Genomic DNA, 56,337 nt, shown 5'->3' with positions numbered 1-56,337 from the left:
CTCATAGCGACCCCTCCTTGGGTTTCCGAGGCAGTATCACTACGGAAGTAGGATTGCCCAACCTTACTTCCGAGGAGTGGCTAGTGGGTTTGAACCGCCAGCCGTCTGGTTAGCAGTCAAGTGCCTTAACCACTATGCTACCAGAGCTCCCAAATTATCTGCTAGTAGTCTATAAATGTCCACCTGTGAAATACATCAGGCCACTAATGCATGTATGAATTTGGCTAACCAAGGATGCCAGGCTGGCAATCCCATCTTCTTCCACTGTTATATGTGTATCTCTTCTGCAGTACAGTTGAAGAGGCCAATTTTTTTTTAGAAGGGGTAGTAGGTGACCAGCACAATTATCCAAGATAGTTCTTGCTTGAAAAAAGTCTTGCTCAGGTTAAGCAGACCAGAGAAGGAAGACAGACTTAAGTTCTTTGGGAGGACACAGGAATAGCTAGAGAGGATGCCAATTCTAATTGAGAGGTGTAGTGGCTAGAAAGGGCAGAGGGGTTCAGAAACGGTAGGTTATCAGATAGAATCAAGTAACTGGATTCTGATCCATTCCACCATCTTCTATGAGGCACATACTTAGGCATATCATTTATCTGTTTTCATGTGTGCCTATGTCACAGGGGTTTATACACATGATGCTTTCTTCAGTGTACACTTTATAATAGCAGAGGTGGGGAATCATACAAGGTATATGAATTAGTATCATCTCAAACAATCAAAGCTTTAAGGTGAAGTAAAGCTTCAGTCTGCAACAATTAGACATATATATTAAAAACAATCCTACATAAATAACTGTACTATGAAATTGAAGTTTGTTTATTGTGATGACTGAATTCTACTTTCTATTCCACTATTTAAGCAGTTCTGGTGGCATAGTGGATAAGGCATTTTGCTGATAACCAGAAGGCCAGTGGTTCAAACTCATCAGCTGCTCCATGGGCGGAAGATAAGGCAATCTACTTTCCTAAAGATTTTCTTCCTTGGAACCCAATAGGGGTTGCTACAAATTGTAATCAACTTGATGGCAGGGTTTTTTTTTTTTTTTTTCTGTTATTTAATTTTCCTTCCAAAGTATCTGAAATCTATATTCCAATTGTTAAACATCACAAATCTTACTGCTTAAATTTGAATTTTATCAATTTAGATTGGTAACTGAAGCAATAGCTCTAAAATAAATGGGATCAAAATAGTAGCCAGCAAGTTATCATATATATGTACTGGAATGGCAAATCTGAAGATCATTAGTATAAACCAGTAATACAGAGCTGGGAGAATTTCCCTTTCAATTAGTGTTTTTATCTCTCTAGGTGGTGGCCTCTTCCAAAAACAACCCTGAAAAAGCTGTGGAAATGAGGGTGAGAGGAAGACACAAGCATGTGGGCTCTAGGGAAAAAACAGAATACCAAAAAGTGAGAAGCCCTGTGGAGAGCAAAGACTGTGTTAACCTTGGAACCACTGAAGAGAAGGTGGAGAAAGCAGTGAGAAAACTGGAGGGAAACTGCTAAGGACTATGTTTGTCCATCCCTGTCATTCCTAGGAAATCTATACCTACCCCTTTTAACCACAGATTTTGACAGAAGGAATCTAGGTCATCTGAACCAGTAAGTTAGGTCAAAACCCAAAAAACCAAACCCATTGCCATTGATCCGATTCTGATGCATAGTGGCCCCCAGGCCAAGGGACTAGGAGAGTCAGGACACACAATGAAGATCTGTATAGGTGCCAAGTTGGTCGTTGAGGTAATGTGTTAACTTGCCTGCCTGATTTTGAGTGGCTGAGCAGATGGATGTAGTGATTCCCCATGATGAGAGTGGTAATCAACTGCATGGTGGAATCTGCTGTGAGCCACTGAGTAGCTGCCTCAGGGATGTGGTGTGCTTCCAGCATGTAAGGAGAAGCCTGGAGAATGGTTTCTGAGCTTTTTGGCATGCTTGAATCCTATATTTAGCCAAGCCTTCATTCAGCAGCCCGCCATACTGTCTGCCAATCTTGGGATTTTTCCTGGACTTGAACCAATAGACTGCTGCGTTGTTTGATAATCTGGGGATTGCACCATTTTACTTGTTGACCTTGGGTTTGTCAGACACCTACCAGTGGCTGTCTAACAGAAGCTTTCAGCTTCAGTGGGCTAGGAGCAAGAGGCAGAGTTGGAGCCTAAGGTCGAGGGACCTTCTTCATCCAGCTCTTAGAGCTGGAACTTTGAACTCGGACTTCTAGCCTCTTAAACTGTTAAGAGAATAAATCTGTTTGTTAAAGACATCCACTTGTGGTTTTTGTGTTGGAGTGGCATTAGAGAACCAAAACAAAATATAAGAAAGGGAAAATATTGATAAAATAAATCAAAAGCAGAAAATCATTTTTAAAAAATGCAAGTGGAAATATCAAGTATGAATTAATAACGTTGTTCTTATGTGCCGTCAAGTCAGCTCTGACTCATAGCGACCCCTCCTTGGGTTTCCGAGGCAGTATCACTACGAAAGCAGATTGCCCCATCTTCCTTCCAAGGAGTGGCTGGTGGGTTTGAACTGCCAGCCTTCTGGTTATCAGTCAAGTGCCGTAGGCACTATGCTACCAGAGCTACTTGAATTAATAATAGTTGAAATTTAAACACACACAATGACTAGGATAAAGAGAAGGATGAACTGATGAAGTATGAGTTAGTGAACTTAGAGGTAAGATTAAGAAACCCTACCAGAAGCAGCAAGAAACAGAGACAGAACAACAGAAGAGTAGAAAGAATAGTTCAAGGACATGTAAGATAAATGTGGTAGTTAAGGTTATGTGTCAACTTGGTTGAGCCTGGTGTTGAGTGGCTGGGCAACTGGATGTAGTTATTCCCCATGATGAAATTGGTAATCAACTCCATGGTGGAATCTACTGGAGCAGCTGAGTAGCTGCCTTAGGGATGTGGTCTGCTTCCAGTATATAAGGAGAAGTTTTGAGAACAGTCTCTGAGCTTTTTGGCACACTTGGACCCTGCATGTAGCGATTCAGCAGCCTGCCGTGTTTCCTGCTGATCTTGGGACCATCTCTGGACTTGAACTAGTGGCCTGGCATGTTGTTTGGTAATATTGGGACTGTGCCATTTTGTCTGTCAACCTTGGGCTTGCTAGCCTCAGCAGCTAGAAGCTGCCTGAGTGAAGCAACATCTCTAGCTCCAGTGGGCTGGGAGCAAGAGGCAGAGCTGAAGCCCAAGGTCAAGGGGTTTTCACAGGCCCCTAAAGCCTGGCACTTTGAACTCGGACTTTTAGCCTCTAAAGCTGTAAGAAAATAAATCCCTATTTAAGACCACCTATTTGTGGTATCTTCTGTTAGAGTGGCACAAACCAAAACAGTAAAAAAGTATAATATCCAACATGACAGGTGTCCTACAAGTTGAAGAAAAAAAGAAAACTATTAGATATTCTTAGGACTAAAATGACATACCCTCAAAACTAAAAATAAAAAAATAAAATAATAACACTCATGCCTCAGTTTTATAAGAATGTGGTAAGAATGGGAAGCTGCTAAGAAATTAGTGAACATGTAATTAATATATATACATAAGTGTGGGTGTGTGTATCACTGCCATCAAGTCAATTCCAACTCATAGCAACCCCCATTGGGTTCCCAAGGCTGTCAATATTTATGGGAACAGGCCGCCTCATCTTTCAGCAGCTAGGGGGTTTGAACCACTGACCTTTTGGTTAGCAGCCATATGCTTTACCTACTACACCACCAGCATTCTATATATATATATATATATATATATATATATATATATATATATATCCATTCCTTGGAAGGAAGGTTGGGCAATCTACTTCTGTAATGATACTGCCTCAGAAACCAAAGGAGGGGTCACTATGAGTAGGGTCAGACTCGATGGCACATAACAACAGCAACATATATATACATATACATATATACATACACACACACACATATATATATAGAAGCTCTGTAGCATAGTGCCTAAGGCACTTGACTGCTAACCAGAAGGCTGGCGGTTCAAACCCACCAGCCACTCCTCGGAAGGAAGATGGGGCAATCTACTTCCGTAGTGATACTGCCTCAGAAACCCAAGGAGGGGTAGCTATGAGTCAGGTCCGACTCGATGGCACATAACAACAACAAATTTATATGTATGTTTTACCAAGTTGCTGGGACATTTAAAACAATAAATACCTTCATTCAATGTGTTTTAGCCTTTGTGTCTTAACATTACTGCCAGTCCTATAACCAGAGACCCACTTAAGCATCAACCACATTGTGTCAACAATGCTGTAGCACTCTTCTGACGCCACACTCCACCTGAATCTAGCAATATGTCTTAGCTGTTTAAAGATAAACACCAGTATGACTCCAACTGGCTCCCGATGTATTTGTAGGCATTTCACAGTAGATTCCCCCACCTCATCCCACCCCACTGTATCAAAGCTTCTTAAGGGCAGGTATTTCAGTCATCTTCCTTTTGATCTAATATGACACACATCAAAACAGTTCTATAAGGGGTACCGGGAGAGGGTTATTGGGCAGGAAGGGGAGAAGACTGGGTTAGGGTTGAGGATGGTAAATCGGTAGTGACACTAAAGGTACATGTAATGTTGAAGGTAAAACAAACTCTTAAAACAGTTCTGATATTTTGTGATATTGTATTGCTTAGCACAGATAATGCAGATCAACATTATCAATTAAAATGTAGCTAGAAACTGGAGAAAGCATGATTATCTGCCTTAATCAATCTTTTCTGATGATATATATATGTATGTATGTGTGTGTGTATATATATATATGTATATATATATATATCCCACATAATTATATATATATATATATAAATGAATTTTTTCAGTAAGTATGAAAAGTCAATTCCCGAATGCTCACATGCTGTTGAATCAGAAATGAAGCACCAAACATATGTGAACTGATCTGCTTTTTAGTCCTGACACTGTAACTAGCATTAAAGGAAAACATGGGAAATGGACCCAACGATGTTGTTGTTGTTGTTAGGTGCCATTGAGTCATCTCTGACTCAGCGATCCTATGTACAGCAGAACAAAACACTGCCCCATCCTGAGCCAGCTCTACGATTCTTGCTACACTTGAGCCCATCGCTGCTGCCATCATGTCAATCTATCTGGTTGAGGACCTTCTCCTCTTTCATTGACCCTTCACCTTACCATGAAATTCTTCTCTAGGGAATGGTCCCTTCTGACAACATGACCAAAGTACGTGAGATGAAGTCTGGCCATTCTAGCCTCCAAGGAGCATTCTGGCTGCAATTCCTCCAGGAGAGATTTGTTAGTTCTCTTAGCATTTCATGGTATTCTCAGCATTCTTCATCAACATCACTGCTCAAAAGCATCAACTCTTCTTCGGTCCTCCTTATTTATTGTCCAGCTCTCACACACATATGAAGCTACTGAAAATACCATGGCTTGTGTCGGTGCAACTTAGTCCTCAAGGAGACATTTTTGCTCTTCAGCACTTGAAAGAGGTCCTTTGCAGCCAATTTGCCCAGTGCTATACATCGTCTGATGTGCTGACTGCTGCTTCCATTGGCATTGATTGCAGAACCAAGCAATGCAAACTCTTTGACAATTTCAATCTTTTCTCCATTTATCGTAATGCTGCTTATAGGTACAGTTATGAGGATTTTTGTTTTCTTTATATTGAGATGTAATCCGTACTGCAGACTGTATTCTTCAGTCTTCATCAGTAAGTACTTCAAGTCATCCTCACGTTCAGCAAGCAAAGTTGTGTCATCAGCATATCACAGGTTGTTATTGTTTCTTCCTCCAACCTTGATGCCATGTTCTTCTTCATGTAGTCCAGCCTGTCGGATTATTTTCTCTGCATACAAATTGAACAAGTATGGTGAAAAGATACAACCCTGATGCACTCCCTTCTGGATTTTAAACCATGCAATGTTCCCTTTTTCTGTTTGAACAACAGTCTCCTGGTCTATATACAGGTTCCTTATGAGTACAATTAAATGTTCTGGAATTCCCATTCTTCTCAATGTTATCCACAATTTGTTATGATCCACACAATCAAATGCCTTTTCACAGTCAATAAAACACAAGTATACATCTTTCTGGTATTCTTTGCCTTGAGCCAAGATCCATCTGACAGCAGCTATGATATTCCTTGTTCCACATCCTCTTCTGAATCCAGCTTGCAGCTCTGGAAGTTCTCTGTCAATATAATGCTGCAACCATTTTTGAAATATCTTTAAGATCTTACCTGTGAGCGATCTTAATGATATTGTTCAATAATTTCCACATTCTGTGGGATCACCTTTTTTTTGGAATGGGTACAAATATGGATCTCTTCCAGTCAGTTGGCCAGGTAGCTGTCTTCCAAATCTCTTGGAGTAACTGATTGAGTGCCTCCGGCAGGGCATCCATTTGTTGAAACATTTCAATGGGTATTCCATCAATTTCTGGAGCCTTGTTCTTCGCCAGCTCTTTCATTGCATATTTGATTTCTTCCTTCAATATCATTGGTTCTGGAATATATGCCACCTCCTGAAATGGATGAAGATCAACCAGTTCTTTTTGGTACAGTGACTCTGTGTATTCCTTCTATCTTCTTTTGATGCTTTATGTATCATTCAATATTTTGCCTATAGAATCTTCCAATATTGCAACTCTAGGCTTAAACTTTTTTCTACAATTCTTTCAGCTTAAGAAATGCGGTGTGTGTTCTTTGCTTTTGATTTTCTAACTCCCAATCTTGCACATTTCATTATAGTAATTGGCTTTGTCTACTCAAGCTGCTCTTTGAAATCTTCTGTTCATCTTTTTTATCTTGTCATTTCTTCCATTTTATTTAGCTACTCTTCACTGAAGGACAAGTTTCAGAGTCTCTTCAGACATCCATTTTGGTCCTTCTTTCTCGTATTTATAATGAACTCTTGCTTTCTTCATGGATGATGCTCTTGATGTCATCCCACAATTCTTCTGGTTTTCAGTCATTGGTGTTCAACACATCAAATCTATTCTTTAGATGGTCTCTAATTTCAGGAGGGATATATTCAAGGCCGTATTTTGGCTCTCGTGGACTTGTTTTAATTGTCCTCAACTTCAAGTTGAACTTGTATATGAGCAGTTGATGGTCTTGCCACAATCAGCTCCTGGCCTGGTTTTGGCTGAACATATTGAGCTTTTCCATCTTCTCTTGCCACAAGTGTAGTCAATCTGATTCCTGTGTACTCTTATTTGGCAAAATCCACATGTATAGCTGCCATTTGTGTTGTTGAAAAAAAGGTATTTGCAATGAATAAGTCATTGATCTTGCAAAATTCTGTCATGCAATCTCCAGCATTATTTCTGCCACCAAGGCCAAATTTTCTAACTACCAGTGATTCTTCTTTGTTTCCAACTTTTGCATTCTAATCACCAATGATAAGCAACACATCTTGATTGCATGTTCGGTCATTTTCAGACTGCAGAAGTTGATAAAAATCTTCAATTTCCTCATCACTGGCTTTGGTGGTTGGTGCCTAAATTTGAATAGTAGTAGTATTAATGGGTCTTCCTTGTACGTGTATGGATATTATCCTATCACTGACAGCATTGTACTTCAGGACAGATCTTGAAACATCTTTTGTGATGATGAATGCCACGTCATTCCTCTTCAATTTGTCATTCTCAGCATAGTAGATCATATGGTTGTCTGATTCAAAATGGCCAAAACCCATTTCAGCTAATGCCTAGGATATTGATCTCTATGCATTCCATTTCATTTCTGACAACTTCCAATTTTCCTAGATTCATACTTCATACATTCCATGTTCTGATTATTAATGGATGTTTGTGGCTGTTTCTCCTCATTTTGATTTGTGTCACGTCAGCACATGGAGGTCCTGAAAGACTTACTTTATCCATATCATTAAGGTGGGTTCTACTCTGATGAGACACCTCTTTCCCAGTCCTATTTTGAGTGACTTCCAACCCAAGGGGCTTGTCTTCCTGCACTATGTCAAACAATGTTTCCAAGCTATTCATAAATTTGCCCAGTACTGTATCAGTGTTTCTCTGCTATTCATATGGTTTTCCCTGGCCAATTTTTGAGAAGGGGATGGCCTCCTCCTTCTTCCTAGTCTGTCTTAGTCTGTAAACTGCGTTGAAACCTGTAAGCCATGTACAAATCTGCTGGCATCTGAAACACCAGTGGCACAGCCTCAAGACTCACAACAATGTACAAGTCTCATAGGATGACAAACTGACAGACAAATTTGTCTCCCTTAGCTGCTGGAAACCTCTGTGCCCTCCCCTTACCTAATTTCTACCTGGAATCTGCCACTCTGTGGTACCCTGCTGCTCCTTTTCCTGGCTCTAGGAGGCTTGGGGCCTGCCTTGCTTCCTGCCCCTTTTACCTGGATATCCTGCTGCTCCTGAGGTCCCTGAGGCTGCTCCTGCTCCTTCCCTTTCCTGGCTTTAGGGGGCTTGGGGCCTACCCTTGCCTACTGCCCCTTTTTACCTGGATATCTTGCCGCTCCTTAAGTCCCCAAGGCTGCTCTTGCTCCCTCCCTTTCCTGGCTCTAGGGGGCCTGATGATGAGATCTCTAATAATCAGACTCCCAAAACTCATTTCTATCGTTTATTGTGAACAAATCCCTTCATTTTAAAATTTTGTCTGCTTAAATATTATCAAGTGTGTTAAATTGACTAAAATTATCTCATTGATTATTATTTACAAATTTTGGGGATTATCGGAGGATTAAGATATTTACTAAAAGCAACTTTTTTTTTTTTTTTTTAAATATCAAAAGAATCCTGTAAGTGCTAAGGTTTACCTCTCTCAAACCAAACCAAATCCAACCCAACCCACTGCCATCAAGTCGATTCCAATTCATAGTGACCCTATAGGACAGAGCAGAACTGCCTACACAGCGTTTCCAAGGCTGTAAATCTTAATGGAAAGAAATGTCTTTCTCCCACAGAATGAGCAGGTAGTGGGTTCAAACCACCAACCTTTCAGTTAACAGCTGAGCACATAACGATTGCACCACCAGGCCTCCTTCTTATCTTCCTAGGCCCCTGTAACACACAGTTCATTTTGAAGCAGCAATAAATCACTGAAGTAAAAATGTGTCACTACAAAATTGCATAAAAAATATCCTAACTACATGACATGAAATTAAAAAAGACCACGACTGGTAGGGAATTATGGGTTTATCTTACTTTTGTGAAGATTTTAAAAAAGGCAACATTTATGAGAAAGTGATGAATATTAAATCTTTCAAACACATACAATGATTAAAGAACTCTTTTATGCCAGCAATTCTCCAAGTCATGGTAAGGTTTCTATTCAGTTGGAACAAAGAGACTGCGAGAAATAGGGTCAGGTAAGACAGAATGGGAAGTCTGAAAATCACATGGGAGGAAACTAGGTGAAAATTACTCAAATAATTTAAGATGCACCGATATTGAAAACATCTGAAGGCTTACACTAAGCGCTGGCTACTCATGTGCAGCTCATGGAGGAGCAGCAGCCGCAGCAGCAGCACCTGGGAGGTGGCTGGAACAGAATATGAAGCGTCGACCCAACCCTAGCCCAAAACCAAACCCAATGCCATCAAGTTGATTCCAACTCATTGCCACCCTATATGACAGAGGAAAACTGCCCCATACGTTTCCAAGGGTGTAAATCTTTACAGAAGCAGACAGCCTCATTAGCTGGTGGGTTTGAATCGCTGACCTTTTTGTCAGCAGCCTACACTACCATAGCTCCCTGACCCAAACCTAACTGAAGGACAATTGGCTTGTTTAACAAAACCCTTGGGTGATTTGTATGAATATTGAAGTTTTACTATGCCCTGCCACTGTGGGGAAATGTTATTTTGAAAATTTAAGGCTAATAAGATAACCCAAGACTAAAAGAAAACCAACACTGGCTATGCATATTTATGTAGAGATTACAGAAAATTTTCTCTAGGCTGGGAGTCTCTTAAGACTGGGGCTGTATACTATTATTTTTTGCATTCCCAGCATCTAGTATAATGTCCAGCTCATGTTTGGCCTGGTGCAAATGGATAAATAAATGATGTTAAAAAAATAAATAAATAGATCAATCAAGTCATTGATGCTACATTACTTGTTACAAAGGTCAATGGGCAAGTACTAAAAGAATCAATAGGAACAAATGAAAAGCCAGAATGAGGGAAATATGAAAAACATATGTTCAAACCCATGACAGGGAAAACTGGTCGTGCTTAGGAAGGAAGAAAACAACAAAAGTTTCAGAGTGATGTATAACCACATGGTTTAAAGAGCAAACAGAATATTGGAATGTGTAAGTTTTGCCATTATACTAATCCATGTTATTGGTCCCTTATACTAGCTGTATTTTACTAAGGTTCTGTGCACTGACCAAAGAAGAATCTAGAACGTAAATGGGTTTAAGCTAAACATCACTTTGGGATAATTAAGAGAATTAGGGTAACAGTCCATAGAACATTAAAACCCAAACTCACCGCCATCAAGTTGATTCCAACTCATAGCGACCCCCATTGGGTTTCCAAGGTGGCAAATCTTTATGGAAGTAGATTGCCCAGTTTTGCTTCCATGGAGTGGCTGGTGGGTTTGAACCACCAGTCTTCTGGTTAGCAGGCAGATATCTTAGGTACTGTGCTACCATAGCTCCTTATATAGAGCATTAGTAATTACTTAATAACAATTGTCAACAACTATAAAGTCTTATAGAAAATTCTGGCTAGGCCAGCTTATCTCTCAGTCAAATCTGAACAGTGATGCACCAAGATTGGAGAAATTCTTCTCCTGTTCATGCCATTTTGTTGCTCTGAATATTATGCAAAAAAGAAGTGAATAATATGGCAAAATTCAGAATATCAATTATCTAGCATCTTTTATGATCTAATGGTATTCTTTGAAGATTAGTCTTTCGTGACACAAATATATATTCCAAAAAAAAAAAAAAAAAATTCACTGCCATTGAGTTGAATCCAACTCATAGTGACCACCAATGGGTTTCCAAGGCTATAAATCTTTACAGAAGCAGACTGCCTCATCCTTCTTCCACAGAGTGGCTAATGGGTTCGAACCATCAACCTTTTGGTTAGCAGCCAAATGTCTTAATGATTACATCACCAGAGCCCCTTCAAATATATACTGAGTACCTGCTATATGAGAGGGACCTCATACAAAGCTGAAGAAACAATTTATATCTACATACTGCTTAAAACAAACACCTATCTACATTTAATCAATATTCCAATCAAATGATCCTTGCTTGCTTACTCATTTAAGTAAGTCTCACAAATGTTTCACTATGAAATTCTGTGAATCATTATTACTTTGAGTTGGTGGTACTTAAAATGTTCATAGTGGGTTACAACGGACAGAAAGTATGGTTTGAATATAGGACAGAACTGGGTTTAAAGTCCAGTCCTATCCTATAGTAGTTGTGTGATTTTGGGCTTGTAAATATTTCACCTGGTCTTCAACCTCTGTATTTGAAAAAAAAAAGTCAACATGAGCGATCGTTATCTACTTAGTGAGTGAGGCAATATAGTGGTTCAGAGTATGGATTCTGGAATGACACTGCTTGCTAGACAGCGCTGATACTCTCTAGTTAAGAAAGGATGGGAAAGTCACTTAACACCTCTGGCCACAGCTTCACCTGTAAAATGAATATATTACTACTTATCCTCAGAGGTACTGTAAAGATTAGAAAAGTTAAGCATGTAAAGCACTGATAATAGTGCCTGGCACCTAATAAACACTTATATATTAAGTACTGCTATTATTCTTTTTGATGTGTACATTTATTGCTATAAATTGGCCTCTGATTACTGTTTTTGCTGTGTCCCAAAGACTTTGGTATGTTGTGTTTTCATTCTCTTTTGATTCAAGGAATTTTTTTTATTTCTTTTATTACCCAGTTGTTCTTAAGGAGGGTATTGTTCAGTTTCCATGTGTCTGCCCCACCTACATTCACCAAGAGGGTATAGGGTAAAAAAGTAACAAGGGGAATATTGCACCTTTCCAGTCATTCGTGTCCGGAATATCCTTGCAGTTCCCGCCAAGTGGAGCCTATTCTTAGGTCCCTGAAATCTGAGAGAACACTGTTGCTTTAAATATCCAAAATGGTCAAACTGCTTGTAAACACTCAAAATGGCTGTGCCCTCCAGACAGCCAAAAGTCTACTGCTCAGCCTGTCTCCCTCTTCACTGCTTCCCCTTTCACACACCAGCCACCAGTGCAGTCCTCTGTGAAGCCTCTGGCTAGGAGGGCCGATTTTTAAGTTAATTCTTAGAGGTCACAACACCACTTGGCAATATCCAAGCTGTTTGTGCCATCAGGATCACTGACAGACTGCAGTCTCCTTTTTTGGTGTTTTCATGCAGGTTCTTCTATTAATTGGAGTTTAGTCCACTTCTGTATCCTTCCTTTCAAAGCTCAGGGCTCCAGGATTATCTTCTGTATCTGTATCTGTGCCTCAGGGGGTGAGCTGGGGTAAGGAGTAGGTAAAAGCACACAGTGGTAAGAGAAGTATGTAAGAAAAAAGAAGTATCTAAGACACTGGTAAGAAAAAGAATGCTTTGATAAGTCAAAATGATAAGACTTTAACAAGGATGTTGGAAAAAAATATTTAAGTTTTGCTTCATCTTTAAAAAACAAATCCTTATTGCCTTACAATTTAAGGTAGCATAAAGAAGTACAAGTTAAGATCTCCTCCCATTTTAAGATATGAAAATCTAAAAATGATTATCATTTTTTTGGGGAAAAAAAACAACAACAGTATTTTTTAACATACGGGATAAAAGAACACAGGTCAGAATTCATTACATTACACTCTTCCATTATTACAGACTCTGCTGTACCCATGTATTCACATAACAGGTTCAAGTCATCATCAGAGTACAGAATATAATGAAATGCTAAGAATGAGATTTGTAAGTTGTTTTAACCAACATTATTTATATTGTAAAAAAAGATTAATAGATTTTTTTTTTTTACTTTTTAAATATGGTAGAAGCATCCCAAAAATCACTGCTACAAATAAGGGCCAAAATCTTTAGGGATTTAGACTCAAACCTGGGCAAGCTACACAATGTCCAAATTTACTAACTCTACTTTGTTTCTTTCATTTATTCTACTCCATCTTTTAAGTTTTCAAATCATTTTTAAGATAAATGAACCTGTAATTTCATTACAATTTTATATTAATCTTAAGACATCAACTACTTTTCCTTTAATTAAAAAATCCACAGTGTCAACTCTTAGCACTTCCTTGGTGATCACATTCTTCTTGTAAGATACACTTATGTGATGCAAGATGACTGCTTTCACTGTCTTGCCCATATCCCATGTAAATATCTAAAGCATGTCTTCTCTAAAGAGTACTTTTAAATTATGAGAGGAAAAACTTAAATTTTAAAGTCTATGTAAAGCCTTACTATAACCTTCACTTCCCTTTTTATAACACATTAACTCATTCTTTAAAAAAAAAAAACAGAACATTTTTATTTATAATGAACACTATTCTCTCCAGACTTTAAATCATTTCACTCTTATAACAGAGAATCAATTTAAATAATACCACCAAAATGGAATGAAGACAAAACAGTCTGCTATCACATATTAGTTTCTTTCATATATCATAAATGATATCCAAGTGGTCTTGTAACATGCTCCATTTCTAATGAAAATGCTCAGTAAACTGCTAAGACCGTCAATCCTTCATATGACATTTTATTCTTAAGGTGTGTGCTAGACAATGGCTCTCCTAATTGCTTCAGATGTCAATCACCATGTTCTGAAGAAAAGGCTGACATCACAAAACCACTTCACCATATGTAAACTATCCATAAATGGATAGTATCTTAGGCTGGAGTAAAACCAGTGAAGTTTATACATACATGTATATATAGAGAGGCAGATTTCAAAGAAATGGCTCACAAAGCTGTAGAGGCTGGCAAGTCCCAAATCTGTGAGTGAGGCATCAGGCTGGAGGCTTCTCCTGACTCACGTGCTTGCAGGGGCTGATGAATCCAAAACTGGCAAGTCAGACGGCAGCCTGCACACTCACAGGGCTGTGGGAGCGAACAAATCCCAAAATCTGCAGGTCAGATAGCAGGCTGCTGGCTCACATCTCAACAGCTAGAGGTCAGAGTATGACAAGGTGGATGCAGATCAAGAGAGGGCAAGCTCTGCCAGGACATCCATATATACTGAATGTAGATCACATCCCCCAAAATACTTGTCTTTTCACTGACTTGCCGCTCACATCAGATCACAAAATGGAGGATGATGATATAGTATCTGCCAAACCGCTGAGAATCATGGCCTAACCAAGTTGACACATGACCTTAGCCATCACAGATACCATGCCTTCAGATCCTTTGGTCTGTATAATAATCCCTTTGTAAAGTTAATTAAATAATCATTGTTCCCATAAGATTCTATTTTGAAAAGTATGAATCACTGCCTATACAGTTTGTGCCAACGTCCTTGACTTTCTCTCATCCACTGATTTGTTTATCAGACCTTGTAGTGATGGTAGTCTTATTTTGTCCATATTTTTGCTGTAAACATTGAGAAATATACCAAGGACAACTAACAAACCAGACCATACATACCTGAGTAAAAGAAATAAGGGAAAAAATATTAATACCAAGGTAACAATTTATTATTAACCACATAATTTAACTATACATTTATAATAATTCTGCAATAAAATAAATGTTTGCTATTGGAGACCTACAATGTCATTAAAATAAAAATAGTATTCTTAGATCAGATAGGATTCCATACATGTTATGTTGAATATATATAGAGAAAATGTATTAATAAAATACTAAATGTTGTTTGTTGAACTTTGTAGATAGTACCAAACCAAAGCCAAACCCACTGCCATTGAGTTGATTCTAACTTGCAGAAACCATTTAGGACATAATAGAACTGCCCCATAGGGTTTCTAAGGCTGTAAATCTTTACAGAAACAAATGGCCTCATCTTTCTCCCATGGAACAGATGGTGGGTTCGAACCACTAATCTGGTTAGCATCCAAATGCTTTAATTATTATACAACCAGAGCTCCTCATTAAAGGTTAACAGTATATTAAAAATCCAATCACTATCTAAAGTCTTATTTGTTGTTGTTGTTGTTGTGTGCCATCGAGTCTGCCCCGACTCATAGAGACCCCTCCTTGGGTTTCCTAGGCAGTATCACTACGGAAGTAGATTGCCCCATCTCAGGCACTTGACTGCTAACCAGAAGGCTGGCGGTTCAAACCCACCAGCCACTCCTCGGAAGGAAGGAAAGTCTTATAAGTATACTTAAAGTATTAGACATGTAAATCTGTTAGCAGCCATCTTGGGAATTCAACTCAGCAGTACAACTAAGTATACCAGTTGTATATAAAATAAAAGAATAAAAGAGAACTACCTCTGAAAAAAAAAGGGAATCCTTGTAGATTACTGAAAGTGTATACCTACCACATGCGGAAAGAAAAACTAATTTATAGAAAACAAACAAAAATCTGTAATGCATTGATAAAAATTTATGCTGTGGCTACCTTTAAATACATATATTGGTAATTTCTAGATGTAAATCTTCTCAGTTACTGACTAACCTAAATTTAAATTCCAAATAAATGCTAGCCAGGAAAGGTAACAGTAAATAGTTTCACACAAAAATACATAAAGTATTAAAGCACAACTTACTAAATACCTCCTCTATCTCAAATCCTTTATGGAAAGAGGCAGAAAATAAACTTTATTAAAAGCATGTATTTTCATATATAGGGAGCCACTGGGTTACAAACAAGACATCTTCCTAAGTTTGTCTTTAAGTACATTTGTAGTTAAGTCAGAACAAGTACATATGGTTCTTAATTTGCCTTACTCTAGCACAAGAAAAGGAGTCCTGGTCATGCAGTGGTTAAAATGCTCAGCTGCTAATCAAAAGCTTGGCAGTTGAGCCCACCAGCTACTCTGCAGGAGGAAGATGTGGCAGTGCATTTCCATAAAGATAACAGCCTTGGAAACTCTATGGAGCCATTCTACTCCATCCTATAAAGTTGCCACGAGTTGGAATGGACTCTAGAGTAATGAGTTTGGTTTTAGTGCAAGAAAAGGCTCCAAGCCTTTTCAATGACTTAAAAGTTGCATGTGTAACAAGTGAAGGTGCTTGTGATGAAGAATTTGTTATGAATAAGGGTTGGTACAATTGTTTCAAGGTGAGGGTAAATTTACCTAACATTAAAGGGCAAGTGCTAGGAGTTAGTCAGACATTCATTCTTTTGTAACCTGGGGGATACTTGTATATTTATATTAATATATTTGTACTAAGGCAAGGAGGAACCCCTTAATCTCATCTGTGTACACATCACTCAAGTCCATTCAGAGTGAAAATATGGTCATATTTGAATTGGGCTCTGATTAGGCAATTTAAGTATACAAAATGATAAACACAAACAGTAAATTGTATACATTCCCAAAATAGAAGCAAGCACATTAGTAGATATGGGCCAAGATGTAAAATATTCTTTATAAAGCATAACAGGAAAAAGAAAAAACACTTTAATTAAAAAAAAAAAAAATTAATATATTTACTGCAAAAATGGAGAAGCACAAAAGCTGAAGAAAGGCTGTCTAAAAGGAAAGGAAAAGCACAGTATCCAAAAATGAGAAACGTACTGAATTAAAAAGTACTTACTGAAATGTGAATGGTTTAGCAAAGAATATAAATGAAAGTACAATGGTCATTGCTTTTCTTCCTGTTGTCACTGCATGGGAAAAAAGTTTGGTTTAGAATGTGCCTACAATTTTTTATTATATTATCAAACCCACACAGTTAACACATATTTACAAGGCCTATTCTGTGCCAGGCTCTATGTGAGATGCCAAGGAAACAAAGGAAAGGAAAGAAAAAACACTGTACCTGTTACTATGGCATGTATAGTCTAGTAGGGGACAAGATATGAAGTAATAAGAGAGTTAAGTGTTAAAATAGAACCGTAACAAGCTCTGGAAGCCATGGTACTATGAAGGAATGTCATCCCTTAGATTTCTTAGCAAGAGGAAGACAAGACATGATTAGGTAGAGCAGGAGCTATTCTTAAAAATAAGTAATGTAAAATATGAAATATTTTAATTGTGGTTATCTGGGGATAAGACTTTGAGTAACTTTTACAACCCTCTCTAAGCATCTGTATTAACCCTGGCCTGTCTTTCAACTATCACCTTGAAGTTTTCCTCAAGGCCTGAAACTTGCTCTCTAGTCCCAGGCTGTATCTCTAACACAGCTCTTTTTTTTTTTTAACCTACCTTGCATCACAATTTGCTGACTTCTCATTCAAGTGTGATATACTTAGCTCCTTGTTTTATTCATCCTTTTATTCACCTCTTGACTCCACAGTTCCTGGCACTTAATATTCAATGCACAGAGTCCCTGGGTGGTACAAATAGTTAAGCATTTGACTACTAGCCAAAAGGCTGGCTATTCAAAGCCACCCAATCTCCTTCTGAAAGGTCACAGCCTTAAAAACCCTACAGAGCACAGTTCTACTCTACATATATAAGGAACTGACTGGAAGGCAAAGAGCAAAATTATTCAATGCATGAATAACAAATGAAGAAACTGTTTTGGAAAAACTTACTAGAGCCTGATTACCAAAATCTATTTTTCCTTGGTAAAAGTACCCCTATTTTAAGTTGGAATACTTCCAGCCTTCACATTCCAGGTCTGGCATGTGATGGCCAATGAAACGTGAGTGTAAGTGTGGTGTGATTTCTACAGGGAAGGGTGTTCCTGTCATCTTCTCTCACTCCATCCTAGGAGGAGATGCCCTCTAGAGCTCCAACACTGTAGACTGTGAAACACCATGAGGATGGCAGAGCAGAGAGAAGGGGCCTAGATTTCTAAAAACCACAGAGTCACCACAGCAACCCTGGAAGCACACAGCACATGAGTTAAAAGCATAGGTCTGCAGCCAAACTGCCTTGGTTTGAACCCTGGCTCCGTAACTTACTAGTTGGCTGACAATTAGAGCAGGTCACTTAACCTCTTTTACCTTAGTTTACCCATCTGTAAAACTGGACACTAGCATCCACTTTACAGAACTGTTAAGAGAGTAACATGATTAATAAATGTAAAATATCTAGAATAGTGTGTGTTACTGCGGTGTAGTAAATTACTTTGTGTGGCTTTTCTACCCATAAGTCTTTGTAAACTCCAAGGTGGGATTTTCTATGAGCAACTGAGGAGCTCCTGATTGCTGAAGTTGTCCACCTGGAGTATTTCTGTTGGGAGTGGCACAAAACAATGTTCTGGGAGGTGCCCACTCTCTCTCAGGTGCTTAGAGTTCTGATGCTATAATTGGCTAGTTTGACCACCCTGCAGGGCTCAAAAAGGAGGCCTCCTAGAGGCAGAACTCTCTGACTGCTGGTCGAGGAAGATGTGCTGCTGAAAGAGACACGGGATCCTGAGACACGCATTGCTGGGAAAGAGATGCAAGAGACACGCATCGCTGAGTGAGACACCGAGGGACCAGCACTGCTGAGAAAGAGACTGTGAGAGACTGCTGGCTGAGGGACGGTGGGCTGGGAGAGAGACTGAGCACTTTTCCTAAACCTGAATTATAGCCTGTGGTGCTTCCCTAATAAACCTCATAATCTGTGAGCTCTGTGTGGCCACTGCAGCAAATTATTGAACCCAGGAGAGAGGTGGTGGGTGCTTTGGGAGGAACGGTTGGTGAAAGGGCTGGAGGAAGGCAGCATGTCTGGCCTTGTAGGAATAGGCCTTGGGTTACTGCTGGTAATCCTGTCTTCCCCTTGTAGGGTTAGAGGAGGTCGCAACATGTGCCTCCTTACCCTTTTTGCAGTTACAAAATTAAATGCAATAAAATTATCAGTAGTTATTGATTTTTCTTACCACCTCTAGACATAAATCTGCCTGCAACTTTAGGACAAGGACTGTATCTTACACTTCTTTATATTAATCATCAAAACCAAACCAAACCCATTGCCCTCAAGTTCATTCCAACTCATAGTGACCCTATAAGACAGGGTACAACTGTCTCATAGGGTTTCCAAGGCTGTACATCTTTATAGAAGCAGATTGCCACGTCCTTTTCCCCAAGGAGAGGCTGGTAGGCTTGAAAGGCCAACCTTTTCGTTAACAGCAAAATGCTTAACCACTGGGACACCAGGGCTTCTATATTAACTATAAAAACAAAATAACCAAACTCACTGTCATCGAATCAATTCTGACTCACAGCGACCCCCAATGGGTTTGTGAGATGGTAATTCCTTACAGAAGTAGATTGCCCCATCTTCTTTCCACGGAGTGGCTGGTGGGTTTGAACCATCTACCTTCTGGTTAGCAGTCAAATCCCTCCTTGGGTTCCCAAGGTGGTATCTCTATGCAAGTAGATTGCCCAATCTTCCTTCCATTTGACTTCTGGTTAGCAGTCAAATGCCTTAGGACTACGCCACCAGAGCTCCCTATATTAATCACAAGGCTCAATAAATACAAAACAATTGACTAACATCCTGCCCTTTTTGAGCAGTATTGTCCTAACAAGCAAAGTGAGAGTCTAAGCCAACTGTATGAACTTGCAATCTTTCTTGATAGCATAAGCTGACTTATCAAAAGGTCTGATCTATAATTAAGTTCCCTATATTTATCATTAGGAGCTCTGGTGCCACATTGCCTAAGGCATTTGACTGCTAACCAGATGGCTGGCAGTTCAAACCCACCAGTCACCCTCAGAAGGCAGACTGGGCAATCTACTTCAATAGTGATACAGCCTCAGAAACCCAAGGACAGGTCTCTATGAGTCGTGACCAATTCGATGGCAGTGAGTGAGTGAGTGACTATTTCTCATTAGAGATACAAAATTTAAAAAGGACAGTCATGTGACCAATAACAGGAAAAGTCAGGAAGCAAACATATTTTTATAAAGAGAAAGAAAGGTATTAAATTATTTAATTTAGTCTGTGGTATTCCCCTAAATCATGAAAAATTCAAATTAGGTAAATGATTAATCTAGTATTGTTGTTGTTATTATGTGCCTTTGAGTCAAACACGACTCATAGCGACCCCTCCTTGGGTTTCTAAGGCAGTATCACTATGGAAGTAGATTGCCCCATCTTCCTTCCGAGGAGTGGCTGGTGGGTTTGAATCACCAGCCTTCTGGTTAGCAGTTGTGCCTTGGGCACTATGCTACCAGAGCTCCCAATCTAGTAGGACCTTTCATCTGTCTTTCCTGACTTTCAGTCAGTCAGTCTTTCTTCTGGGGACTCAGTTCTCTATTTCTTAAAGTGAGTGGATTAGATTGGAGCATCTTTTATCAGGGATCTATAAAATGTGCATATGTAATAAAAAAAAATCTAGTATTACATATGCAAATTCTATAGATCCCTGATAAAAGATGCTCCAATCTAATCCACTCACTTTAAAAAATAGAGAACTGAAGCCCCAGAAGAAAGAAACTGATTGAAAGTCAGAGGAAAGACAGGTGAAAGGTCTTGTACTCTCTGATACCCCACTGTTGGATTTTCCTGACATGATGATGCTCTGCTTTCCGGCCTAAGCCTCAGGACTCTCTCCAGAGGGAGATTCCTGGCAAGTTCATCATCTGTACCATTTGATCCACAAACAGCTCAAGGTAGCATACCATGTCTTCTGTCTCCCTTACTAGATTGTACACTTCTCTGAAGCAGAACATAGAACATTTTCATTGCACTCAAGTGCTTTGCAAAATTCCCTGCATATAGCAAGTGCATAAGAATTGTCATTGAAAAGAGAAGCTAATCTGGTGGTTGTCCAAGAAAGGTATAAATGAAAGATCCAAAAGGTTTTGTTTAAAATATGCTTCATAGTTTAAATGCAACAAATGAGAATTTTAAGTTATACATTAAAATTACATTAAGGCTCTATTTTTCTCTGAAGTTATCCATCCACCAAACTTTTTAATACCAAGTTCTTTTAAAGTATTTAAAAGTCACTATTTAGACAGATGTATATATTTAGTTTTAAATTAACTTTTAAAATAAGAAATAAAGATCAAATATAATTTTCCTTCGAATTTCAAAGAAATCCTATAAGCTGAAAAAGAAATTGGTGGAATACGATCATTTTTAACAAAGAATAATGTTGCCATTATATTTTGAGAAAGAACTTGAGAGACAATTCTAAATGTTTATTTCATAACCTTTATAAAGCACTCTTACCTGTTACAGCAAGAAGTGCACCAAAGATTTTAATCAAAGCCAGAACAAAGGAGATTCCAAAATACCCAGTGAGGGAAAAAAGGAAAGCATAACCGTAGGTCCGAATTGGATTCTGCAACAAATCAAAAAACCTGTTAGTTGAAAATATGAAAACCAAACCCTGAGGTATTACAAATGAAATAAAACTACAGATTTTAATCAACTTCTTGAGCAATAATAAGCCATTCAACACAGTCAAGCACAGATTCTTACTTAGTTCTGATTTAATGGGAAAATAATGATGAAATTAAAAATCCCCAACTTTTACATTATGAATAGTTTATAAGTTAACTTATAGAATACAGTAAGGGTAAAGTAAATTTAAATATAAATCATTTCATTTCTAAAGTAATTTCTGATGTACATCTATTAAAGGAGTTATGAAATTACATCAAAAATAGCCTTTTGAACAAGAGAAATTAGAAACACAGAGAAAACTATTTAATAGATGTTTACTTAAAGAAAATGTGATTAGTGTTTACCTTTGAACAAAATGTTACTGCAGGGCGTAAGCCACTAGTGCCTGTCAATCCCAATAAAATGTACACAAAACCTATTGAATATGAATATAGAACCTAGAACAGACAAAAATAAAGTTGAAAAAGTGCTATCCAACCAAAGGTGGAAAATTAAGGGTTTTCAATCTCTGGTTCAATTGATTTATTTAAGTCTGTAAAAAAAATATATTTAAAGTGACATCAATATTCAATTATAGCCTAGTTTCTGGAAATGACAGTTGATCCTGTTTATAAGTCTACCTTATTTTACACACAAAATAACATACCAGTATTGACCCTTCATATGTTGTTGTTGTTGTTATGTGCCATCGAGTCGGCCCCAACTCATAACGACCCCTTCTTGGGTTTCCGAGGCAGTATCACTATGGAAGTAGATTGCTCCATCTTCCTTATATGCTTACATAATTAGTCATTTATTTCCTGACTTATTAAATTCAAGCCAGAGTTCTAAAAAATATATATATAGAAAACAAAAACCCTTAAAGCTACTTAATAAACATAAAGAAAATGAAACATGAACTTTCTAAAAGAATTAAAATATAATGAAAATAAGTAGTATATTACTTATTGGGATAAGTATATATTACTCTGGGAGCTCTGGTAGCATAGTGGCTAAGGTACTTGCCTGCTAACCAGATGGCTGGTGGTTCAAACCCACCAGCCACTCCTCGGAAGGAAGGTTGGGCAATCCTACTTCTGTAGTGATACTGCCTCGGAAACCCAAGGAGGGGTCGCTATGAGTCGGGTTTGACTCGACAGCATGTAACAACTACAACAACACAGTATATCTCTAAGGAGCTCTGGTAGCATAGTGCCTCAGGCACTTGACTGCTAACCAGAAGGCTGGTGGTTCAAACCCAAAAGCCGCTCCTCAGAAGGAAGGCTGGGCAATCTACTTCCACAGTGATACCATCTTGGAAACCCAAGAGGGGTCACTATGAATCAAATCGACTCCATGGCAGTGCATTTTTTGAGTGTATAAATTGCTTAATTTTCCTACTTTCCTATCTTTCTATCCCAGATTATGATACTTATCATAAATAGTATCCTTCTAATCATTATCATTATCATCATCATCATCAAATTTAACTTAAATACCTCTTACATGCCTATCTATATGGATTACTTTATTTCTCACAATCACTTATGAGACAGGTACTCTTAATCACCATCTCTAATCTTCAGATGAAGAAGCCAAAACTGATAGATATTAAGTAATTTTCCCTAAATAAGAGAGTTAGTAAAGCTAGGCTATGAACTGAGGTTATCTTATTCTATGGCCTACAGCCTTAACATCCTATTATATTACCGTTCTAACTACCTACTTCGTTAATCTTCCCTGAGCCCATCTTCATTTTATCTAGAAAGAGTGATGACAAAAATTAAGAAAGCTCCTGGCAAAGCTTAAAATCTCCATGTTAGAGGTGGGAAGGCAAATGGGATTATACCCACAAATGTATGTAAGTACAACAGAGAATGTTTCTATATATTATTTATATGTACTACAAATATACCCATGAATACAGCCGAGTGTACAAGGGGCAAAGTGAGGAAAACTTCTTAGTCATAACCAAACACCTTGAGGGAATGAGTCACTGGGCATGAGGGCTTAGGAGCACAGTGTCAGGGGACACAAAGTCTATCTGCATAACACAGTCCATAAAGACGATGTTCTACATTCTACTTTGGTGAGTAGCGACTAGGGTCTTAGAAGTTGTGAGTGGCCATCTGAGGTGCTATTGGTCTCTCCCCTTCCAGAACAAAGAAGAAAATCAAAGACATATGAAAACAATTCATCCAAAGGACAACTGGACCACTTGCAAAGATGCCCACTCTGCTCAGAAAGTAACAGGAATGAACAATGGTATATCCTTAACGTGGTATGTTCTATCTGTTCAACAAAGTAGTTGATTACAACATTAATGCCAAAAAGAAAATGCAATATGAAGATATACTGGTAAATAAAAAAAGATGTCATTTACAATAACTACAGCAAAAAGATGAACCACCTAACAATAAATTTAATAAGAAAAATGCTGAAAATGTTAAACTCTAAGGGACATTTAAAAACAAAAATTTGAATAGAAGGAAAAGTCATACATTATTCTTGGGCTGAAATCATCAAGTGTACAGGTACCATTCTCCTGAACTTAATTTACAATTCAATGCCATACCAATCATAGTATCAACAGGATTTCTAGTTTATTTGGGAATAAAATCCCTTAGACTAACTACTGGTAGCAACACCCCGAAAAAAAAAAAAAGGAACAGTATGGGCTAGTCATAACAGATAGTAAACGTGATGCTGTTGTTATACATGGTACTGATGATGAAAAAATTCAAAATAATACAATCCTGACCCCTACATTAGAATATGATAAAGAAGATACTTAACATAATCTGGAAAAATGGATTATTCAATAAATTGGTAGCCATATTGGGAAAAATAATGAAATGTCCTGATCTCAATTTACATCAAACAAAAGTTTTGGCCTGGATCAAAGATTTAATTGAAGTGGAAACCATAAAGCTAGGAGAAAAGGTAGGAAAGCCCTTTCAAGATGATATAAAGCTAGAAGTCCTGAAAGAAAAGATAAACTGCACCATATGAAAGTTAAAAACTTCTAAGTGGAAAATAACACCAAATTCAAAGAGGGGTGGAAAACAAGATGCAAGAAAGTGTTTTTTTTTTTTTTTTTTTAATATGTAAAAAATCCTATGAGTCAATGAGAACAAAATTTCTCAAATATAACCTCTTAGTAACAGCCCTGGTGGTACAGTGGTAAAAGTGCTTGATGGCTAACTGAAAGGTCAGTGATTCTAATCTACCAGCTGCTCAATGGGAGAAAGATGTGGCACTTTGCTTATGTAAAGATTTATGGCCTTGAAAACCCTATGGGGCAGTTTTACTATGACCTACAGAGTTAAAATGAGACAAAATCAACTCCATGGCAGTGGGATTTTTGGGAGGGGTATATTTACTCTGTATATTCCTGTAATGTTTGAATGTTTTATTTTTATTACTGTAGTGATGATAAACTCATTTAAAAATGAAATTCAAGTTTTCAATATCACAACTATTTCATAGAATTAAATCCATCACTATTTTTGAGTCTGTCAGATGTGAAGAAGAAACACTAATGCAGTTACCATTTCTGAATTAGAAGCATTATGCAGTTTCATAGCTTTCTCTTGGACGTTTCCAATGACAGCATCTGCACATAGTGCCAGGGAAATAAGGATCACACCTTCAAGAAAGTATAAAAAAGAAAAAAGAAAAACCCTTCTTATTTAAACATATGAACTATAAGCAAGTTTTATAAGAAATATACCTAAAAAAACAAAAGTATATCTTAAATCACATTTGTCTGTAGAACTTGAATATCCTTATCTCCAACCAGTTCTAACAGGCACACAGGTGACGGTATTAAATTTTAAAAAATCAAAAAGTAAGTAACTAACACTAATAAACTGAGCTAGGAGCTCTGGGTAGAGTAGTGCTGAAGGCACTTGACTGCTAACCAGAAGGCTGGCAGCTCAAACTCACCAGCCACTCCTTGGAAGGAAGGTTGGGCAATCTATTTCCACAGTGGTACTGCTTCAGAAACCCAAGGAGGGGTCGCTATGAGTCAGGTCCGACTCAATGGCACATAACAACAACAACAATAAATTGAGTTAATATCACTATTGCTGTATTTCAATATCATGTCAAACAATAATTCTACTTTTCAACCAGATTATATGTTTTAAAGAAATACTGATTATATGTTTATAAGAAACTCTTAGGTGATACATTGAGATATTTGGTAACTGATCAGTTAATGGAAAAAATGAGATGAAGAGGAAAAAAAAATCACTAAAATATTATTTCTAAAATGTTTAATTAAAAATACATAAACATGCATTCAGTGGTCAAGGTCTTTCTGGGGGGTATGGATTCTGACTAAAATTCTGCACTGTCTCATAACATACATTCTGTATAATTTCCAGGTTGTTTTTGTTAAAGTATACCAAAAACTTAGGTACTCCTGAATCAATCAGGGTTAGACTCCTTTCCTATTTTTTATGATCTTCCCCATTTTCACAGTTGTGTTGCCCATACTTAATTTGGCAGTGATTTTATTGACTCATCTTAATCAAATTATTTCAAACAATTAATTAGTTTTCTATTTCTTTTCACATTCTATTCTATTTCTTTTCACATTCACTTTTGAACAATTTAGGTGATATTTAATTATTACAATAAGAGATACAAGTTGCATAAACAAATCTAGGAATCAATGCAACTCCTTCTTGGAAAAGATTCACAGAGTATGTGTGTTTCCTTGAGAAGTGATGTACTAACTGGAAGTGTTCAGGATGCATGGACACCAGTCATGATGCTTTACAGAATGAATACAAAGCAGCCTTGTTCATAGCTGCAAGGCTGAAGAAAGTTTTTTTTTTTTTTTTTTTTAATGTACAATGACAGGTAGCAGAAAGCACACAAGTAGGCAGCTATGTCAGCTGGGACTTCCTCAATTTTCATATTTATCCTTAAATTTAACTATTTATTACGTAACTTACATATTTACTATCAAGTCACACACTTCATTTACCAAACTTGATTCTGAGACCTTCACTGGTTTCAAATAGTGACTCTATCCTCAAAAGAATAAAACATGCTTTATTGAAGCTCCTGAAAGATCATTCAAGGACATTCTAAAAATGTTCCAAATGATGGCAAGAGCATCAAAGTATCTAAATTTCGTCCTAAGGGGAATATTTTAAAAGGGGACATTTATTTGAATAAATAAATTCTGATATACACACTTTATATAGTCAAAGCTTCATTATGTCTATTAAATAACTACCTTAACAGTTACTCTCTTTCATTTTAGATAGTATATTCTTACAGATTGGGATAAGCACTCATATATTATAGATACTTAAGTATCTCTGGTTTCTAATTCTCTTAAAAAATATATCCACAGAACTCAGAAAGGGTGAGCCCTTAAGTTATAGCAGACATTACAGTGAGGTACTTTAAATACTACTCTGTCAGGCTAGGGATAAATGACATTAAAACAATCTTATGAGAAAAATTCTTAACTTTCAATAATTAGAAGAACCACAATACGGCATGTTAATAAAAACCTGATTCAATGGCAACAGGTTACTTATTTCTAAATATACTGTAATATCTAATCTGCTTTTGAACAATCTAAATTTAATTTATAAAATTCTATGGAGACGATTATTTCTGTTGGAAGTTTTCAGTACTTTAAGGTTAATGACCGTTATTTATATTATACAGTTTAATCTTAAAGTACAGCATAATGTTCTTTCTTTAGCTAAAATAATGACATGTAAATATACAAGTTTCCAAGTTGTTTTAAAAACAGAATAAAAACAATCACTATTCTGATTCCCCTACAATTCATGTACACATTTCCAATTTAACTAAAAAATTATCATGTATGTACTTGATAAGTGAAAATTTTGACTTGGTTAACAGCCTCTTGTCATGTCAAAATGCAAAAAGTACTAAAAATAATTATTTCCAGAATTATGATATTTTTACTACTTTTATACGGAAAGCTAGAAAGCTTCATGTTATATATAAGAATCAGAATGTCACATTATTTAAATTCCTTATAGTATCTTAAACATTTTTACTCTAAACCAAAATGCCTATAAAACCAAGGAATAGAAATAAATTCCTTACCTGTCAGGTTGAAATTTGGTGCAATTGTGCTGTCAGCCAGGGTAAACCATATCAGGCCAAGGCTCATACATACTGCAGCAGACACATCTGCAATATTGTATCTCTTTCCTGATAAAACAAATATAAGTCAAATCCATTATGCAAACACTCACCCAGCAGTTTTACACCCGGTGTTTAATCAGGTAGAATACGGATCTACTCTTTATACTCAAGGTCAAAAATACACGAATACATATGTCAAGGCCATGAGACAGTCACATGTTCTATGTATTAGACAGGAGATATTAGCTTATCTGTTATTTTAGTGAGCAAATATCCTATTTTGTAGAAAAATGATAGCAAGAATAACAGGCATCCACAAACATTAAAAAAATTTCATGGAAATTATTTCTTGTCTTACTTTGTGTATCCCACAGCTGAGTCAATTCTGAATCACAGTGACACCCACCGGGTTTCAGAGCCTATAAATCTTTATGGAAATAGATCACCCTATCTTCCTTCTGTGGAGTGGCTGGTTGGTTTGAACCTCTGACCCTCCGGTTAGCAGGCAAATGCCTTATCATCCACTATGCCACTAGAGTGCCTTACTTTCTGTACAAGACAATATATTTTCTTATATTTTGTTAGTTTACAAAATAACCTAATGGTTCAGGCTATAAAACTGTTTGTTTACTAATATTATAATCAGATAATGTCTGTTGTTGTTGTTATGTGCCGTCGAGTCAAACCCGACTGATAGCGACCCCTCCTTGGGTTTCCGAGGCAGTATCACTACGGAAGTAGGATTGCCCAACCTTCCTTCCGAGGAATGGCTGGTGGGTTTGAACCGCCAGCCGTCTGGTTAGCAGGCAAGTGTCTTAGCCACTATGTTACCAGATAATGTCTAGGTAAGTCAATTAAATTAATTTTGGTATATCCACATTGATAAAATGAAATTATGTAGTATAACTTTTTGTAAGGATTATAAGGACGTGTGCCTACTCAGGATGTTCAAAAGTGATTTTTATAGGCACTGAGCCCAGTATTTTTTCCCATGTGAACAATTATCCTGAAATCATATATGAAGCAGTTGATATATACACTTTTCATTTTAAAAAGGCTTACTCTGGGAATGCATTACATTCATAAAAGGAAACAGGCTATATAAGAACTTTAGTAACACAGAAACACTCAATTACCAACACATGAATATTCCCCACGATGGTTACTATGAACAACAAGAGGTGTTCCAAACTTGTCACTATCATTATCTTCTCTTTTACTCAAATTTCCACATAGCTTGTCACTTAGCTGGGCTCTAAGAAGTCAATAAGCCAGCAACTTTGGTAATAAAGCAGCTCTGCTCAGGTAAACCTTTACTTCAAAATGGAAATTGTCCATTTTTATAATGGAGGAGCCCTAAAGAGTAGAAGGAAGAATTGAAAAAAGGACTTCCTAGGTACTTCTGAGGTGCACCTTCAAAATGCGAATGCATTATTTTTCAGAAAAGTAGTAGATTCCTAGATTAAAAGAATAAACCAATAAGATATTGTTATTATTTATGACTTTAATTATTACTTTCAGATACTAATGCATATCACAGAAGTATCACTGTATAAATAATCTTATTTTTATAAGACACTACTGGGAATTTTTATATCAAGAATATTCATTAAAATTATTGATCAAAAGTTTAATGTTTTTCCTAATGCTAGATGCCATAACAGATCCTAACAGTTTCAAACAGTATGAAAATATATCATTACAATACCTTGAATAAAAACTCCTCCTAGCATAACAGGAATCAATTTGCAGCACTTGAAGATGACTTGGGTAGGATAATTCAGGTAGCCCAAGGAAGTGTTTGATAACCCCATAGTACCCACAGTTAGAAAAGCTATTATCATGTAGGTTTTTCCTGGTATTCTGTAAAAGACAATTTTTAAAATCTTCATTCGGGACCCAATTCATACTATTTTAAGATCATGTGTTTACAATGTGTAAATTTCTAATTACTTTCCTAATTTCTGGATAATGTTTCTAGAAATATTGCTAAGCGTATCACTATTGTTAAAGTTATGACATAATTTAAATGTATTATAAAAAAGTGTTGCTAAAAAATAATTTATTTTCTTTTAATCTGTCATAAATAAGAAACCTCAATTGTGTGAAAAGTGATATATTAGAAAGAGTTACTTGATTCTCCCTGAAGGAACAAATGTTGATAAAAGATTTAAAAGACAAAAACAAAATCACAGCACTTCTAGCTGCAAATAAAAATGATCTTGACAAATTCAAGGAGAAAAAAGAGTTGAATTTTATAAATATTGGCTCCTATGATTGTAAAAGGCACCTTGATTAATTTTTAACTTGGAAATTGTTGTTCTGTTTCCTAATGTTTCCATCCAGCATTAGGAAAAATCCATAAATCCATCTGTTCATCCTGCTAGAATAATCAGAGCAGAATTTCTCTAGAAAAAGTAACTGTGGTTTAAAAGCCTACTTAAGATTTGTATTACCAGTTAATACACCAACTCTGTATTCTGGAAGATCAATGATGAGGAATGACTCTTCTCAGGTTCCCATATCTTCTACCTATCTGGAGTTCCTAAAGGAGATTCTTAATTGGCATCTTCAGGATTTTGAGCTATTATTGTGATCATATGCTCACCTTGACCGGCTATTTAGTGGTCTACAATAATAATCCTGAACACTGGTATGATGAATGCAATGAAGCACTATTCACATAATCTAATTATGTTGTACATTTAGATCTAATTTCCATTTTGGGGTTTGTGCTAATGCTTAAATCAAGATGACCATATTTCTCCATATCCTTTATAGGGCCAGACAGAAGGCAAAACAATTTACTGAAAAAATTCACTTAGGATGCACCATTTACTTGTGGCCTTTCCTATTCAACTGCTAATACAGTAGACTACACTTAAAATCCAAGTTTGGCATGCCTGCATGCATCAGTGCATACTAACACATTTGGACACTGTCTATGGGGTTTAACCCTCTGTGGTATATTGTAGGTGTAGGAGGATTGTACTACTTTCCTAGGTCATGATATATGTCAGTGGTCAAATTTCCTCATAGTATTTATATATATTTACAAATAGTGATCAAAAAAACCTACTGCCATTGAGTTGGTTCTGACTCATAGCAACCCCCACAGGGTTTCCAAGGCTGTGAATCTTTACTGAAACAGACTGCCTCATCTTTCTCCCATGGAGCAGCTGGTGGGTTAGGATGTCTGATGTTTTGGTTAGCAGCCAAATGCTTCAACCACTATATTACCAGAGCTCTGATCATAAATAAAAATTCAAGTCAGAAAAATCACAAGGAATGATCATTTGGTTAATGCACTCGGCTGCAAACCAAAAGGCTGGAGGTTCAAGTCCACCCAGAGGCACCTCAGCAGAAATGGTGACAATCCACCTCTGTAAATCAGCCACCAAAAACTCTATGGAACACAGTTCTACTCTGACAAATATGGGTTTGCCATGAATCAGATTCAACTCAACAACTGGTTAGAAAAAGAAAAACAGCCTAAAACTCAGAAGACCTAAATTCAAAAGGTTCCAATTCTGAAAGCATCTTGCCATATGAGCTCATGAAACTCTCAGCACTATTTTAGGTCTTTGTTTTCTTATTGATAAAACCAGTAAGTTAGATTTCATTAACTCACTTGCAGGATTTTCTTTGTTTCCATTTTACTTAATACTCCAATTGCTTACATCTATAGAAATGGTGGGAAAATTCCCTTCAAAAGCAATTTGAAAGATCTTCTTTATTAAAAACTCACATAAAGTAATTTACAATAAAGTTGCAAGGTAATCTTTGATGAAAAATACCAGTGTATTCGGGATATTACAGTTTAGAATGTGTTTACAACGGTGCTTTATCACATTATCATATTTGATCCTCAAAATAAAACTCAGAGTTGAAAAACTGAAGAAACTCCTCTAGGGTCTTGACAGAGCTAATGAGAGGGTAAGTACCAAGACCCAAACCCGTGTTTTCTGCCTCTGAATCCTATATGCCCTTCAGCTACTCCATTATTCATATGAATATAAGAAGAAAGAAACTATGCAAAAACTTCAGCTAACTAAAACTCCAAAGAGCAGTGCTACTTTAACAAATGAATGCAGAAATGAGATTATGTGATTAGGACTATTTTCATTACTTCTTGTTGTTAGTTGCCACTGAGTTGATTCTGACTCATGGGGACCCCATGTGTAACATGATTCAAAGACTTTTTTAAAAAGGTTTTTAATGTGCCTTGGAATGAAAAGGTTTAGATTCATAATTATATTTATCATTATTATAAGTCTTCAATTACACTTAAATTATTATTTTTTTATTTTTAAGTATGTATGGCCATGTGGTTTAAAAGTTGAGAAAAATAGGGTTTGGGCCTTTTCCTCATCTCATTTGGTTACCTGATAAGGAGGTGTTTCTTTCTGAAATTTAATAGAAGATTAATTATCACTGTATTACTTTTTACTTCATAGGTTTGTTCTATTGTCATAATTCTCTAGAGAACTGTCATAATTCTCTAGCCTTCAATTCTTTTTTTAGGTAATTTGATACTCATCTGTGGTGCTACCATATTTTGTTCCCACAGACTGACTTTTCAGACTTTTAGCTTAGAACAAGTCAGAGCCCCAGTTTGCAACAGGCAATGAATCTTTACCTTTCCTTACTTATTAGACTTGGTGGATATATTTAATTACCTCCTATTCTACCACTTATAGCTAAATCCTGTAGAATTTCATAGCATGAAACTCATGAAGATAACCTCATATGCAAACATTTCTATCACTACTATAATACTTTATTGGCAATAAAGAGAGATTGGGAGGTAAAATTTAGACCCATGAAGAGACCCTGGTGTTACAGGTTTAAATATTTAAAATTTCACCATTATCTTCATAACAGATACATCGAAACCATTTCAAGTTAAATATATATATACATATATATATATATATATATATATAGTAGCTGTGAAAAAAAGTTTATTTTCATTAACAAATTAAGCATTTATATCAATGAAAACAGAATCTTGGTATTAGAGCTACATATTACAATTAAACTACTCAATACATGAAATATTTACATATTAAGATGTGATATGACAGGACAACCACATTTCTTAACATTCCCCAAAATATTTTATATTTAAGTATCTTACCACCTTCCCTTTATAATCACAGACTATGTTTGTTATTACACATTATTCTATACTCCATTAAAAATATTTCAAGATGTTCAATTATTTTTTTAGGTTTATATAAAGCCAAAGTGAACTTGATAATCATCTGTGGTGCTGCCATAATTTTTTTTTCCCCACAGACTGACTTTTCAGACTTTTAGCTTAGAACAAGTCAGAAGCTCCATAGTTTGCAACTAAATACCAATTAAATCTAGATGGTTGTTAATTTAAAAGATATCAATAAACAAGCTCTTTTCATTTTGATGAAAAGAAATGCTATTAAATGTGTTCCCTTAATATTTAAGAATAACTACTGTACATCACAAACATGACATATTAGAAAATAATTAGTTGGAATATATCCTACGAAATAAAATATGAACTATCCATTTTAAAAACAACTATAAAAACAAAGGCTAATCTCTCATTTCATTACCCTAGCGTTAGAAGCATTACAAAACTCTAAATAATTACACTTATTTTTGGTACAATTTATAAAAACAGATATATACATTGAAGTATTTTCATGTTTCAAGAAGATATATCTTACTATAAATTGAGCTTAACTATATTATTCATTCTTTGGTAATATTATACCTAGAGACATGTCACTGTTTTCAGTATATAAATACAACAGTTAATATTTTTAATAAGTCTACTCTAATAAAAATTCCTAGGTATTAAATATATTTTGATGAGAAATGTAAATTATATGTGTAACAGACTCTGTATGCCACAACATTAATTTAAAAAAAATAAAAGAGTGTACTACTACTAGTGAACTGAACTATCAAAATACAAATACAAACCACATACCTTCTCCTTTTGTCCTGAATAAGCTGAAGTTCTATTAGGCCGAATATGGAGTAAAACCCAAACTGCACTAATGTAAGGTACCAGCCATAGGACTTTAAACCCTCCACTGAAAATATTAATTCCTGTCAAAAGATACATGAATACTGTTAAGTTCAAGAGGAAGTCCATTTTTCCCACAATAGTAAATTTCTATACACAAGTTTAAAGAGACCCCTGAACCTGCACCCCAACATGAAAACAAAGCACCAAGCTTCAGAGAGATAACAGAAGGTAGAGCCCCTCTCTAAAGATACTCGATGTTGTTAGGTCCTGTCAAGTGGATTCTGAGTCATGGTGACTGTGTGTGTGCAGAGTACAACTACCTCACAGTTTTCAAGCCAGTTCCCTATGATACTCAGCTACAGAAAATCAGAAATGCAGAAAAATAAAAAGCAGCAGGAATAGCTTTGAAGCAATACTATTCTACACTTTTTTCAAAAGACCAAAATGGAAAGAGCTGCCCAAAGCAATGAGAAAGGTAGCTGGTTCAAGAACTCACTATCTAAAAAACATTTCATTAGAAGTCTATCACCCGAAGCTTGTTTTCCTAAATAAAATAACCAGTTCAAATTGATAACTGAGGGTATTTTTGAATGCTATCAATTATATATAGGAGCTCTGGCAGCATAGTGCCTAAGGCACTTGACTGCTAACCAGAAGGCTGGTGGTTCAAACTCACCAGCCACTCCTCGAAAGGAAGGTTGGGCAATCTACTTCCATACTGATACCACCTTGGACCCAAGGAGGGGTCACTATGAGTTGGGGCTGACTTGACAGCACATAACAACAACAACAACAACATCAATTATATTAACACTTCTCATGAAAAGAACAGTTAATCTGGCTAAACATCATGTTATACTTTGAAGTAAGTTATATTAATTGTTAATAATAATAGTCTGACACTTATGGGGCAGACATGAGTAGGACTCGACTCGATGGAAACTAGAAATGGAATTCAAACTTCTCAATTTGTCTTACCTACATATATAGCAACTGTATTTAAAAGTTTCAGAGATGACATTTTTAGATAAATTTATTTTCAAAGAAAAATAAACTTAGCCTCTAAATAGACCTTGAACTAGATTTTGTACATGTAAGGTGCTATGTAATTCCCCAAATTCTTAAATTTTATGTGCAAGTGAGTCTACTACATATTCAGTATAAAAATGCAATAAAAATGGTGACAGCTGGAACTTGATGAGACTGCTTTATTTTTCTGGATCTTTCAAATTATCTGCCTTTCACAGGGTACAATCTTACCACTTTTCTATTGTTCTCTATTCATGGAAAATATTTGAGTTTTCCTTTTCTGACAGCTTTCCATCTAACACAGGTTTCAGTTTCACAGGTTTTACAACAGGTCTAGCATTCAGGCACTGAGGTAAACGTCCCATTATAAAGAAAAACCAAACTCATTGCCATTGAGTCAGATCAGACTTGTAGCGACCCCTCCTTGGGTTTCCGAGGCAGTATCACTACAGAAGTAGACTGCCCAATCTTCTTTCCGAAGAGTGGCTGGTGTGTTTGAACAGCCAGCCTTCTGGTTAGCAGTCAAATGCCTTAGGCACTATGTCACCAGAGCTCCCCATTAGATAGATGTAACTTATTAACGAACAAAGTTACTTTCTTTAAACTATTTTAATATGTAAGAGTTAGTAGGAATGTCAGTTTTCACAAGTGAAACTGGCAATGTTTACAAAAATAATTGCTGATGATTTATATAATTTTTAAAGATTTATATAAATTTTTGTGTATATACTAATTAGCAATCATTAATCAAATAGAGAAAAAAAAAGTGAAATTTGTAGGATAAATTTTCAACTCCTTTTCTTTTACAATTACACTCTGGTGCCAAGCTATCTATTAACAATGGTTTTTAGAAGGAAATACATGTTTTTCAACAAGCTATTTCAACTATTATTTTTTCAAATTATTTTCTAATTGTCATTTATTGTGATACTTCAATTTTTATATCATCTTTTAAAGAGGAAATTAGTTATTACTATAAACATTTTTAATTCATGCTTTTATTTGTTTTACCCTGATGCTCTATAGAATTTTTGCAAGCTAATGTTGTTGTAGTTATGCGCCATCGAGTCAGACCCAACTCATAGCGACCCCTCCTTGGGTTTCCGAGGCAGTATCACTACGGAAGTAGATTCCCCAATCTTCCTTCCAAGGAGTGACTGATGGGTTTGAACCGCCAGCCTTCTGGTTAGCAGTCAAGTGCCTTAGGCACTACGCTACCAGAGCTCCCGCTAATACATAGTCATAATTCTGCCTTCAATTTTATTGATACTTAAACATTTCATATTTAATCTCTGTAAGGCAATGAAAAAGAGTAATTTCTAAGACAACTCTAAATGTATTAATACCAAAGAATACCTGAAGTAGAATCTGTGTTTTAACAGAATACATTATTTTCTTTTTCTTGAAGTACAAAAGTTCCCTTTTCTTAAGAAGTTTCATTAAAAGTAAAGTTAGTATGAGCTAAAAATAATTATTAATGAATTGGCCATTAATAAAATGAGCCCCTATTCACTCATTTCTGTTTATACAAGCACGGATCTTTATCCAAGTAGCCTGTCTTTGAAAGTCAGAACTTTGCTGCTAGTCAAAAGTATGCAACTATCCCACAATGCCATGCAAGTGTGACACAAACTGTTGCAATTTAAGAAATGTTTTGCATAGACAAAAATTACAGAAAAATAAGCTCTGGCAAAGTTAGAAAACCAACAGGAAAGAGAACACAATAGCAGCATCAAAAAAAAAAATTTAAAAAAAAAAATGATTTGAATGTAATAGGATTAAAGAGACACCCTAGGAAAAATATTAAATACTCTGATATATTTTAAAAAATGACCTTTTATTATTGAGATCCAAAAATCAGTTGTGAACTGGAATAAGACTTTTTATGCTGTCATTCAATTTTATTAGAAAATTATGTTCTACAATACTTATGAATACTTAAGTCATTCCTGCTTTTAAATTTCTTTTAAAAATTAACACAAAGTTTCAATATTACCTAAACTATGTTAAATATATTAAAATTTTTATTTTCATAATTCTAATTTTTCAAAATAAAGATCCTGCTCCCCCCATACACACTTAAAATAAAAATACAGAACTCTGAAATTTTGTTTCTGTTTTTAGTAAACTTACTTTTAAGAAGTCTTTTTCTTTCATATTAAAAAAAATAATAATTTATAAACTGCACTATATAAAGTAAAACCTCTTGGCAAAACTATCAAGAGGTGCTTAAAATCTGGCCAAGAGTGACCTCAAGTATACAAATAAATAACATATTACAAACAAATGACTTTTTTTTTTTTTACCTGTAAATATCCATAAATTAGGTAAAATACAAAAACTCCAGCAACACATATAAAAAACTGAGTAAGTTTGTTAAATCTGCTGAGATTTATGCCAAGTACCATGATGTCATCTATTGACTTGATGTGTGGTGACATTGTTTGGGTTTTGGAAGGGACAGTGATAGAAATATATTTCCTGGAGTTGTTGTACTTGAAATCCATTGTTTGTATTTTGCTGCATTCAGTGCTTCCAAGGTTATCTTTGTTGATTTCCTCTGTTTTGTTTGGTCTTTCTTTTGCTTGCTGACTCACGTCCTAGAGAAGGAAATAAGCAAGTAAAGCAAAATATTCAGATCACAAAGTGAAATTGTACACTCCAAATAATATTCCAAATCACAATTTAAAATTACACAGATAAATTTCATTCTCTCGAGATATTAAGATATTCTAGCTTTTAACCAACCAAAAATAATATGCCTACTCTCAAACTATTTACCTTTACCTCATTAAGACTAATAAATCACTAAGTATATACCACTCTTATTTCTATAGCAACAAACCAAAAGCTAATCTGGTATTTCATATTTCAAAGAAGTAAATATGCCTTTGTTCTTTGTTGTTGTTGTTGTTATGTGCCGTCGAGTCGGCCCCGACTCATAGCGACCCCTCCTTGGGTTTCCGAGGCAGTATCACTACGGAAGTAGGATTGCCCAACCTTCCTTCCGAGGAGTGGCTGGTGGGTTTGCACTGCCAGCCATCTGGTTAGCAGGCAAGTGTCTTAGCCACTATGCTACCAGAGCTCCTTTTGTTCTTTATATGTAGTAAATATATAATTTTTATATATTTGTTCTTTATATGTAGTAAATATATAATTTTTATATATTTCAACATTAAAGTTGATCTTTAATTGTAGTAAAGAGCAATTGATGCCCTTTAAATACTAATATGCTTTAGTAATTAACATCTCTTAAAAGTTTTCTTTCTTTGGACAAAATAATTTTAATTTAATAAAATCTTTGGCATTATTTAAAAACAAACAAACTTGTCATTCTTTGCCAGTTTCTGAAAAAAAAAAATTATCATGGGATGACAGAAAATTATCAATTTTTCTTTGATTTATATAAACCTAAAAAAGAATTCCATGCAAAGGTTGAAGACAGACTGAAGAATTATGACAATTAAAGAAGAGAATAAACCTATGAAGTTGGGCAATCTACTTCCATAGTTATACTGCCTTGGAAACCCAAGGAAGGGTTGCCATGAGTTGGATCCGACTCAACGGCAGTGAGTTTGATTTTGGTTTGAGAGCCAAAATTTGGGCTCTAGCTAACAGCTGAAGATAGATAAAGAGTTTTGACTGTAAGATTTCCTATGGAAATCTCATTAACAGCTACTGTGTTATGATGGTTTAAATGGCTTAGAATCAACTTCTTTATGATCACTTCAAATTTGCTGATTGACAGAGATTAATTAGGGCCTCTTCAATAATTCAAATTTAGGGTCAAGATTCTAAATAAAACTTATAACAAATAATACTCAAGCAACAAAAAATATATATTGTTTTACAGGGTATCTGCCATGTTTCTAAACAGAAAATTTGTAGTTTTACTCTCTTATTTTCCTTTTGTCTGTTTCTTCCTTTATACACTGTCCTTATTTATCACATTCTGTTTTGATCATTCTCATCTCTGAGTAAAGTCATCTTGTAAGTACTCTTGAAATTTGATTTTCTTTTAAAGCCACGTGCAAAATTGTTGCTGTTGTTAGTTGCCAGAGTCCAACTATGCATCACAGGGTACTCAAGGCTATGACCTTTCAGAAGCAGATCACTAGACCTGTCTCCCAAGGTGCCTCTGGGTGGGTTCGAACCTCCACCCTTTGGCTAGTGGTCGAGTGCTTAACCATTTGTGCCACCTTTGCCTTTTGCTCATGATGTTGCTTCGGCTTAATGTCTTCCTTTTCTAGATCAGGTTTTAAAGACCAGCTTTAATGTCTCTTCGTTTGTGACACCCTCCCTGATTCTACTAAACCAAAACCAAACCAAACTCACTGCTGTTGAGTCCAACTCACAGCAACCCCTCCTTGGGTTTCTGAGGCCATATCTCTACAGAAGTAGATTGCCCAATCTTCCTTCCAAGGAGTGGCTGGTGGCTTTGAACCACCAGCCTTCTGGTTAGTAGTCAAATGCCTTAGGCACCAGAAAAGAGAATTTGAAAGGTGTTATTCACATCTAACATAAACTCTGCACCCTATATTCAGACAAACTAAATCAATGGGTTCTTTCTCTGAATGCCCATATGCCTCAGCTTGCAACCAGTCACCCTCTGCTTGGATATAATTTTTCAAAGATACTGTGGCACTGGTGTAATCTTTGTGGGCAAAATTGCAAATCTTATAGAAAACAGAGGTTAGGTCAAAAATATAAATAATGATAATATATTTATATATACATAGAGAGTAAATAAAAGTTCTGGAAGGTTTCTCTTTTTTACTTTTATTGGTATCAAAAAAATTTCTCTACCAGGTAACCCTTTCCAAGCCTACCATCTTCAAATAAGGTAATGTTTGTGATTTTGCACAATGCTTGGCATGTTGCAATGACTCAATAAACTTACAGGTGATATTACGAGAAAGCAGTTTAGCACAGTGCTTTCCCCCTGCTTTGGAATTCTGACAGATCTGTGTTCAAGATCTGGCTTTGTTACCTATTAACTAAGAAGTCTTACACAAATTATTTAACCATTTTGAACTTGGGAATATAAATATGGATTTCCAACTAAGATTTCCGAGATCCAGATCTATGTTTTCAAACCTATTCTTCTTCCTATATTCCCAATCTCATTTAATGGTATACACTTTTAAACTCAGACACAAAAACTGAAAGTCTGAGTGCTATCTTATACTCTTTCCCTTCTGTCACTTTCTATATTTCGCCAAGATTCCTGCTGATTCTACATCCAGTCCTATAATCTGTTTCTGACCCTACTGTCAAGCACCCATTTTCTCGTGCCTAGATTACTAGACTCACCTACCTATCATCTCTTCTCTCCTTCCTGACCCATCTTTCATCTGGCTCAACAAAAGTTCTGACCATGTGGCACACCTGCTTAAAACCCTTACGCTAAAAACTGGTTGATCCCTGTGATGCAGTGAATTACTTGGGATGGCTCTTCTAGCCATGGACTTTGTGGTTCCCACCAGATTACTGGCTGGAACTATGCAAATGTAAGTTGTTTGTGGCCTACCAAGAGGACTGAGTAGCTTGTTGGTAAAGTAAATAAAGTAGATGGTACCCTTGTGGATGTAGGACCATGCACATAAGGCATATGGAACCCTAATGAGGGGATTGGTCAGTTTTGTCATTCTGCTAGGCTTAAAATAAGCCCTCCTAGAGGCAGAAAAAGGAGCTCTGGTGGTGTAGTGGTTACGGCATTTGGCTGCTAACAAAAAGGTCAGTGGTTCAAACCTATCAGCCACTCTGTGGAAGAAAGATGAGGCAGTATGCTTCTGTAAAGATTTACAGTCTTGGAAACCCAATGGGGGTGGCTATGAGTGGGAATCAACTCAATGGCAGTGAGTTTAGGTTTTCTGAGAAAGGGGGGGAACTCACTGGCATCAAGATAGAGAAGAACAGAGAGTGGAGCACATCCTTAGACACAGGATTCCTGTGCTGGGATGACAGAGGTACCATTGAGAGAGACTGGCGGAAAAAACAGTGGCAGCAAAGGCAGCAGTAAAAGGCAGCAGAACCGAGAGACCAGCATGGTACCGAGTGCTGGGCTTGCCATGCCATGGAGCAAAAAAATTGAGTGCCTTTGGGCAGGAGGTTTGCTGGTACAGTGAGGTGCACCTAGATGCACCTATGGGCAGAGCTAAAAGAACTTTGAATCACTTATCCAAGCATGGCAGAGGCTAAGTGGCTGAGGGCCAAAGAAAGGCATGCCTGAGGGCATGTCCTGACTGAAGAATTATATCCTGAGCATTCCTGAACCTGAACCTGTTACTTTCCTAATAAATCCCGTAATCATGAGTATTGTCTGTGAGTTCTGGGTAGCCATTGCAATAACTATCAAACCCAGCATAGTAGTAGTGAGTGCCACGGAAGAGAGGGTTGGTGAAAAGGATGGAGGGTGGCAGCATGTCTGGCATCACAGGAACCAGCCTTGGGCTGTCAATGTTGATGGTGATTGTCTCTACCTCTAGAAGTTAAAGGACGTCAGAGGAGGCTATTGTCCCTATACCCTTTATGCAATCCCCTAGACTCTCATAGGAGCTCCGGTAGCATAGTGCCTAAGGCACTTGACTGCTAACCAGAAGGCTGGTGGTTCAAACCCACCAGCCACTCCTCGGAAGGAAGGTTGGGCAATCCTACTTCCGTAGTGATACTGCCTCAGAAACCCAAGGAGGGGTCCGCTATGAGTCGGGGTCGACTCGACGGCAAGTAACAACAACAACAACAACAAGACTCTCATAGGAAATTATTCAACCAGCTGCTGTCGAGTTGATTCTGACCCATGGCAACCTCACGTGCGTCGGAGAACAGTGCTCAATAGGACTTCCAGTGGCTGGTTTTTCAGAGGCTGATCACCAGGTCTTTCTTCCAAGGTGCCTGTGGGTACAGTCGAACCCTCAAGCTTCTGCTTAGTAGCCAAGTACATTAACCACTTGTACCACCTGGATTTTATATATATATTATATATATATATATTATATATATAATATACATATATATAAAATACATATATTATATATATATAATATATATATTATATATATTATATACATATACATATTATATATATATATTTAACCAATATCTAAATCATAATGATATTTTTTATTTTCATTTGTACTTCTCCTACAAGCTTATGAATTCCTTAAGGGAAGAGATGATGCCATCTTCCTATCATGATGTTCTAGGTTAAACATCATTTAATCAACATTATTCTGCTCCTTTCCAACATTCTGCTACTTCTCACACACCTATTGGAAATCCTATGCCAGACATGCAGAATTAAAACCCTCCAGCACTATCATCTATAGGACATCTCTGCCAAAATACTGACATCTCTACTGAGATTCCCCACAAAGCATCTGAAATAAACAGAAATAAATCTATTTTTTGCTTACTTGAGGCAGCAGTACCACAAAATCTGTCCTTAAGAGCCTTCAAATTAGAATGCAGTTTTATTTTATTAATTAGAACATACCTTTTTTCTATCATGGTCAGATTATGTGACTGATTATAAGAAGACACTGCAACCTCTGATTCTCCATAACTTGTGATCTCTAATGTTTGCTATATCCCTTCCATTTCAAGTATTAAGTCTAGTACTAACTATCATCTAAAGAAACTTGTTATTGCAGGAAAAAAAAAATCAAGTGTAGAATATAGTTTTCAAATTAAATAAGCAACATTTTTTTTTCCTGTGCTTTTAAAAATTCACCAAAACCAAACCAAACTGAGTAAATTCTGACTCACAGCAACCCCCATCGGGGTTCCAAGGCTGTTAATCTTCATGGAAGCAGACTGCCTCATCTTTCTTCCACAATGCAGCTGACAGGTTCAAACCAATGACCTTTTGGTAAGCAGCCAAATGCCTTAACCACTGCACCACCAGAGTTCCTTTTAAAAGTTCACAGTAACCTTTAAAGTATTTAAAAACGAAACCAAACTTATTGCCATCAAGTGGACCAGACTCATAGCGACCCCTCCTTGGGTTTCCGAAGTGGTATCTCTACAGAAGTAGATTGCCCAACCTTCCTTCCGAGGAGTGGCTGGTGGGTTTGAACCACCAGCCTTCTGGTTAGCAGTCAAGTGCCTTAGTCATTATGCTACCAGAGCTCCATAATTTGCCTGATGCCTTTTCCTAAAGCCTACATAGTTAGTTAACTTTGTTCCTCGAAGGCAGTAATAACTTATGTAAGAAAAAGGTAGCATTTCTAGCACAGTGAACATTTAAAAATTATAACTAGTGATGATGTTGATTTACAATGACTTGATGAAGTCAAAATGATTTCAGTTAATTTCTTAGTCTACTCTTTTCCAATCTTTAGGACAAAAGTCCCTTATTACCAAAAGGCAGAATATGAGGAAAATACAACGTTGAGTTACCTGAAAAAAATGTGATATCATATTTTGTGACATTCAGTCTTTAAAGAAGACTCTTGCCATTATATCTTGGTTAAATGGACTTTGGTTATTAATTATGACCTTTGGAGGATGATTATAATACAGAAAAGCAAGATTCTGCCTCATTTACACACTTCATTACAAAGTTTGAGATACTGTGTGCTAATCTTTGAACTTTTATTTTTTAAAATGAAAACTAAAATTAGGATATAATATATATCTTAAGAAATTATGTTCAAATAGCACTATCTAAATTAACCTGCAATATGCAGATGACACAATTTTGCTTGCTGAAAGTGAAGAGGACTTGAAATACTTACTGATGAACATCAAAGACTACAGTCTTCAGTATGGATTATACCTCAACATAAAGAAAACAAACATCCTCACAACTGAACCAAAAAGCAAAGTCATACCAAAAAAAAAAAAAAAAAAAACCACTGCCATCGGGTCTATCACAACTAATGGTGACCCTATAGGACAGAATAGAGCTGCTCCACAGGGTTTCCAAGGCTGTAAATCTTTACAGAAACAGACTGCCTCATCTTTCTCCCATGGAAAGGGTGGTGGGTTCAAACTACTGACTTTTTGGTTAGCAGGCAAATGTTTTAACCATTATGCCACCAGAGCTCCTTAACATCATGACAGAGAATATAGAACTCGTCAGGGGTTTCATTTACTTGGAAGGGGTAGTCAGGAAGTCAAATGACATACTGCACTGGGGGGAAAAAAAAACTTAGGAAATCTTGAAAAGCAAAGATGTCAATTTGATGACTAAGGCTTGATGCAAGTCATGGTACTTTCAATTTGCCTCGTAAGTATGTGAAAGCAGGACAATGAATAAAGAAGACTGAAAAATTGATGCAGTTTAATTATGGTGTTGGCAAAGAATATTGAATATGGACTGCATGAAGAACAACAAATCTGTCTTGGAAGAAGTACAGCCAAAATTCTCCTTAAATGGAAGGCTGGCAAGATTTTGTCTCATGTACTTTGGTCATGTTATCACAAGGGCAGTCCCTGAAGAAGCACATCATGCTTGGTAGAGGGATCAGTGGAAAAAAGGAAGACGCTCAATGAATGAGCTGACACAGCAGCTCCAACAATGGGCTCAAACATAGCAATGACCATGACTATGATACAAGACTGGCAAAGATTGGTTCTGTTATACTTGTTATGACTCAGAACCCATTTGACAGCACCTAACAACAAAAATTGTCTTTAAGCACTTGTTTTCTCTCTTCCCAGTTCCACATTATCCTAATCCACTTATGAAAACGTTTAATTAAAAAAATAATTCTAGCTGTCTGAAATGCTAAACATGCCTATGTAAAAGAAATGCGTATGTTCAACACTAAAGAAAAAAAAAAAATCTGTTGGGACAACAACTCATTCCGTCTTCTATTTTCAATGCTCTTTTAAAAGAAAAAAAAAAAAAAAAACCATGGGGAAAAAGTATTCAGCTGCAAAGAACTGGAGCTAGCTACAGATCTTCTGAAGAACTTGGTGCCGCAGTGGTTACGCTCAGCTGTTAATCAAAATGTTGCCAATCCCCTGGCAGGGGCAGGAGAAAAATGGGGCAATCTACTTCCATAAAGACTACAGCCTTGGAAACCTACTCTGTCCTCACGGGTCGCCAGAGTAGGAATCAATTCCACGGCAATGAGTTTGGTTTTGGATTGCCATAACTTCTAATGGATATTTATGACATAAATTTAATAACCAGACAAGAATAATCACCTTTCACTGAAAGTCAAATGGACAGCAGAGTACAGCCCAGTTGAGTGCCCTTATTGAACACAAACCCGGAAGTAATTCTTAAGTAAAAACGCAGTTTGGGGTATTCCAGTCGATTGACAGTTCTTCAGGGCTCAGAGAACGCTTAAAAGACTCCGCTGGAGGTGGTTCTAATCCCTGCAAGTCCAAAACTGGGGGTCTAAGGGAAGTGTCGCCTGAGAGGAACCGAGGCGAGGATGAGCAGAAACTCCTGGACACCCTGCCAACAGGCTTTCGTTCTTTATAAAAGGAAGCAGCTTCCTCCATTCATGCCTACCACATTCGCTCCCCTCAAGCTGGTTAGGAATGGCGAAGATGGGCAGGTTCAAGGGTTTTGGGGGGCAAGAGTGCCCGGGTCCCAACCACAACGAAGGGCCCCGGGGTGCACGCCCACCCCACAACCGGTGGGTCACCTGGAAGAGTGGCCCCAGCCCAGGTAGCGCCTCAGCCAGATGGGGAATCTCCCACTCCCCAGGTCTGTCGCCATCACCTCCTCCTCCTCTCCTACTCCTGCCCTTTCCTCCGCTGCAGCAGCCTCCTCCACAAGTGCTCCCATCACCCGCGGCCCCGCGCCACTTCCGCCTATGTGTCCCCGCGCGCATGCGCAGCCTCTCAGCCTTCTCCCCCACTCCACCCCAGCCCCTACCCAACCCTCTCGTCAAGCTCCGGCCCTTTTCCCAGCGTACCTCTGGCCCCGTCGATTTCGTGGGGGGTGGGGTGGGGGTGGGTGTTACCTCTGGCGCAGGCGCTCTCCACTCCTGGCACGAGAGGTGCGGAATAAGGGTGGGTTCCGCAGAGTCAGGAACATGCTTCTCTAGTCACTAAAAATGTCCTGGACGCGGCGAGTGCCGATTGGATCGAGTGCTCTCATCCTCCAATCGGTGCTCCGCGGGTTCCCGGGCATTTCAACCCTGCGGATGCAATCATTTTGTAACTCGTGCTCGTGGAAGCACACGCGAGAGGGTATTTGCAAGTCAGTAGCCCGGGGCTGAAATTTGAGGAGGTGCTCAAGTGAAGAGTGTTAAATCCAGATCCAGAAACCCTTAGAGGCCCCTGTACCCCTACTTGATGTAAATTAAATGGGACAAGTTATGGTACCTAGCTTTGCTTCCAGGCTCTTGCTTGATACCTACCTGCCTTTCTGGTGAAAGTAGACTGCTGTGACACCTAGGTTGCCTATGGCGTTGTAATTCAGCCTGTAGCTACAGCAAGCCTGGGCCTGGTTAAGTCACAAAATGCTGCCAACATTGTTTTGACAGTGCGACTTACTGCTCGGAAGATAAATCCTAGAACTGGAAGACCAGCCATCAGAACTTTCCGAAATATTAATCATGCATAAAGTTTTAATCACTGATACACAATGATGTAAAAAACAAGATGGGATCGCTGATGAATTGTTCTTAGGTAACACTTAAATGGTGTGGAAGGAAAGATTCTTATAATAAAACCAGAAAAGTTTTGAAAGCATGCTTTGGCTACCCAGAAAAAGAATGAAGTGTGCTAGAATCCAGTAAAGTACAGCTTTTAAAATTTTATATAGGCATTATGTAGAAAGGGCAGCATTTTTGTTTTGTATCGAAAGCCAAATCCCCGCTGCCATCAGGTTGGATTCCAACTCATAGCTTCCCTATAAAAAAACCAAACTTAACCCACTGCCACGGAGTAGATTCTGACTCACACTTGATCCCCGTTGGGTTTCCAAATCAGTGAATCTTTATGGAAGTAGATTGCCCAGTCTTCCTTCCACAGAGTGCCTGAGGAATTTGAACTGCCAACCTTCTGGTTAGCAGTCAAATGCCTTAGGCACTGTGTGGCCAGAGGACCCTATAGAACAGAGTACAACAGAGTAGGGCTTCCAAGACTGTAGATCTTTAGGAAACACACTGTCTCATCTTTCTCTGGCAGCATGGTATTTGGTTAGCAGGCTAGCACTTTAAGCACTGCACAACCAGGTGTGATGGGTTATATTGGGGTGAGGCAAATAGCACCTACTACTTAGGCAGTGATGAGAAAAAGAATACTAGACAATTTCATTTAATCCCTAATCATCTTGTTACCAGTACTCATGGTGACCCCATGTGTTTCAGAGTAGAACTGTGCTCCCTAGGGTTTTCATGGTTGTGAACTTTTAGAAGCAGATCACTATGCCTTTCTATCGAGGGACCCATGGATGGGTTCAAACACACAACCTTTTGTTTGGTTAGTAGCTGAGTGCTTAGCAATCTTGTTAGACTCCTGCTATATAGTTCAAACAGATGTTGAAACTAAGGCTCAAAGAATTTAAGTAAATATTCTAAAGAGGAAATAACAAGCCTTTCGAGAATGCCATGCTGTCACCAGAATAATGTGGCTTTAATAATATTGTTAACCATTTATATAACAGTTACTTATCAAGAGTACTGACTAAAAGGGCATATGCATAGGCCATATACATAATCCATAAATTTTAAGTATAAACTCCTTGCCTTCAAGGAGTTATGAGATCCACATAAAAAGGCACATGGCAATATAAAGAAACTAATAATATAAGAAGTGCCATAAGGCACCATCAACTCATGACTGGGCAATTGTCATGGCTTTCTAACAGATCTTTCTATTTTCTCTTTTTTTTTTCTCTACAATCAAGTTGTATTTAGCAGTTAGAGCTATCTTTGTTGTTGTTGTTGTTACGTGCCGTCGAGTTGGACCCGACTCATAGCGACCCCTCCTTGGGTTTCTGAGGCAGTATCTCTATAGAAGTAGATTGCCCCATCTTCCTTCCAAGTAGTGGCTGGTGGGTTTGAACCTCCAGCCTTCTGGTTAGCAGTCAAGTGTCTTAGGCACTACGCTACCAGAGCTCCTAGAGCTATCTTTAGAACTTGTGAAAGACTATGCCACTCCTTAGCTCACACAGTTTAATGGCTTACCATCTTCCTCAGATGTAAGTTCAAAACCCTTATCATTGCTTAGAAGACTCAACTTGATCTGAATGGGTCAAGTCCAGAGCTACTGTTCAAAGCACATCTTCTAACCCTCTCAAGCATACCAAGCATCCCCCCCAGTAAGAACATGTCCTTACTTGTTCCTTTTGCATGGAACACTGCCTTCCAGATAGTCATAGAGCTTGCTTTCTCACATTCTTTGGGTCACTACTGCAATGTCACCTGATCAGACAATTCTTCCCTGACCACCCTGTCTAGAAGAGCTAACTCCACAAACAAAAGGGTGGGTCCCTACCCTACTTTACATGTCTTCATAGCAATTATGACCACTTTACAGATAATTGTTGTTTACTTCTCACCTACTGCTTTGCTCCCTTGAGAATGTTTCTTCCAAGACAGCAGGAATTTTGTCTAGTTTTTTTTTTTTTTTTTTTTCACAGCTGTATCTGCAGCATCTAGAGAAGAGAGCTTGTTATATAGTTGACACGCATTTAATACTGGTGAATGAATGACCACGATTAAGTGATAAATGTTATATTGGTATGGGAATTCAAAAGATGTAAAATATTGGCTGTGGTGGTCTGTGAAAGTTTCCTCTGGAAGGTAGAACCTAAATGATGAGAAGGATTCAACTGGAGTGGGAGGAGGCTTTATAATGAGGGATAAGGGTAGAAGAGTTTGCCAAGTAAATGGTATCAATATAAGGAGAGGCATTAGAGAAGGTAGTAACTAGATCTACTGTAATATTAAATGCTGACTTCTAAAGGCATAAATTGTGATCAACCGCTAACCAAAAAGTGGGCAATTTGAACCAGCCCACCAACTCAGGAAGAAAAGGCCTGATGATTTCCTTCCATAAAGGAAAACCCTAGGGAGTAATTCTACACTGTAACACATAGGATCACTGTTGTTGTTGTTGTTATGTGCTGTGGAGTCGGCCCTGACTCATAGCGACCCGTCCTGGGGTTTCAGAGGCAGTATCACTACAGAAGTAAACAGCATAACCTTCCTTCCGAGGAGTGGCTGGTGGGTTTGAACCGCTAGCCTTCTGGTTAGCAGTCAAGTGCCTTAGGCATTGTGCTACCAGAGCTCATTAGGAGTCAGAAACAAACGCAAGAGCAGCTAACAACAACAACAACAACAAAAATATAACTAAAATAGGAAAATCACTAATAGCTGATGTGTGGAAATCCACTTCACTTCCTCGGCGTTAGTTTATAAAAAACTTTCAACACTAGCAAATCTTACCCTTCCTTGATGATATCCTTCAGCTCCTGTTAATTCCAGACTGACTGACAAAATACATTCAAAGAATGTTTGGGATTTGTTTTAAATTGTGGGGGCTAGGGTACCTGAAAATAACTTCAAATTAAATGTTTAAATAAAGCATAAGTTACATACATACTTTAAGATTTCTTTTGTACGTGAATAATAGCAAGCATAAAGAATGAGCTAGATTAACTGTCCCAGTAATTTTCTCTGGAAATCCAAAGGCATTTCTTACAGACATGAAAAAAAAAAAAAAAAAAAGAGAAAGAGAGAAAGAAATAGTTTTACATTCTTCATTCTAATACCAACCCATTTTCAACTAGGACAATGTTTCATTATAAAGTTATGTTTATTGAAATCTTTATCATAAAATTTTTAACCGTTATTTTTCATATACTTAATTTATTCTATTTATGGTTACTATAATTATGTAAGGAGCTGTGTAAGTGAGTACTAGTCATCAATGGGAGCTCTGGTTGCGTAGTGCTTAAGACATATGACTGCTAACCAAAAAGCTGGCAGTTCAAACTCACCAGCCACTCCTTGGAAGGAAGATTGGCCAATCTACTTCCGTAGCATTACCACTTCAGAAAACCAAGGAGGGGTCACTATGAGTCAGAATCAACTCGATGGCAGTAAGTTTGTCTTTTTTTTTTTTTTTTGTTATCAGTATTTCCATAAATCTAACTATAAAGATTAATGTGACATTTGCCTATTGAAAACCATAGTATATTTATTGGGAGGAGATCTTTGGGGATCCAGAGTAATTTTTCCATTAACTTAAATAAGCAGCAATTTTGTCTTAATATTATAATTATTTAAATGTAAAACTCCATGCGATCTTTTTACATGCCAAAATGTATGGGAGGCCATCTGGGGTTGTTGTTGTTGTTATGTGCCGTTGAGTCGGCCCCGACTCATAGCGACCCCTCCTTGGGTTTCCGAGGCAGTATCACTACGGAAGTAGGATTGCCCAACCTTCCTTCCGAGGAGTGGCTGGTGGGTTTGAACCGCCAGCCGTCTGGTTAGCAGGCAAGTGTCTTAGCCACTATGCTACCAGAGCTCCCTATTAAAGAATAAGTGTTTAATATATATTGACTCCCTTACATGATTGCCCTCTTACCCCTATGATAATGATTATCTTATATCTAAGAGATTAATAATTCTCTTGTGTCTGAAGATTTTGGTTCCCTGACTCACACCTTCTCAGCATCATCTCTGATTTTTATCCTGATTGGTAGGACAGTTGCATGCAAGCTTCCATTCACTTCCCCCTGAAAACTTTTCTAGGGTTGTACTAGTGTCTTTGTTTCCTGCCCCAGTGCTCTTCTGACTTGGCTAATGCCAGCAGTAGCTCTCATGCCATGTACTGCTTTCAAATGTTGGTGAGTTCCCACTCACAACTCCTGGAGTCATCCTTCAACCAGTGGGTAACTAACTGTATCTGACAGATATCCTTTAGGCCATTGTGTATACTTCTCAAGAGACCCCAGTGGAGTTGAGTTTTGATTGCCCACAGCAAAAATATCAACAACACACTCATATCATTTTCTCATATCATAACACACTCATCATTTTCTCATATCATTTCCTCTCCTGATTCCTTCATTTCTTCTCACTATATCACCCTCCTCATACACAAGTGGTTGTCTTAGGTTATGCTTTTGGAGAAACAAAGCTAAGAAAGTTGGTTTAAGAATACAGCCTAGAATATAGTCCCTCAAGATGGGATTCTGGAACTGGGTCATCACCAGTCAGATTGCAACAAGGGCTCCATTGGGGGTAAGGAGGGTAGTGATACCATCTGGTGTGGTTTGGTATCACAATTTCCAAGGATCTTCATTGTTGTAGATTGAATATGAAAATAAAATTTAGTCTATCTAGTAATTCTGGCAGGGAGCTCTGGTAGCATAGTGGCTAAGGCACTTGACTGCTAACCTCGGAAGGAAGATGGGGCAATCTACTTCCGTAGTGATACTGCCTCGGAAACCCAAGGAGGGGTCGCTATGAGTCGGGTCCAACTCAACGGCACATAACAACAACAACAAGTAATTCTGGCACTCAAATGGGAAGTTGTTGTTGCTATTAGGTGTCAATTTTGACTCATAGTGACCCTATGTGACAGAGTAGAATTGCCCAGAACAGTTTTCCAGGCTGTAATCTTCACAGGAGCAGATTTCCAGGCCTGTCTCCTGCAGAGCCACTGGGTGGATTAGAACCACCAAGCTTTCAGTTTGCAGCAGAATGCTGAACTGCTCCATTGCTATGGCTCCTTCAAATGGGAAAGGCAATAGTGATTATAAGAAGTATGGAATTAGTACTGCTGCAGTCAGCTAGCTATTAACTCAGGGCACACTGTCAAAGCTAGAAGGTCTTCATTATCCATATTTAAAGAGACCCTCATGTCTTGTAACCACAGCACATATTGCTAAAAATTTGGTCCAGGACTGAATTATAAGAGCAGCAGAGGTGCAAAGGTGATGGAGTGAAAAACATTTTTAGGTCTCTATGCTAAAGTCAGGGCCCAGATAGGGAAAGAAAAGGACTTGAAACCTAGAAAGGAAGCAATTGTGTTAATTGACAAGCCTAGGAACCTTGAGCCCCTAAATTTCTTTCAATCCTTTGGGAGGTAACCCTTCCCCCTGCTCAAGGAGAACAACCTGGCCCACCTGAAGACCATAAAAGATTTCATCAGAGACAGAAGTGTCATAATATCATGCTGTCTTCAAGATCTGTTCCTGCCTCTTTTTATTGCCTTCAAAATTAGAGTCAGTTCTGAGTATAGCCCAAGAGGAAAGTGTAGTTTCTGCTCTGGGAAGAAATAACTTTCTTATCAAAAGAGTTGCAAGATCTAAATGATAGGGATTAGTAGCAACTGGGAAAAAAAATATATGCATTTCAAGGAGTGGATTTTGTAGTATTGGACTGGGAGAAATAGAGGGGAGAGGACAAAATAAGGCTGGTTAAGGGAGGATTTATTGATATAGAAATAATCTCCCATGACTCAAAATATAATATTCTGGAAAGGACACCTTGAGCCAGTCCTAATACACTGCCAGAGGCCCCTTGAAGCTTGAATATAATGAGAACCTACAGTAAATGGGAGCTCTGGTAGCATAGTGCCTAAGGCACTTGACTGCTAACCAGAAAGCTGGCAGTTCAAATCCACCAGCCACTCCTTGGAAGGAAGGTTGAGCAATCCTACTTCTGTGGCGATACTGCCTCAGAAACCCAGGGAGGGGTCGCTATGAGTCTGGGCCGACTTGGCGGCACATAACAACAACAGTAAATGAAGTGGGGATGGTAGAATACCAAGGAAAGAGTGGGAAGTCTCAGGTAGATGATATTCTTTGAATGAATCTATTATACGAGAATAAAGAAACTATTTGACTCTGTTCCCTGGGAAGGCCTAGTGGACACCACCTTCAATAAGGCAACAGAAATGCACTGGTGACAAGGGCATTGGTGTTTTTGGAAAGCTCCATGCTCTCTATCTGTGGATATCCACTCTAGCTTCAGAAATAAGAAAATGAGATAGGAATTTGTGTGCAGGTAGTTTGGAAGGTCAACCTATCAGCCAAGGTTGAGATAGGACATTCTTTCCTGGAACTAGGTTTATTAATATAAATAGTGATGATGAGGGGGTGAAGGATTTCAAGGTAGCAGAAGCCAGGGGCAGCATTTAACCCTCCAAAACAAGGTAGATATAATGATCATAAACAACAACAAAGCCACAGTGGCAACAAGGGTGCCTTGACCTGCAGGCTCCTATTCAAAGTGTCCCTAAAGGTGAGATAGATGTGCATGTTACCAGCAATTCCTTGTCTTAATTAATCGGAAGACCAAACAAACAAACAAAACCAAGAGAAACTAGCGGGCAAAGGTTGACATCAGCTGCCTCAGTAACACTAACCTCACACCCAGATCCACTCATTGAAAGGGAAGTCAGGCCCTTGAGGATGGTCCCTTCAATGCCACTACAAATATTGACAATAAACACTCCCTCCACCTCCAGACCCCAGAAAGAAAGAAAAAAAAAAAAAACAAACTTCTGTCGAGTCAATTACAACTCATAGAAACCCTACACAAAGGACAGAGTAGAACTCTGCCCCATAAAATTTCCAATGCTTTAATCTTTACAGAAGAAGACTGCTTTATCTTTCCTTTGTGGAGCAGCTGGTAAGTTAGAATGCCAACCTTTTGCTGAGAAGCTGAAATCTTTAACTACTGTGCCACCAGAGCTCCTTATATATCAGTAATAACCCAAAAATCAAGGTCACTGCCATCGAGTTGATTCTGACTCGTATCTATCGTGGCGTTGACTCTGATTCATAGTGACCCTATAGGACAGGGTAGAACTACCCTATAGAGTTTCCAAGGCTATAAATATTTACAGAAGCCAACTGCCTCATCTTTTTCCCATTGAGCATCTTGTGAGTTTGAACTACTGACCTTCTAGTTAGCAGCCCATTGCCTTAACTACTGTACAACAAGAGTACCTATTGTATCAACAATAAATAGTCTCTAATCCATCCCCCAATAGACTTGAAGCCATTTACCCAAGGACTAGTGCACTGTGTGAAGTGAACGACCTGATTTTCAAGAGCTGTTTGACATATGGACTAAGCTGACAATATCAAGGGACTCAAGATGGAGACCAAGTGATATAAATTCTGGCTGAAGTCTGTCTCAGAGTGTGTCCAACTGGTCTGTGGACTTGTAGTTATTTCTCCAGTCCTTAAGGGCATAAGCAGTGTTGATATGCTTAGCAACTGGTAGAGCCCTCTCTGATCTATGTGGAGTAGGATTTCTTATGGTAGGAAGGGTCAAGTTGAAACTACTGAAATCATCTCCTCTCCTTGGTCCAAGTTAGTAAATCAGGAAGATATTGTACCTCAGGAAGAATTTCAGAGATTGCACTACCAACAAAGACTTTTTAAAAAAGTAACGATGGTGACTTCTATCATATCCTCATTCAATTATTATCATTATTATTATTTGTCCACTGAGAAAGCTAGATGGACCATGGTGTAAGTTGGTGTTGTTGTTGTTAGGTGCTGTCGAGTCATTTCCAAACCATAGCGACCCCATGCACAGCAGAATGAAACACTGCCCAGTCCCACGCCAGCTCCACAATCCCTGCTATACTTGAGCCCATCATCGCAGCCACCGTGTCAATCCATCTCGTTGAAGGCCTCCCCCTCTTTCATCAACCCTCCACCCTACCAAGCATGACATCCTTCTCCAAGGAATGGTCCCTTCTAACAACATGACCAAAATAGGTGAGACGAAGTCTGGCCATTCTTGCTTCCAAGGAGCATTTTGGCTGCACTTCCTCCAGGACAGATCTGTTAGTTCTTTTAGCAGTCCATGGTACTTTCAGCATTCTTCGCCAGCACCACAACTCAAAAGCATCAACTCTTCTTCGGTCTTCCTTATTCATTATCCAGCTCTCACATGCATACGAGGTGATTGAAAATATCATGGCAAGTGTCAGGCGCACCTTTGTCCTCAAGGAGACATCCTTGCTTCTCAGCACTTGAAACAGTTCCTTCGCAGTTGACTTTCCCAATGCTACACATCATCTAAGGTCCTGACTGCTGCTTCCATTGGCATCGATTGTAGAACCAAGCCACGTGAACTCTTTGACAACCTCAGTCTTCTCGCCATTTATTATGATGCTGCTCATTGGTCCAGTTGTGAGGATTTTTATTTTCTTTATATTGAGACTCAATCCACACTGCAGACTGTATTCTCCAATCTTCATCAGTAAGTGTCTCAAGTCATCCTCACTTGTAGGTTGGTAGGCTACAGTAAACTCACACAAGTAATAGCATGAATAGCAGCTGCTGTGTCAGTTGTGGTATTTTTACTTGAATGATAAAAACAGTCTCTGACACTAGTTATGTGCCTTTGGACTCTCAAATGCCCCATAAATAAAGAAGAACAAAGATAATTTACTCTTCTGTGATAATGACTGCAATATACATTCATCATCTTTCTCTACAGCTATGATAATTTTTCTACCTTGTCATGATTTAGTCCTGCAGGAAACTTAATTATCCTGAAATTTTGCAGATCATCATTTTGATCCTCTATGTGGTTGTTGTCATGTTAATTGGACCTCTCAAAACTCACTCAGATCTGACTCATAGTGACCCCTCCTTGGGTTTCCATAAAATTTCCAGTGCTTTAATGTTTACAGAAGAAGACTGTCACCCAATTGGACCTAGAGAACAGCAAAAGGGAAGCTGTATAACGTAGGAAGATACATGTATCTCTCTAAAGATTCAGAGCTGCCAATTTTTTGTTGTTGTTGTTGTTGTGGGGTGTCCAATGATCTGAGAGGATCTGTGATATCCACTGTAGCTTCAGAAATAAGAAAATGGACAAGAATTTGTGTGCAGGTATTTGAAAGGTCACCTCAGAAAGCAGAAGGTAGACAAAAAACAGTAAAGATAGAGAAAGAAGAAAGGCAATATTAGGGCTCATTATTGAGATTGCTGCTCTGGGCAATAGGGACTCAGTTCTATCAGGACTGAATATTTAAGTACAACAGGAGTTTGAAACATTTCTCTACCAGTTTCCGTTTCCTAAAGTTCCACAATACTCATGAACATGGTCTAGAGGATACCTACAGCATCAAATAAGGCCTTAGGGCAGAAAGCAGAAAGATTCACAGAGCCTGCTTGAGTGGAAACACTGTAAGTATAAAGTGGGTCCAAACTCACACAGAAATATCCACCAGGGCCGTGGCTTAAAGCAGAGGTTTGTTGAAAGGATACGATGTGAGGCAGAGAAGCACCTGCTACATCTTCTGAAGTAAAATACCACAAAAAAAAAAAAAAAAAACAGATGGTGCCTTTGGATTCTGGAGACATTATATACCACACTTGGGAATACTACACCCATCCCTTTGCCATGTGACTCAAAAAACTTTGAGTGGGGTCCAGATAAGAGAGGGCTCTGCAGAAGCTCAAGGCTGTGCTAAGTGTCACCTGCTCTGCCACTTGGGTTGTGGCAGATTCAATGGTGCTGGAGGTATCAGTGGTAGATGATGAAGCTGAGTGGAATCTATGGTAAAGCCCAATAGAATAATTATTGTGCAGATGCATAGGGGTCTGGAGCAAGTCCTTGCTTTCAATAGAAATAAGGGTTCAACTTTGATAAGCTCCTGCTATGCTACTGAGTGGGACCTAGTAGGAACTGAGTGCCTAATCAGAGGCCATCAATTGACCATGAAATTTCACATGCCTATCATGACTTAAGAATCATCAGGAGTTCCGGCAAGATGGCGGACTAGGCACAAGGACTGCACAGACGCTCTTCAACAAAGAAAAGGGAAACCAATGAACACAGACACAGAAGATAATCTTGGACCCCTGAGCCTTGAAGGGAAGGATAC

General features: G+C 37.9%; 1 protein-coding gene across 1 annotated transcript; it reads right to left on the bottom strand.

Moving 5' to 3' along the window:
- Positions 1 to 14,442: 14,442 nt before the first annotated feature.
- On the bottom strand, positions 14,443 to 45,298 carry SLC35B3 (solute carrier family 35 member B3). Its single transcript, XM_042780218.1, has 10 exons — positions 45,233 to 45,298; positions 36,855 to 37,148; positions 33,478 to 33,599; positions 29,209 to 29,363; positions 27,459 to 27,566; positions 24,902 to 24,999; positions 21,716 to 21,808; positions 21,195 to 21,306; positions 16,675 to 16,744; positions 14,443 to 14,593 (listed from the first exon to the last, which is right to left on the bottom strand). The coding sequence occupies exons 1-10, from the start codon at positions 45,296 to 45,298 to the stop codon at positions 14,443 to 14,445; spliced, it is 1,269 nt and encodes a 422-aa protein (XP_042636152.1).
- Positions 45,299 to 56,337: the final 11,039 nt, after the last annotated feature.

Source organism: Orycteropus afer, unplaced genomic scaffold (assembly GCF_000298275.1).
Source record: "Orycteropus afer afer isolate SDZICR_OR568_19922 unplaced genomic scaffold, OryAfe1.0 scaffold00027, whole genome shotgun sequence".
Classification (NCBI taxonomy): domain Eukaryota; kingdom Metazoa; phylum Chordata; class Mammalia; order Tubulidentata; family Orycteropodidae; genus Orycteropus; species Orycteropus afer.
Note: the sequence above shows the minus strand (reverse complement) of the source record. Positions and strands in the feature narration are given on the sequence as shown.

Bases quoted from the DNA above. Each gene is read 5' to 3' on its own strand.
- SLC35B3 (XM_042780218.1), bottom strand. From the start codon at position 45,298: ATGGGAGCACTTGTGGAGGAGGCTGCTGCAGCGGAGGAAAGGGCAGGA. The intron at 21,307-21,715 runs GTAAACACTAAT...GATTTGTTGCAG, and splicing joins CAGTAACATTTTGTTCAAAG to AATCCAATTCGGACCTACGG. The intron at 14,594-16,674 runs GTAAGTACTTTT...TCTTTTACTCAG, and splicing joins GCTAAACCATTCACATTTCA to GTATGTATGGTCTGGTTTGT.